The sequence below is a fragment of the Hyperoodon ampullatus genome, assembly GCF_949752795.1.
Source record: "Hyperoodon ampullatus genome assembly, chromosome: 15".
NCBI lineage: Eukaryota > Metazoa > Chordata > Mammalia > Artiodactyla > Ziphiidae > Hyperoodon > Hyperoodon ampullatus.
In genome coordinates this window covers 16,158,660-16,230,182 of record NC_136928.1, presented here as the reverse complement: position 1 = coordinate 16,230,182, position 71,523 = coordinate 16,158,660, and the positions used below count along the sequence as shown (strand labels likewise).

Genomic DNA, 71,523 nt, shown 5'->3' with positions numbered 1-71,523 from the left:
TGTGTTTAGAATGGATTTTTCTATTTCTGCAAAAAACACCAATGGGATTTTGACAAGGAGTATGTTGAATCTGTACACTTTGGATAGTATTGGCCTCTTAACAATATAAATTCTTCCAATCCATTCATATGGAATTTCTTTCCATTTATTGGTGTCTTTAATTTTTTTCAGCAACTTTTTGTAGTTTTCAGTATGTAAGACTTTTGTGTCTGTGGTTAGGTTTATTCCTAATTATCTTACTCTTTTCGACTCTGTTGTAAGTGGAATTGGTTTTTAAATTTTCTTTTCAGATTTTTCATTGAATGATGGATTAACATGTAATTTTTATTGTTAAATATAACAAAGGTACATAGGGTGTTGTTTTTTTCATTGAGGCATAGTTGATTTACAATGTTCTATTAGTTTCAAGTGTACAACACAGTGATTCAAAATTTTTTTAGATAATCCATTTAAAGTTATAAAATATTGGCTATATTTTCCGTGCTGTACAAATATTCTTGTAGTTTATTTTATACATAGTAGTTTGTACTTCTTAATCCTGTACCCGTCTTGCCCCCTCCCCCCTTCCCTCTAGTAACCACTAGTAACCACTAATTTGTTCTCTATTATATCTGAGTCTGGTTGTTATATTCATTTTAGTTTTTAGATTACAGATATAAGTGATAGTTTTTGTCTTTGTCTTATTTCACTACGCATGATGCCCTCCAGGTCTGTCTACATTGTAGCAAATGGCAAAGTTTCATTCTTTTTTATGGCTGAGTAGTAGTCTATTGTGTGTGTGTGTGTGTGTGTACACATATATATATATACACACCACGTCTTCTTTATCCACATATTTGTTGATGGACACTTGGGGTGCTTCCATATATTGGCTATTGTAAATAATGCTGCTGTGAACATTGGGGCACATTAATCTTTTCAAATTAGTGTTTTCATTTTCTTTGGCTATATACCCAGGAGCAGAATTACTGGCTCATACAGTAGTTCTTGTTTTAGTTTTTTGAGGAATCTCCATACTGTTTCCATAGTGACTGCACCAATTTACATTCCCACCAACAGAGTACATGGGCTCCCTTTTTTCCACCTCCTCACCAACATTTGTTATTGGTGTTCTTTTTGGTGATAGCCATTTTGACAGTTGTGAGGTGATATCTTATTGTGGTTTTTGATTTGCATTTCTCTGATGATTAGTGATATTAGTGATTTTCATATGCCTGTTGGCCATCTGTATGTTGTCTTTGGAAAACTATCTTTTCAGGTTTTCTGCCCATTTTAAAATCAGGTTGTTTGGTTTTTTTTTTTTGATATTGAGCTGTATGAGCTCTTTATATATTTTGGATATCAACCCCTGATTGGTCATATCATTTTCAAATATTTTCTCTCAGTAGGTTGCCTTTTCATTCTGTCAATGGTTTCCTTTGCTCTACAAAAGCTTTTAAGTTTAATTAGATCCCATTTGTTTATTTTTGCTTTTGTTTCCTTTGCCTTAGGAGACAGATCTAAAAAATTGCTACAATTTATCAGAGTGTTCTATGTTTTCTTCTAGGATTTTTTTTTATGATTTCCAGTCTTACACTTAGGTCTTTAATCCATTTTGAGTTTATTTTTTTGTATATGGTGAGAGAAAATGTTCTGATTTCATTCTTTTACATGTCGCTGTCCAGTTTTCTTAGCACTGCTTATTGAAGAGACTGTCTTTTCCCCATTTGTATATTCTTGCCTCCTCTGTCATAGGTTAATTGACCATAAGTGTGTGGGTTTATTTCTGGCCTGTCTCTTCTATTCCACTGTGCTATGTGTCTGTTTTTGGGCCAGTACCATACTGGTTTGATGACTATAGCTTTGTAGTATAGGCTGAAGTCACGGAGTATGATAACTCCAGCTCTGTTCTTTCTGAAGATTGCTTTGGCTATTTGGGGTCTTTGTGTTTCCATACAAAGTTTAGAATTATTTGTTGTGGTTCTTTGAAAAATGCCATTGGTATTTTGATAAGGATTCCACTGAATCTGTAGATTGCCTTGGGTAGTATGGTCATTTTAACAATACTGATTCTTCCAGTCCATGAACATGGTACAATATATCGTCCCATCTGTCATCTTCAATTTTTTCATCACTGTCTCGGTTTTCCGAGTAAAGGTCTTTGACCTCCTTAGTTAGATTTATTGCTAGGTATTTTATTCTTTTTGATGCAGTGGTAAATGGGGTTGTTTTCCCAATTTCTCATTCTGAAAGTTCATTGTTAGTGTATAGAAATGCAACATATTCCCGTATATTAATTTTGTACCCTGCAACTTTACTGAATTCATTGATGAACTCTAGTTTTTTGGTGGCGTCTTTAGGATTTTCTATATATAGTATCATGTCATCTGCAAACGGACAGTTTTATTTCTTCCTTTCCAATTTAATCTCCTTTTCTGTTCCTTGTCTGATTTCTGTGGCTAAGACTTCCAACACTATTTTGAATAAAAGTGGTGAGTGGGCATTCTTGTCTTATTTCTGATCTTAAGAGGAAATGTTTTTAGCTTTTCACCGTTGAGTGTGATGTTAGCTGTGGGCTTATCATATATGGCCTTTATTATGTTGAGGTATGTTCCCTCTATAGCCACTTTCTGGAGAGTTATAAATGGTTGTTGAATTTTGTTAAAAGCTTTTTCTGCATGTATTGAGATGATCATATGATTTTTTTGTCATTTTGTTTTTTGATTATATGATTTTTATTCTTCAGTTTGTTAATGTGGTATATATCACATTGGTTGATTTGCAGATAATGAACCATCCTTGCCTCCCGGAGATTAACCCCAGTTGATCATGTTGTATGATCTTTTTAATGTATTGTTGAATTCAATTTGCTAATATTTTGTTGAGGATTTTTATATCTGTGTTCATCAGTGATATTGGCCTGTAATTTTCTTTTTTGTGATATCTTTGCCTGTGGTATCAGGGTGATGCTGGCCTCCTAAAATGAGTTTGGAAACATTCCTTCCTCTACAATATTTTGGAATAGTTTGAGAAGGGTAAGTGTTAACTCTTCTCTAAATGTTTGGTAGAATTTACCTGTGAAGCCATCTGCTCCTGGGCTTTTGTTTGTTGGGATTTTTTTTTTTTTTTAAGCTATTGCTATAAACTTCTCTCTTAGAACTCCTTTTGCTGGGTCCCATAGATTTTGGATCATTGTGTTTTTCTTTTCATTTGTCTTCAGGTATGTTTTGATTTCCTCTTTGATTTCTTCAGTGATCCATTGGTTGTTTAGTTGCATATTGTTTAGCCTCCACATGTTTGTGTTTCTTGCAGTTTTTTTCTTGTAGTTGATTTCTAGTCTGATAGCCTTGTGGTCAAAAAAGATGTTTGATGATTTCAGTTTTCTTAAATATGCTGAGGCTTTATTGCCTAGCATGTGATCTATCCTGAAAAATGTTTGATGTGCGCTTGAAAAGAATGCATTCTCGGGCTTCCCTGGTGGTGCAGTGGTTGGGGGTCTGCCTGCCGATGCAGGGGACACAGGTTCGTGCCCTGGTCCGGGAGGATCCCACATGCCACGGAGCCGCTGAACCACGCAGGCATAAGCCTGTGCGTCCGGAGCCTGTGCTCCACAATGGACGAGACCACAAAGGTGAGAGGCCTGCGTACCGCAAAAAAAAAAAAAAAGAGTGCATTCTCCTTTCTCTTGGATGGAATGTTCTATATATATTTTAAGTCCATCTGGTCTAATTTGTCATTTAAGGCCACAGTGTTTTCTTATTGATTTTCTTTCTGGATGACCTGTCCATTGATGTAGATGGGGTGTTAAAAGTCCCCTACCATTACTGTGTTACTGACGGTTTGTACCTTTTTATCTGTTAGTATATGCTTTATGTATTTAGGTACTCCTATGTGGGGTGCATATATATTTACAATTGTTATATCTTCTTGATGGCTTGGTCATTATATAATGTCCTTCTTTGTCTCTTGTTACATAGTCTTTGTTTTAAAGGTGGGTATTTTTTGGTCTAATACAATATTGGTACCCCAACTTTGTTGTGATTTCCATTTGCAGGGAGTACCTTTTTCCATCCCCTTTCTGTGTGTCTTTAGACCAGAAGTGAGTCTGGTAGGCCTCATATATATGGGTCTTGTTTTTCTATCCATTCAGCTACCCTGTGTCTTTTGATTGGAGCATTTAGCTCATTTACATTTAAAGTAATTATTGATAGATGTGTACTTATTGCTGTTTTGTTAATTGGGGGTTGTTCTTGTAGTTTTTGTTCCTTTCTTTTGTTCTCTTCCCTTGTGATTTGATGACTATCTTCAGTTATGTTTGGATTCCGTTCTCTTTTTTGTGTGTGCATCTATTATTGACTTTTGGCTTTTAGTTACCATGAGGTTTATGTATAGCTCTCTCTATATATACACACACATATGTACATATAATGATTATTTTAAGTTGCTAATCTCTTAACATGAAATGCATTTTAACAACCCTGCATTTTTGCTCCCCTCCCTCAACACTTACTGGTTTTCATGTCATATTTTACAGCTTTGTGTATCTATTAACTACTTAAAGAAGATGTTCATGATTTTACTACTTCTTTTCTTTTAACCTTCTACTAGCTTTGTACGTGGTTAATTTACTACCTTTACTGTATGTTTATCTTTAGCAATGAGCTTTTTCCTTTCCTGATTCTCATGTTTCTAGTAATGGCCTTTTCTGCTTAGAGAAGTTCCTTTAATATTTCTTGTAAAGCTGGTTTTTTGGAGCTAACTAACTCTTTTAGCTCTTGTCTGTAAAACTTTTCATCTCTCCATCAATCAGAATGAAAGCTTTGCTGGGCAGATTATTGGTTGTAGGTTTTTGCCTTTTATCACTTTAAATATATTGTGCCACTGCCTTTTGGCCTGCAGAATTTTTGTGCCTGTCCACTGGTGTGTGAGGTTGGTCCCAATATAGTGTTTTTATAATGTTGCCAGTTAACTATAAAGTAGATCACCATGTAACTATCATCCAGATCAACAGGATATTGTCTGAACCCTCTGTAGTGCTTAACATTCCTCAGAGACCTGCCTGCTCACCCCCCAAGAGAAAACCACTGTCCTGGTGTTTGCCACACTATACTATTAAGTTTGCCTTCTCCCTTGAGCCTGTTGAATTTGGCTCCTTATAATGTGTTTAGAATAACTGATTATATACAGAGAAAAGCAATAGTCTAGTGCTGAAATAAGATTTCAACTGAACATCAAAAAAAAATCTTTTCATTCGGTGAGCTTTTTTGAATAGCTCCTGTGTGACAGGCATTGCATTTGCTGTTGTAACTCAAAGTAACATGCTGGACAAAGTAAAAGGTAAGTAACATGATGAATGAGATATGCATAATATAATATGCATATATTCAAGGCTGATTGAGGAAATTTTTTTTTTAAGGGCCAGATCATTTTGTGGAGAGAAATTGCCATAGAAAAGGGCATGCCTGAGATGGGCTTTGAAGGAGGAATAAGAAAGCTATGGGGAGGTGGTCCAGATGAGAGGGAGTGTGGATGTGGACCAGGGCTGTGAGTGTGTGGATGGAAATTATGGAATGGGTTGAAGAGATACGCTCTTAGTGGCTGATGGGATGTGGAGGGGAGGGAATGAGGTCATTTATCAGAGGAGAGCTCAGCCAGCTTAGAGGCGGGGGAATGCATGAGTTTGGTGTTGACATGCTATGTTTGAGACACCGAGACACTCAAGTAGAATGACTGGGATATGGCTGGATGTTTAGATGGATCTGGAAATTTGGGAGTCATTAGCAGATGAGTGGTAACTTATTCTATATGAATGACTAATAAGGTATTTCAGGAAAAGCATATGAAGTACGACAGAAGAGAGTTATGGACAGAAACCTAGGGACCACCACAGTGCTAGTGGTGGATGGAGGACAACAAGCCAATCAGAGTGAAGAGGTAGAGTGAGAGACCAGGAAGGGAAAAGCACAGAAGCCAAGGGCAGGGCGAGCAGCACGGAGGAAGTGATGAACTGCCATATCCCTCTACATCCATCTCAAATGCAGCTATGTTGTTCCTTGCTCTGGAAACAAGCACACTTCCTGTCCTCTCCAACCTGGCTGTTTTTTGTCTGTTAAATGGTACAACAGAGAGTGAGAGCACCATAAAGATTTATAATTGAATGCAGACCTGCCTGGACTGGCTGAAAAGGCCCACTGGAAGCCTGGTGCAGGAAGGGTCATTGCAAAGTAGTGCTGAGGCACAAAAGGGGTCTGAGGAGGGATTTGGAGTGCAGATATTCTGTTCCCACCCTCTCAGGAATCTGTGTCGGAGCTTGGGTAGTGACAACTGTAATAAAAAGAAGACAAAGTTAGGGCTTCCCTGGTGGCGCAGTGGTTGAGAGTCCGCCTGCCGATGCGGGGGACATGGGTTTGTGCCCCAGTCTGGGAGGATCCCACATGCCACGGAGCGGCTGGTCCCGTGGGCCATGGCCGCTGAGCCTGCACATCCGGAGCCTGTGCTCCACAGCAGGAGAGGCCCACGTACCGCAAAAAAAAAAAAAAAAAGACAAAGTTGTTACCCATTTGCCAAATCTCAGCATAGACTGGGGAGAGGCATTCTCCCCTGGGCAGCGCAGGACAGAGTTGTAACTTGAGGCTTGGGTGGTCTCCCTGGTGGCCACGGCTGGGGGCGGTGGGGGGGTGCCTGTGTAGGCCCACTCACAGGGCCCCACTGCAGTTCAGAGCACGGCACAGACCCCACCTGCACTCTCCACCTAAAAGTCAACATTTGGCTTCCAGACGCGTTGTAGGCTGACATTTGCTGTGCTGGTGTCACTGCCCACGGTCAGCGTAAGCAAGGCGCCGGACCGTCAGTTCTGGCCAGTGCTGTTCTGCTTCCAGAATCCTGTGGGAGCATGGAGTGTGCTAAATAGAAGTTTCCATCTCTCCAGTCACTTCTCCCCCTGCCGATGCCTGTGCTGCTTCGTGCTCGTGGGAATGAAAAATCTTTTGGGTTGACATACACCCCTCAGAGATTTCACTTTCATTTCTATTTTCCTTCCTGTTCTCAAATACTGGATTTTTATCCACTGTAAATTTAATTACTTTCTACTTTTGGAAAGGGCCTCTGAGAGGAAGGTACATTTAAAAGCGTAAAGGTAACCAATACCTGTGAGGCAGCTCTGCCCTCCCTCTGGGCAACCCTCAGGAGCATGTAGGGCAGGTCAGGCGCCCTGAGCTGTCCCCTTCCAGGGAACCTTTTGCTTCTGGACTAGTGTTTCATACACTGCAGAGCAGCACCTGTGAAATTAGAGGCTTGTAAGGGAAGACATTTGGGGCGGGGGGAGGCGGGGGAAGCGTTTGTCCATCTGCAAGTGGAGAGTTTCACAAGGGCTTGCTCGAAGGTGCTGGTCCTGGAAGGGCCCACTCCCAGAGCACAACAGGATGTCCAGACCTGAGGCCAGGCCCTTCTACTGGTCCAGGCTCCTGGCACTCCCCAGGCCAGAAAGACGGCAACGCCGGAAGCTCTCCCGTGTGACTAAGGGGTGGCCCTGTGCCTGAAGGTCCACCTTGTGACAGCAGCACAGGAACACATCAGGCTGAGGGGGATCTTGCAAGAAAACTTCAAAAATGGTTCCAACTTGCTGTTTGCTGTTTCAGGAAGGGGCTCAGGGGAATGGAATCTGGCACTGTGGACACAGTGTGGGGGGGTCCCTCAACTAAAAATGGAGTTACCACGTTGTCCAGTAGTCCCACTCTTGGGCGTGTATCTGGAGAAAATGCTAATTCAAAAGGACACACACACCCCAATGTTCACAGCAGCATTATTCGCAATAGCCAGGACATGGAGGCAACCCAAGTGTCCATTGACAGAGGAATGGATAAAGATGTGGCACATGTATACACAAAGGAATACTACTCAGCCATAAAAAAGAATGAACTAATGCCATCTGCAGCAACATGGAGGGACCTAGAGGTTGTCATATTGACTGAAGAAAGAGAAAGACAAATATATGATATCACTTATGTGTGGAATCTACAATATGATACAAATGAACTTATTTACAAAACAGAAACAGACTCACATAGAAAACTCATGGTTATCATAGGGGAAGGGGGGAGAGGGATAAATTAGGAGTTTGGGATGAACATATACACATTACTATATATAAAATCAACAACAGGGCCTCCCTGGTGGCGCAGTGGTTGAGAGTCCGCCTGCCGATGCAGGGGATACGGGTTCGTGCCCCGGTCTGGGAGGATCCCATATGCCGCGGAGCGGCTGGGCCCGTGAGCCATGGCTGCTGAGCCTGCGCGTCCGGAGCCTGTGCTCCGCAACGGGAGAGGCCACGGCAGTGAGAGGCCCGCATACCACAAAAAAAAAAAAAAAAAAAATCAACAACAAGGTCCTACTGTATGCCACAGAGAACTATATTCAGTAACTTGTAAAAATCTATAATGGAAAAGAATATGTATACACACATATGACTGAATCACTTGGCTGTGTACCAGAAACTAACACAACATTGTGAATCAACTATACATCACTAAACAATTTTTTAAAAAGGGGAGACCCATTAGAACAGCCTGTAAGGAAGTTACAAAGGTAATGGCCCTTTGAACAGCTGATTTTTGTCCTCAGCAAAATTACAAATGGGGAAACTCCAACCGCCAGCCCCCCTTACCTTCTTCCAATCAGAACCTCTGCAGTCACTGCCCCTAGCACCAAGCAGCCAGGTTGAACCAGGTCACCCACTAACAGGCTGGAACGGAAACCCGGATGGCATCGAGGAGGAGTAGGAGGAAGTGCACGGTGACGGTGGCCCATGTCCTGAAACGTCTCCCCTTGCTTATCTTTAAAGGAGCAACATTCGGGCTGGCTTAGAGGAGGGAGCCGTGCTGACCGTAGCAAACACTACAACATGTGCCTTATGCCAAAAATAATTCCCGATGAATTGTTCTAAATGTAAAACAAAGCATGTAAGTACTAGAAATAAGAACAGGTGAATATTTTTTAAGTAACCTCAGTATCAGCAAAGGCAGGAACCATAAATGGAATTAAACCAAGAACATGCAAGGTGCCAAGTGCGGTGCTGTCCCTCAGCGAGGGCACAGCATGACACCCTCTCGTGGACAAGGATGGGGGGCCAGCTGTGTCACCTCCAGAGGGGAAGCCAGGACTCAGTTTCACAACAAACAGCAAAAAGAAAAAGGTGATATCACCACGTAAGATTTTTTCACTTCTGTAGACCCCCTACCTACCATCAACAAAACCAAAAGACGGCTGACAAGTAGGTTTAAAAAAGACCACAAAATGTGACAGAGGAGTGAATAGACTGTGTATTAAAAACACTTAGTCACATGAAAAAGATGTACACTCGAAGTCACAAAAGTAGAAGCATGAATATAAGTATAAAAGATGTTCAGTTTCAGAGTAATCAAAGGAATGGAAGTGAAACAAGGTGCCGTCTCCAGCTCCGATGAGAAAGGGAAAGGCAGGTGGTGCTCCAGGTGGTAGTTTAACTTTCTGGGAGTACTCTGGTAATATTAAAAGTTCAAAAATTTCAGAACATTTAAATTATCCTTTAGTTGTACATTTCTACTGCTAGGAATTTATCCAAGGGAGATCCCTGGGCATGTGTGCCGAGCACAAGATGCAACATAATGAAGAATCAGACCATTCACGGAGTGACATTTCATCAAGTCACACAACGGATGGCCAGGCAACCCACAGAGTTGACACCACCCACACTTACGGATGTGGGAGGGTACGAGCAGCAGCTAACACTCAGGAACGTTTGATGCCTATCATCTCACACTGCCCACTGTGCCCACACTTAGCACGCAGATCTCAGGAGTGGTTCCGTCTCTCTCCTGCTGGAGGCATAAGGGGATTTTTCTCTGATACTCACTGTGGGGACATGGTCGATGATCTGGAGAGCACAATGACCCTGGATTAAAATTTCCTCGGTTCCTGGGACAAGATGGCGGAGTAGAAGGACCTTGAGCTCACCTCTTCTCGCGAGCACACCAAAATCACAGCTAACTGCTGAGCAGCCACTGATAAAAAAAGATAAGAACCTACCAAAAAAGATATTCTGTAACCAAAGACATAAAGAAGGAACCACAACGAGAGAGTAAGAGGGACACACTCGCAGTACAGTCAAATCCCATACCCCTGGGAGGGGGTGGGTGACCCCCAAACTGGAGAGTAATTATATTGCAGAGGTTCTCCCACAGGAGTGAGAGTTCTGAGCCCCATGTCAGGCTCCCCAGCCTGGGGGTCTGTCTTTGGGAAGAGGAGCTCCCAGAGCATTTGGCTTTGAAGGCTTAACTGCAGCATCTCCACAGGGCTGGGGGAGACAGGAACTTCACTCTTACAGGGTGCACGCAAAATCTGATGTGCACTGGGACCAAGGGCAAAAGCAGCAACTTCTACTCAGCACATGGAGGGAGGCTCGGAGAGGGCAAGCAAGCTGCTCAAAGTCACCAGCCAGCGAAAGGCAGAACAGGATAGGGATCCGAGTCTGCCTGAAGCTGAATCCCACACCTCACTGCCCTCTACTTCCAACTAAGTGAAAACAGGATTATAAAACAGAAATGTCTCACGTTTACAAACACTGAGCACTCAATGCAATGCCCAGCAGTCCAGCCAGATGGTCCAGCCAGATGCCGGCCACAGAACCAGTCCTCCTAATGTATCAGAATGAATCAGGCAGACCAGGTTTAATGATCTCGTTAGTTGTTTATTGTCATTCTAAAGACTAGCACATTTACAGCATACATGGCTTTGAATGAGCTAAGAATATATAAAACGGTAACTATATGTTTATATATATTAATACTGTCCGAAACAAATAAATAAAAGTACCTTAACGCACTAAGCTTGGCAAATACAATTGTGTAGGGACAAAACTGTTATTATGCAGTATTTGTACGTTTTTAAAGGAAACCAAAGGCAACTGTGCTGCAGACGCTTTCACAGAATCCACGTCACATCTGAGCTTTCGGTACGTCTCAACGTTTCTTTTTAAATGGGTGCCTTATATAAGGAGCACTTGATGGAACCTCTATTTTACGGGAACCTGTAAAACTGCCTTCCTTCTCCAACTGAAAACTCAAAGCTCCCGTGTGACCTGGGTACCTGCAGCCACCACGACGGGCAATGTGGCCCCCACTCAACGAGCTTTGTAATCGCGCAATGCCTCCGTGAGGCTGACTACTACACAGGAGCAGGGGTGGAATACTGAAACCTGAATATTTTCTACGTGATTAGCCAAGTCTTCGACTTTTATGGTGATCCAACATGAAGCCAAAATCGGGAAAATATTCACATAAAGGTGCCACATGCAAAACCGCTAACAGATGACAACATTTGCTATATTCCCTTTTGGTAAATTCAGGTAATGCTCTTCAGACCCCCCCCCAAAAAAAAAAATCTGAAAGTTGTATGAGTAACATTAAAAATACAAGGGAGTTTTTAAAAATGATGTTAAAATGAGTAAAGATGGAAATATACAGATACTAGAAAATGACAAATGAAATGAAATGGTGGAGGTGAAATACTAAATCAGCTATACTGGAAGCTGTCTTTGCACATGGATTGACACAACAGGAGAATCCGACACCACCTGCTGCCACCTATGCAGTGGGCCTGCGGGACAAGTTTCTCCGCCCTCCACAGTGAACCCAGCTGTGCAGGGGCTGGTGAGCACCAAGGGCCCCTCACTGACTCACCCTCCACACCAGTTCACACTCACCAGTGGGCGTCAGGAGACAGCAGGCTCCAGGTGTGCAGACTTTTGAGGAGGAAAGGATCTGAAAGGTCACCTGGTTCCACCCTTACCTGATGCCCACCCTCTGACCCTGCCAAGGGGTGGTCTTGCCTGTGCTTCAGCTCCCCAGGCCCAAGCCTGTTACATGTTTCCAAGTGGCATTTCTAGAGGAGCCCAAAGAATAGCATTTAGAATTTTAGATAAAGGAACTTCCTAAGGGTTCACAAGTCATTAGGATCAGTATCATGAATATGTGCCACATACATTTCTTTTACAGCCTTTTAAATAACATGTAAACATAATAATGATAAAAACAGAATTGATAAAAACATATAAACTAAGAAAAAACTCTGCTATGTGCAGATGACTCATCATCATCTTATAATAGATGACCAGACATAATTTTCTATGAAATTCCTAAGTTTTATGGTCCATTAATCCCTTTCAAAATCTCATTTTAGGAGATATCTCAACTTTCTCAATAGCCATCTTACATAACAGAATGAGTAGTAACAATTATTGCAGACCTAAAAGACACTTTCATCAGACAGTCAAACATGATTGTATTGTCTTCTAGAAGACAAAAAATTGGGAAACCCACCAGAGGACACCAATTTTGAAAATACTTAGGCTTCCACTATCTCTATGCAAAATCCCCCACTGTTGACTGAGAGGCATCAGACAACACCACGTGCGAGGTCCTGACATGGGGGAGAAGGGGAGACGTGCCCTGGGGCCGTGGACTACACACGGGGCATAAGGCAACAGGAGACGGCTGGCCTCATGTCCTCGAGCAGACACCCTGTTCTTTAAGGGACAGGGGTGGCCCCTACTGTGTGGGCGGCTTTGCAGGTATTGTCTTCTAATAAGCCTTATCTCAGGCTGATCTATCAGCCTTTACTTCAACTCCTGGTTCCACCCGTGCTGTTACAGGCAGGCTGAGGCACCAGAAGCACTCGCCCTGACCGCATGAGACAGGGCGAGCATCTTTCCCCAAAACTTCCCTTAACATTTAACATGTAGTGGTCTGCCCAGGATCCAATCATTTAAACTATTATTTACCATTTTACATGGAGATTTTTAAAAAGTAGATTGTAAATCAATGCTCAATTTTGAGTTACTCAGTAGAAAAATAAGTTAGGTGAGCAGCTGCCTAAGTGGGCGTTTTAAAAAGTCTTAGCATTTCAGACGCACCTGGCTTGATTTATACAGGTAACTGCTGATATCTGTGTGATTATGGCTGAAGGCTGTTTAAATGGGCAGTTAACTCTCCACACTAGTGAGCCCAACATTACCTGCTATGGATTCCAACGCAAAAAACATGCTCCATAGACTCTTTAGTGAAATAGTTTTAAAAACATAAAAGTAAAAACCAATCCTTCAGGTCTTCTTGAAGAATTCATATATGACACTAGAGGGTACCCACATTTATTACATAACAGCTAATTAGAGGAAACCGTGTGTTCATGTTTCAACTTTTCCGTAAGTCCCTTCAGGAGGCCTGTAATGCTTGGGGAAAGCCTTCAGCTGCAGGGAATTAAACGCATATTTGCGACTTCCAACATTCTTCATTGTATTTTCTCTTCGACAACCCTCACTGGGGAAAAAACAAGCACAAGAAATGACAGCAGTAAAAAAGGAAAAAAGAAAAGACTTAAACTCAGATGAAATGAACTGATTATTTTCATAGCATTAAAAAAAAGGTTGATTAATTTAAATGGATGCCAGACTCATTTATGACAATACACACGTAAAATGGCGGGTTTCTGAACAAGGCAATTAAGAAGCACAGAGATGGACACAGGCTGTATGGGACTGCGAGGTTTGCATTTCCAAAAGCAGCACTGTATCGAAGTGGAGGACAACCTTTTTTTTTTTTTTTAAGGTAATGGTTTCATGTATTTCGTGTCTGGTTATCTGAGGGGCCTATCCTAACTAGTGGTTCAGAGGTTCTGTCACTTAGCAATTTGAATGGAAAAAGTGCTACTCTTAGCAAAAGCCTTTACAAAGCTGCATTTTTCTATATTAGCAACAGCTGTTAACCGTCTCAAATTCAAAATGCTGATTTTCCTTGCAGAATTCAACATGTAGCAAAACCATCTGGCTCAGAAGGCGGCTGTCACATGCTGTCTCAACCTGGGAGACAGCTGTCCCGGGCACATAGCAATGCCGCAGACTGTGCGATGGCTACACGGCTCTCAGCGCTGGGGTGTCGTGAAGAAGTGACCCCACCGAGGTCACCTTCTCCAGGTGAGCTGCCCTCGTGGTCACCTCTCTCAAGAGTGCCACTGAGCCAGTGAGAGCCCACAGGGGCCCTTCCCTAGAGAACCTGCCACCAGCCTCTTCCGCTGCTGCATTGATCAAGGGTTGCCATGGCAATCCAGTGGGCAAAGCAAATGCCCAACAGAAGGATGAGCTGTCAGGCAGGCCTCACATTCCCACATGGGAGCCTCAGGGGAGCTCTCTGGGAAATGTTCTGATAGACATCAAATTCACAGGCAAAAGCGATTCTAAATAGGAATGACTTCCTATATAGCACGGTATAAGTTCATAGTTTTATATTATTCTAAGACTAGCAGTTAAATCAACTAATTATTAAATTTAGTACAAAATCCCCTTTATGAGATGTAAAATTTGCAGTTACCAAGAAACAGTGATTTAAAAAATATTTCAAGTTGTATGAAGACCATTGTGTCATGCATTTAAAAAAAAATATCAGTGACAATAGCTCAAGCCCTTTAAAGTGAAAATGACAATCTCATTATTAAGAACATGAAAAATATTTTTGGTGAGACAGTGATTTTATTCAGAAGAGAAACTCGGGCATTTTAGAAAAGTATCCACCTGCTTGTTATTAAGTAATTTAGTAACTCAGATACGCTTTCTTGTCACAAGAGCCTCAAAGCCCTCAGCTACGTGTGTGTCATCCGCACTGAGCGCCTAGGCCATACAAGCAGGGAGCCCTAGAGTAAGTGAAGACCATGTTGATCTAACATCCAATAATCAGATAAAAAATACTCCGTTTAAAGCAGAAGCTATGTAGGTGCTTCTTTAATCTCTGGAAGCTCTTACATTATTGGACTATTTCAGATATGGCTTCTCCATTTACAAAGAAAGGTACACACTTTTCAAAAACTACCTATCAGTAGTAAATGTCAAACTGCTTTGAGGAACGAAGAAGAATTTGTGAACTCTGACATTACCTTTTTATTTACATGTTAAAGAGGCCGATTACTGGTTTAGCTGGCTGAATATATACTACACATGAAATTACAGGCAAGGTTACACTTTATTTTTAAATCAAATTGTGCTTATTTCCCCTCAGATGTTTGAATTTGGATTGAGTTTACAAAATCTAACTAATGAGGCTGATCACACGCTGACTCTATCACCCAGTGTTTAGACAAGCTCCAGCCTGGGGCTGGGGCCTGAGTTGTGGACAGAGGCAAGGCCGCGCTGTGGTAACTGGCGTTTCCTGCCGCAGGGGCCAGCCTCCGTCCTAAGGCAGAATACCCTGATCCCTCACGGTGGCTGCATTATTTTTAGGAATCTATAATACACATTGAGGCGGCCTTGGATAGATTTTTAGAAAGAGGGATTTAATTATTTCAAAGCTACATGATTTTTTTTATTATATCAATAAATTATTTCAAGGACATCTATTTTTTTAAAACAAAAAATTAAAATTGAAACCCCAAGTGACAACTGATTTTAGTGACAGCTCTGTTTTTCCTTTCCGGAGGGGATCTTCCCCTTTAGAACTCATCTGGACACGTGAGTGTCTTGGTATCCTGAACATCTAGAGTCACCTGTGCTGACACTGCCTCAGCGCTAGCATTAGCTCAGAAGCAACCTGAAAACCTTCACCAAGTATCAGTGACCCCCCTTTCTTGAATCATCTCCCCATCTTTGTTTTTATCCTGCCTGTTACTTACTAAAGCAGGAAAGATTTCAAATATATATTTAGCCTGACTTCGTAAGGCCTTGGCGACATGAAAACTCAGCTCAAAGGCACGCTGAGCTTCCTTCCTCAGATATTCTAAAGCACCACACCCCCCCGCCCAGCCTCGTCTCATCTCGTGGTGTGCTGTCTCCATCTCACCTCGTGACTGCAGAATTAGAACGTACTGCCTTCTGACCCACCCCTGAAGAGAAAAACCAAGAATTTTAGCCCCTCTCCTTCCATCCATTTCTCTCTTATCTTAGCAGCCAAGCCTACAGGAAGGCCTGGTGGGCACCATGACAGCCGGGGGCAGACAGCCGGGGACAGGCCATGGTGTCCGTGAGGCCCCTCGGGAGGCGGGGGAGAGCGCTTTTCTAGCTGGCCACGGCCCCCATTTGCTGGGCGGGCGGTGGCATCCGGGAAGAGGAGGGGACACTCTGTGTGGTCAGAAGGGCCTCCCTCATCTGCGCACGGTCTCTGCCAGCCCGGAGGCGGGCACAGCACGTGTCACCCCGGGGGCAGCAGGAGTGCTTTACCCAGAACAGGCTAGGAGCTATGGAACGTGAACCGTGGGCCCTGCCTGCCCTCTTTCCAGTAAAGGAACGAGATGGTCTCAGAAAGTCGACTTGTACACCTTGATATGGAGGACAAGTGGTGGACACACCTCTCCACAAGAGTCACAGGCTGGCAGGACCTCACCTGTGACTAGTGTCATGTTGCTACAACTTAACACCGCCAGTCACTTGGCATCTGGAGAGAGACTCCCTCCTGACAGATGTCAGGAGCTGTGCCACAGAGCAGCCACCTCATTCTAGAAAAGACAAGAGTGACCACACTGCACTTGTGAGGAGAGTGGACTCGGCTGCCCTAGGCTCCCTCACTGCTCAGGTCTAGGACACAGCGGTGAGGAGGATGCCCTTTCATCTTAGAATTTAAAGTCTGCTTCTGCCATCTGTCACCCACTGCTTCTGCAGTCGTAACTGCCTCTACAGTTCCCGGAACCCAGACTCAGATCTGAGGCCAAACCAGAGAAACCCCAGAGTCAGTTCTGGAAGTCTGGGGGAGGGAATGGAGAGGCCAGATTTTGTGGTGGACTGGGTTTGTGTGCATGCCTGGGGGTAAAGTTTCTGAAAAAGCCAGCTTCTCTAAATTCACTCCAGTGTTTCTAGAGTGGTGAAAAGAAATCCACTTCCATAAAATGCAATGTATGGGAAAGCCAGCTGGAGGCCAAAACAGGAGCACAACATAATCTGAGCTGGAAAACAGAGAAGCCACCGCCCGTTTCTTATGCAGGATCTATGGGGTTCCCTGTCATCTACTCTGCTGCCTTCAGAGGTGTCTAGCCACCGTTTTCCACACAGGAATGTTAAGGTTACAAATCCTCCCATTTTACAGACATTGCCATGTTAAAATTAAGAGTGATAACAACAGAAACCAAAGTGACCTTTTCTCTCTCACACCTCCATCTGGCACAACTGCCCAAAAGTCAGGCCTTATTTTTTGGTAAATTTTGATTTTTTTTTCATAATTAACCATATTTGATTTGTAAGAGAGAAAAGGTATCTGGACTTGAATCTGGAATTAAAGAAGCAGGGTTTTTTTTTTGATGAAAAATGCTATTTCAAGAAAAATAAATGTATCTAACGTCAACAGCCTTTTGTTACTCTCTGCATTTGTTCCTGGATCAGTTTAATGACAAATATTTAAAAGAGTAATTCTAAAGTCACATGCAATATGTTATTTTTATGTGCCTTATTTGATACAATGAGCTACCGTCCTCACAGCTTTGTGTCATCCCAACTTGGAAATAATAACTTAAGCAAGGAAATGTTATAATTCTGCAAACTATTTGCTACTATAATTTCAGGGACTACGCTTTGAAATGAAAGCAGAAAGTACATGTCCTATTAAATAGGTTTATCTAGATGAGCCAGTTAGAAAGCATCTACACTTTTCATTTCTCTTCAAAAGGAAAGGAAAGGTTAGCAGTACATTTAAAGAATAGTATCAAATATACAAATTCTTTCCTGACAGAATTCCTCTCTCTAGGAAACAGGGCACAAGAGGTATACAGGTAATAAATAGTTTTACATCAGAAGGTAAGAGATGTGGTACAAGTAATTCCAGGCCAGCTAAACAAAGCAGTAACAGAGCTCTGTAAGAACATGTTACAAGCACTGAAAACTCTACAGAATTTAAACGAACACGTCCTCTTGGTGAAATAATTTGGCAGGTATTTACAATTCAGAACAACAAAATGTCAAACTGTAAGGCATGAAATATATCTCGGCGGACCATGCTCTGACACATTCCTTCTATCCAGTTAGGTACACGGTGGCTGGACATGTTCTGGCACTTTTGTTTTTCGGATGATTTGTTAATTTCTCATAATGATACTCATTTGCAACGCAATTTGGCCGCCAGGTATGCTACGCTCAGGAAGAGCCACGCAATCAGTAAATTGGGGCTCATAGCTAGTAAAGGGATGGAACAGAGGAGGCTGGGGTCTAGTCTTAAGTCTCGGATGGGCACCAGGCCGCTCAAGTTCTTCTGGGTGACTACCTCCCGTGTTCCAATGCTGTGAAAAGGAAGAAGGTTGGGAGAAAGGAAAAGAAAAAGGGAAAGAAAATAAAGGAAAAGGAGGGATACATGCAATGGATTTTTTCAAAAGTATGGGGAAAAAAGAGGAGAACCAAAAGATAAGATTTAAAAAAACATGGAATGAAGCCACAACACAAAGAAAAAGATGATATGCAGAAAAGGGTGTAAAAGGGATACCAAAACAAAATGAGCACAATTACAAAACAGGAGAGAAAGAGAAGGGAAAATAAGAAAAAAATACTGTAATCTACTGAAAACAAACACGTGTAGGCCGACTAAATGGTTTTCCATGTTCACTCCCTCGGCTGCCAAGCACACGCCATGCTGCCCTGCCATGCTCGCACGTGCGGCCAGACGTGGACTCCAAAGAGCAGGCTGAACATGAAGAACCATCGGGGGCGTTTGACCTTCTCACAGGTGCCTGAGCGGCAGGTGGTGCAACGTATTTCGCCAAAGCTGCCTCCTGATTAAACACTCAGATGATAACCGTTTCCCTTCAGTATCAACTGCAGGCAGAGCCCTCGCCAGACTCGCCTTGGCTTTTAGGCTGCGCAGCGGCAGGGTGTGAGCTACCATTCCGAGTCATCGTTCTGTGAGATGGGGTCTACCAAGAATGGAGTCCAGCCCAGCTCACTGGAAACTGGGGGTCTGTCCCCCTTTGGTGCTACCAAAGAAATGTGCTGAGGTGAGGCTCCCGGAGGACCCTGGATGCCCTGGATGTGCCATTCTCACGGGGGATGCTTCTCATGCCACGAGCACTGATCATGGGGTCACGACCCAGGCCAGGGCAGTCTTGGGGGCCACTGGGGCCACTTAGGAAGGCCCACTGTTGTGTTTCGGACCCTGCACTGGGGACAGAGGGGCACCACCAGCAGGGAGCTGGAATGGCCTCCGACGGCAAAAGCCAAGCGTGTGCATCTCTTCCCAGCTCCCTGGTCCGTGGCGTCACTCGGCAGCCTGAAACAGGTGCTGGTGGGAGTGTTAATTATGCCACAGAAATTGGCAAACAAGACAGATGAGGTTTTGTTTTTGTTTTTGGAGAGAGCTGGCTGTCAAGCACTTGCTAGCACAGCACTGGCCAGTGCTCACCCTGGGCCTCCAGGACACAAGACAGCCTGAGTGTCAGCCCTGCCCCTCCCCCAGCCGCCCCACCCCGCTGCCTGCGTGCGCTGCTCCTCTGTCGGGCAGGATGCGAGCCAGAAAGCAAGAGAAGCACCGCAGGGCATGGCCAGACCTCCTGCTGCCTCCTTAGGGCTCCGGGCTGCCCCGTGGCCCCACGCCACAGCGGGAAACACCAGCTACCGACCAGCCGCCTGGGGCCTGCAGCCTATGAACAGACACATCTTCCCCACACGGGATAATCCAAAAAACAGAGAAGTCGGGGGTAACAGTGTCACACGGAAACAAATGCATGAGGTCAGGTGGACAAGGGGGTGGCGAGCATGGCACCCGGGGCTGGTGATCTGAGGATCCCGGGGGCGGCAGAGGCGAGATGGCACTGAGCTTTGCTTTGGTTTTTAATAACTTCTTCAACGATTATTAAGGTAACATATGTTCACGGCAGAGGTTTTAGAAAATTCAGAGAAACCTAAATAAACTTAAAAAAGACATCCATAATTGGAGGCAGATGGGGGTTTCAGAGAAGCAGAGGGAGGCCAAGGGAATGATGCCCGTCCCATGGGAGGAGGGTCCTTCCCTACTCAGGACCCCGGGGTCCCTGCCTGTAATGTAGGAAAGCAAGGCCGACTTCCCAGGCTCAGAAGCGCTCAGAGCAGTGGCAGGATGATTACCCAGAGGGTGGGTGGGCAGGCCCCCGGGACACTGGGTGTGACTGGTATGGGAACAACCTGTCAATTTGTATTAAAGGCCTTACAAGGGTGTACACTTTTTAACTTAAGGAATCAACAGGGCAGACGTGGGTAGGAGAAAACACAAGGGTATTCACTGCACCCGTATTTAAAGTGCTGACACACCGTACACAGCTTAAAGATTCAAGGACAGCAAATTGGATAAATTATGGTGTGCTAAACATGATAAGGCCCACATTCATTAACCTGAAAAAATGCTCACAAGACAGTTAAGTGAGAACAGTAGGCTAAAACGGTGGACAGAATTACACATCTAACTGCATCTGTTTGTGCATATGTTTTGTGTACTATTCAGGGACTGGGTACGTTGACCAATGTGTGGGTTAAGCACACTCACACTCATACGTATGTATCTGAACACGCATCGGGATGTTAGCAGTGTTCCTTGTAGTAGCAGGAATACGGAGAATTGTCCTGTGGCGTGGGGGCTGGTGCGGGAGTCACCGGGGTAGGGGCTTATGTGGATTTTCTGATTTTCCTACAAGGAATAGCAATCACCCGTGATCAAAGTTGTGAGAGTACCTCGTGTGTTGTCAGCCTCCCAGTTCACCTGTGCACGTGTGGGTAACTGCCCACAGCCCCTTGGCGGGCTGCAGGCCAGCAGATGGGGCCGCCCACGTGTCTAAGGTGCCACCTGCTCCCTGGTCTTCCGAGACCTTTGTGCTCAGACGCAGTCAGAACAAACTGTTGTTTTCATCGAATGTGTTCACGAAGCCAAGACTGGATAGAGGCCTGGACCGAGGGGTACCAACTGTACACCTGACGTGTGCCTACGTACGGCACGGACCTCATCCTAATATCTGCCCCACAGCTAGAGCTGTGTCCCTCCATTTTTCTCGTCTCTCTGCGGCTGGCGGCCTGTGTCTCACCAGCACGGTCCTCCCCTCCACCTCGCAGCTGACCGCACCAGGGATGCCGAGACCCCACCGCCTCCCAGAGGCCGAGGCAGGCAGAGTGTGAACTTTCTAAAAGTGCATCAACAGGCAGCCCTGAGGTCACAAGGTTTGGGTGAACTTGGAAAGACCAAACAGCACCAAACGGTTCCAGTTCTACAAAACACTCCCATCAAGAGGCAGGCGCTCAGGCATCGCTTTCGTGTACGACTGTGAGAAGGTGAAACGGCAGAGACATACAGAAAGGATAAGAGAATTGAATGCTTTGAAGAATTTGGTGAGAGGACAAATGGTACAGAACGTTCAGTAGAAGTGACTTGGAAACGAGACGAGAACAGCATTGGCAGCCACATGGAAGAAGACAGGAGGAGCAGGTTTCTTATCCTTTCTTTTGGTATGTGAGGGGAGGTGCTCCCCAGCAGTGCCGGAAACAAGGCATCGCTCGACAGCAGACAGAGTTTTAGTCCCAGGTTTCATCCTGCAAACACGCCTGCTGCCTCGGAATCAGAACATCATTAGGGCAAGGTGGCCACGGCACAGGGACAGGGGAGGGGCTGCTGCCAGGAAACACTCACTGGACACTGGGCTCATGAAAGCAAACCCAGCCCACCGCTGGGAGAAGCGGAGCCAACCGGCGCAGCCTGCGGACGCTTGGTCTCCCCTCGGTTTGAAAAGAGACAACGCGGAATGGGAACAGCCGGGGCCTGCTGGGATGCCCGGGCCCTGAGTCGCACCCACAGCAAGATGAGTGGCCGGGGGACACCGGGCACCAAAGGGCAGTCACACGGCCGCCTCCGAGCTCACCACCTCCCTCCCCGCTGCCTCGGCTCCCCCGCTTCACTGCGGTCCCGCTCAGACACAGCGCCGGCTCTTTTCTCCCCCTGACTCAAAAGAGGACACTGGATGTGATGTGCCTGGAGTTTGACTTGGCAGACGTGGAGGAATTTTCCAAAGCCAAACTAGAGCGCGGCCGCCGGGCCCGGGGGACTCACCTGCGCATGCACTCCAGGGCCTGCGTGAAGACCTGCGGGGCCATGCCGTGCTCGTGCTGCAGGATCAGGCACTGCTCCAGCGTCACCGACATGGCCGTGCGGTCCTTGGCGCTCTTGCAGCTGGTGAACCGCACCCCATTGAGGCGGCGGCAGATCTGCCAACGGGAAGGCACGCTTTGCTTAGAGGGAGACGGGACAGGCCGCTGCTGCCTCCCGGGGGCCCCGCCGTCTGCTCAGCCACCTTCCCAGCTCTGCCCGGACCAGCCCTTTGCTGCCCACCCCCTGGGGTAAGTCAGAGAGCTTCCAGGATGCCCAGCCCCCACCAAGTCTCTAGGCCTTTCTGGAAGTGACAGCACAGACCCACTGGTCTCTACACTCTTCCTCGTCTGCACCGGTGGGAACAGCTCAGCAGACCCACTTCCCTGTGGCCACCTCCTGCCCACCAGGCTCCCCTCCAGCTCGACCCGGGGCCCTGGTACAGGGCCCAGCGCACCTCCCCTCCCAAGTGAGGGGCTCGCGTGGAGGGCAACCCCCCTGCTGAGAAAAGGCTGCCTCAGGGCACCTCCTCTCCCCACGGAAGGACACCTGGGAGCATGTGCCCTACACCACTAGGAGCGATCCTAGGCACACAGTCCCCAGGTCGAGAAAGCCCTGGAACAAAAGACCTTTTTTTTGGTATAAGTTTGTGGCAGCCTCGTTTGGCAACATGACCAACTCTTGAGTGGATGTCAAACTATCTACAATTTTTATTTATCGCATTTTGTCTACATATTCATACTTTTCAGTAAGACAGTAAGTACTCAGGAGTTTGATTCCAGGGTGCGGCCCCAGATCCCCCGGGGACGTGAAATCATCCACGTGCACCACGTTACACACAGGTGATGTGCACCCTATCACATGCCTAGGTACCAACTGTATACCGTATCACCTTTCTGAAACGTGGAGCCCTGTGAATTCTAAAACACCTGCCCATGAGAGCTTCAGATAAGGGCCTGTGGACCCGTAGGAGATGCTGCATTGTGAGAACAACATGGGTATCTCACGAAGAACCATGTGACCTAACGCCAGTGGGCTCCGTGACCTGCTGTTCTCAGAAAAACACCAGAGGCACTGCAGGCTGCCCTACAGATGGCCCCGTGCCTGCTTCTCGGGCCAAGAGGCCTCAGCCGAGACCACGCAGCCACTGCCAGGGATGCCACTCTACAGAGGGCACGGTGTGGTCCTAAGCACTGTGTCTGAAGAAGGACAAGACAGAAAGGACCCAAACAAGTTCAGCCAAGACCATCAGGAGGAAGATGGGCATCTTGTGAGAATAGACAAAACATTTTTTAAAAGATAAAAAGAAAAGATTCTAAGCAGCCCCTGAGCTAGGTGAAGAGTGAATTAATAAAATCATAACTGAAGTGAACGTGGACGTGCTCGCTAAATTCCACAGGCTGGAGAGTTCATGACCCAGACACGTGGCGTAAACCAGAACTACAAATAGGGTCAAAGAAAGTTACATTCAGAGATGGTGGATCCAGAGCTCCATGAGGTTCTGGAAGGTGCAGCAGGGTGGCCACAGGTACATCCCTGCACAAGAGGGCAGTCTGCAGCACCAAGCTCCAGTCTTTGTGGGGGGACTATCAGCCACTTTGGGGTGCTGGCGGGTCTCCCCATGTGTGAATCAGGCCCGACCAATAATATTCCAACTCTGTGTGTGAGTCCCAGCGTGGACAGGTGCCCTCATCAGGGGTGAGTGAATGACGAGCTGTGAAACTGCTCTGATACCCGGGCTCAGAGCAGGAACTCCACAAACAAATTGGTGAGAAAGTATCTGAGGTCTTATAAGGACTTCATTTCAGGGGAAATGAGGAGATCTGAGCAGCAGTGTACTAGAAATATTGTTTAAAGAGATGGCAAAGGTCCCAGAGATCTCCCTTTGAACCTATTAAAAGATGCAGCAGGCCGTGAGCTCTAGCTGGTTATCGATTGTGCGGGCTTCGGAAGGGGACAACTGTCATCAGCCTGGTTAATTCCACGTCCGAGGGGGCAGGTTCTGTGTCAAGCTTATCAGAATGCAGGCAGCCCTCAAGTAAGCAACTCACGGGCAACTCGCATTGTGTCCTTGTGGAGAAATCTGTTCTCTTCACTCCTGGCGGAGGTTTTAATTTGTTGTTGTTATTGACATTGTTTCCCTCACCTCAGCAGCCTGCCAGAGAATGTCAACGTTCTTGTTCTTCCTGGCGTGCACGTTCTGACCCAGGAACCGCAGCAGCTCCGGCAGGCACGTCTGGCTCCGAGATCGAGGTAGGCCTGGAAGAGAGACGGGGTCGTGGAGCTGGGGCCGCCCGCGGGGACTTAGCCCCACGGCAGCCAGCGCCGCCGGAAACGGCCAAAGGATGAGTCCCGGCCGGAGCCGGAGGTTCAGTGTGATTGAAGCAAGAAGGCCTGTGTTCTGGGACTGGGCCTGGTGGCCAGCACGGTGAGCACTCTGTTACTTTCACTGCCACTTCAGTGCCACCTGCAAAGGGCAACCACCTGGCCTCCTTTCAGCTCTTTTGAGGGGCTGGAGGGGGAGCTCGGATCATCGAGAACGGGAGGGAGTGAGGGAGCTCCATCAGGGCTTCAGAACCGCCGTCAGGGCTGGAGGACGCTGAGGGCCGGGGGTGGCGACACGGAGGGGGAAGGTGGCAAGGGCAGCCCCCTCCACCGTGACAGTGTCCAGGCCGCTCCGGGACCCCTCCAGCTGGAAGATCAGTCAGACCACCTCACCTCAGAAGCCTGGGATTTTCAAACACCAGGACCACCAGAGGAGAAGAGAAGAGCCTCGAGGTCCCATGTACGGAAAACAGCCAGGGGGCCTGAATCCGCAAATCACCACCAACTGTGGGATGGAACTATGCGTCCGTTTCCACCGCACAACCTCCCCGGTGCACGCAGGATCCCACGCCAACCACTTCACGCTGCTGCTTGGTGCCCAGCACCACGCTGCTCCGGGGACCGGGCCAGAGGGCTCGGCGTGTGACGGGGGCTGTGGGAACCCAGAGGCCGCGAACCAGAGCCTCCTGGAGGAGACGCACGACCTGACCTCCAGCCCGATGAGCGACACTGGCACCCCAGCAGAGTTGGGGGCACTCGCTGGTGGGCCCCATCTCCTCAGCCTCACGGACGAGCGTAACTACTGGGCTGAGGGCCCCCCAGGCTGTGGCCCCCCAGCGTCCTGGGCCGTGGGCAGTGCTACTGGCTTTTGATCCCACGGGCCTCGCCCTCCCCGGGCCTTTACGCCCAGGGCCACTTCACGTCTCCCGGGGCCTTGCCTCACTGGAAACTGCCGTCCCCCAAAACGTTGAGCACAAGTCTCCCCATTCCTGACCACAAGGCTCCTGATCCCCCAGCGGGGCCCTTCCGTCTCAGGGCACCCTAGCCAGGGGGCTGGCCCAGCACACGCTCCCATCCCTTCAGTCCAAGCCTGGGCAGCCGGCACTGTCCCCACCTCCAGAGCAGTCGGAAGGTGGGCGTTGGCCACAGGCCACCTGGCCTGACCCGGGTTCCTTGGGGGACCTGCCCTCCATGCCTCAGTGTCACTATATGTCAAATGGGGATGAAACCAAGCCCGCCTCCCAAGGCTGCTGTGGGATCAGTTAGATAATTCATGGGAAGTGTGTAGAAGGCCTGGCACGTGCAAGGACTTGACAAATCTGTCACTGGTCACTATGATCACTGTGGAAGAACATGAGGATGACCCGGTATCTGGGAGCCTGAGAGGCCAGGTGCCATGACCTTCAGCTGAGTCCTCAGAAAAGCATTTTACTGACCTCTTAAACATCGCTTTCGAGCTTGGCTGCAGCACACGGGGATCACCCGGGGAGTTTCTAAACCTCCCAAGGCTGAGGCCCCGCCCTCTACACTCTGAGCTGGGTCCCTGGCAAGAGGATTTTCCCAGGTTCCCCAGCGAATTCCAACGTGTGGTCAGTGCCAGAGCCTCGACGGCTCCAAGAGCACCCGTCCCAAGCCTCCTTCACGGCCGCCAAGCCCAGTGCTGGGCTCACGCCCTCAGTTCATGGGGAGACTGAGGCCCCCCCGCCCCGAGCTCCTGTGCCCACACCATGTCCCCCACTCGCTCGCGGGCCCTGACCTGGCCCTGCAGGATCTCCAGTCCTGCCATCCTCTGGCATCTCGCAGGCTTGTTTTTCTAGCCCCTTCGCTCGGACCTTTAAGACCCTTCCAGTCCCCGCGCTCCAGGCGTGTTTCCTGTCTCCCCACGTGCCAGCCCTCAGTCCCTGCCAGCCTCCGGCCACTCGAGGCCGTGCAGCGTGGTCGCCCGCCCGCCCCGCCACAGCCTCACCACACGGCGACTGTGAGATGCCCCTCAGACACCAGCGGGGCCCCTTGGCTCTGTGCCCACCTGGCCCAGCCTCCATGCGAGCCCTCCCCAGGGTCTGTCCTCAGCCCCTTAGTGTCTTGCACGGTGACCTCGGGCGTGAAAGCAGCCGACCACATTGGTGACAGGGCGGGAGGCAGGGGGGGATCGGCAGCAGCACTGGGAAGGTTGCTAAGCAAACCTCAAACCCCTCGAGGGATGAAGAGAGCGGGTGGGACCTGCCGTACAGAAGTACTCACAGTCCTCTGGCAGAACCTCCTTGAACTGCTCGAAGTAGGAATTTAACCGCACCAGGCTCTCCACGTTGATAACTTCTTGTAAAGACGTGTCGCCAAACCTTCAGAGGTCACAGGGGGACACCGTTAGGTGGCTAATGTCGCTTTCTCCAGCGCCACGGTGACCGCGTTAAAGGTAACGATGTCGATTCTCTCGATCCTCACGGCGCACGTCTAGATTCTCAGCCACGTTCCTCCCCCCAACCTTAAGGTCATCTCTCCCGTGTTGGTGACAAGTCTGAATACGTTTCGTGAGCAGGAACCCTGCGTGACCTGTGACAGGCATGCCTGCGAGACACCCAGGCCCTTGGGCAGCCCCGCCGCGCGGCCCCGGGTCCCCGTCCTCCCACCCCGGAGGCGCCTGGGAGCGGGGCCGGCAGTGGGGCTCTGGCTGGGGAATCAGGACAGTCCCATCAGTCGCCCTGCTGCTGGATGACCGGACCCGACCAGCTGTTCCTGCTGCACGGCGTGCAGGGCCCCAGCCCTCCCCTCACCACACAGGGCGCCAGGCCCGTGGGGAGTCGGGAGGAAAGCCACCCGTGAGGAAGGCGCAGGTGCTCATCAAACACGCAGCCCTGGAGTCCCAGGCCTGGACGCACGCCCCCTCCCCCACTTCCTGCCCAGCGACCTCCGTGCATGGCAGCCTCTTCACAGTCCCAAAGTCATCGCTCGGGGGGCAGGATGCCCTCCTGTGGGTCCACCGCAACCCAACCACCCCTGATGCCCAAAATGGCTTTTTCTCCTCCAGGCACCTGCTCCCTCGGGGTCGCCCTGGCACACAGGTGAGCTGGCCTTGTTTAGGAGCAGACAAGCAAGCGGGGCACAGACCCTGCCCCCCACGTCCCCTGTCCACTGCCACGTCCCCCGTCCACTGCCACGTCCCCCGTCCACTCCCCCGTCCACTGCCACGTCCTCTGCCACCTGGCCCTCTGCTCACTCCAACCTGGCCTGGCCTCAACCCTTTGCAGAAACCTTTCCAGAAACACCTTTTTCAGAAACCACTCTTGCAGTCAGGAACAGCAGCTGCCAGGCACAGGGAATGTTACCTCCTCCCGAGGACACCTCCTCGCTGGGGGCCCCGACGCTGCCCACTCTCCCTGAAGTGGGCCCCTCACCTCTGGCCACACCTTCCAGATCTCTGCGTCCTGGGCTGGCGCCCTCGGCCTCAGGCCAGCCCTCCACCTGCCCCCAGCGTGACCCCCCCCGGTCACACCCACCCAGAGGCCTGCCCCCCTCCTCGGCGCCCCTCGCACCTGCCCCGCTGAAGACCTCGTCTCGGCTCTCCAGTCTGTCCACTCCCATCTGCACTGCCCCTGCCTGACCCAGGTCACCGCCTCTGGCCCAGACTCTTCCCGACAACCCCCTCGTCACATCTGACCCCTCCCATCTTTCCAGCACGTGGCAGGCAGGTGACCTTCTTCAGATGTGACTCTGATGGTGTCCTGTCCCACTGAAAGGTCTCCGACCGTGTGGGGAGGACCCTACACCTGGGGGTCAATGGACACTGACCACTGGGCTCAAAAGGCTCAACAGGAATATGGCATATCGTCCTGGAGACCAAATGTCCTTAACAGCAAGTACTTTATCTTTTAGTTCTAAAACATGTAGATCACATGCATGCAATGACATGACAGGAAAGGTTTTCATGTACCAATAGGTCATTAGAAGCTACACACACCCAATCCCCTCCTCTCCAACACCTGCACACACTCTTGCACACGTGGGCACACGTGACTCTTCCCTGCTGCCTGGCAGGTGACCCTGGAGGAGTTTACGAGGCACAGGCCTTTAGGACCAAGGCGTGGCTCTATGCCTGGCATCCAGGCCTCTCTGTCCTCACCCCTGCCCACTGCTGCCTGCTACCTGAGCCTCCAGCCCCACGTGGCTTCTCCCCACCTGCCTTTGTTCAGGCTCCTTGGCCTGGGATGCCAGGTCTCTCCTCCACCTCCTCATATAACCAACTCCTACTTACTCTTTAAAACCCACTTCCAGGAAGCTCTCCCAGACCCCCTGAGACCTCACTAGGGCCCCTACTCCCTGCATTCATCTTAATCCTTGCAGCCACATCTCTCTGCTACCAGCCCAAGTCTCTCGAGGACACGGACCTCGTCTGGTTCATCTTTGTGTTCCAGCACCAAGGCCGAGCCTGGTACGCGGCTGAACTTAAAGGAAGGAGGGATAACAAAGTCCACGTGGCCCTCAGAGCCCGAAGAGGACTAAGTACACGCTCTCCAGCAGCTCAGCGACCGACGGACGCAGCCCCTGGCCCACAGAGGTGGCCCAGCACGCACCTCTCGGCCAGCGTCTGCTGCTCGTTGATGCCCACGTTGAAGAGCACGGGCTGCACTCGCAGCAGCATCCCGCTCTGGATCTCCCGGGGCAGGGCGTCAAACAGGGGGCCCGGCAGGGGGACCCGCACGTTAAAGCCATCCCTGAAACGCAGAAGAGGAGGGTCAGGCCTGCGACAGGGAGATGCGAGACAGGCAAGCAAGGAGGAAGGCCCCGCTGGCCCCAGAACGGGACAGCAGCCTGGCCCGGCTCGGAGGTCTCCTAGCTGCCGGTCACCAACCTGTACAGGGCTGTGAAATGAATGTAGCGGGCTGGGATGAGCGTTTCCAGCTGAATGAAACGGAATAAAGCAAAAATGAAACGTGCATCACATGTGATGAACACAGATTAAAACACTGTGCTAGGGCTTCCCTGGTGGCGCAGTGGTTGAGCGTCCGCCTGCCGATGCAGGGGACACGGGTTCGTGCCCTGGTCTGGGAGGAGCCCACATGCCGTGGAGCGGCTGGGCCCGTGAGCCATGGCCGCTGAGCCTGTGTGTCTGGAGCCTGTGCTCCACAACGGGAGAGGCCACAACAGTGAGAGGCCCATGTACCGCAAAAAACAAAAAACAAAAAACAAACAAAAAAAAAAAAAACAAAACACTGTGCTAGTTCTGAGAATCAGAAAAGCATTTATACCGATTTCCTGTGATGACGGGCAGCATGTCGGTTGATGCATTAGAAGTGGCCTGAGTGACTTTGAAGGTCACGTTCCTCAAGTCCATGATCCCAAGGCTCATGTCCTCCAGCATGGCCAGCTCCTCCCCTGGAGGCAAGAGAGGGAAAGGGCTGTCAGGCAGAGGGGACCTGCGCTCTCCCCTGGACTCAGTGTGGCCACGGAAGGACAACGATGAGCTCAGGGTGGCAGTGACGAGGCGGTGAGAGTTGGGGGGAAGCTGGCCAAGTGCCTCACTTCTCCATGAGTAAAGCCCACTACTGAAGTCCTATGGCCACATTAAAAAGCGCAGCTGGTGCAACCACGCCTCATAGTTCCCGGCGCTTTCCTGGCGAAGAAGGGAGGGGTGGGGGACCTACACGCGGGAACCTCAGAAGGCAAAGCCGGCTCTTTAGGTGTTGTGATCTTTCTGTATTCCTTAGATCTTTTGATATTTCTTCAATGTCTTAGAACTCCAAAGATTAACAGATACTTAAAAAAAATTATCCGTTTTTACCTTCTAAGAAGAAATAAACAGAAAACTAAGGTGAGGAGAAGAAAGCATTTAAAAGATAATTTGGAGGGGCTTCCCTGGTGGTGCAGTGGTTGAGAATCTGCCTGCTAATGCAGGGGACATGGGTTCAAGCCCTGGTCTGGGAGGATCTCACATGCCGTGGAGCAACTAGGCCCATGAGCCACAACTACTGAGCCTGAGCGTCTGGAACCTGTGCTCCGCAACAAGAGAGGCCACGATAGTGAGAGGCCCGCGCACTGCGATGAAGAGTGGCCCCCGCTTGCCACAACTGGAGGAAGCCCTCGCACAGAAACGAAGACCCAACACAGCAAAAATAAATTAATTAATTAATAAATTCCTACCCCCAACATCTTCTTAAAAAAAAAAAAAAAGACAATTTGGAAATATCAACAAGTTTTTAAAATACTCCTACTGTGTGACCCAGCAACTTTCCTTCTAATAATTTAGTGGGTGCAGAAATGGGCCACAAGCGGGTGTGTGTCTGTGTGTAACTACACAGGACTTTTTTTAGTTCTTTGTCACCTATCGGGGTATGTTTGGATACATTTTAATCAGTATGTGTTACCTGCATATCAGAAAACCACTTAGGGAGACGAGCGGGGGTCACACACGGAGGCTCTCACAACCCCAGCCCAGGCGGCTCACCGTAGGTGCTCAGCAAGCTCTCAAACTGGGCGAGCAGCCCGATGGTGTAGAGCTGCCGCAAGAAGCCGTCGTCGTGCAGGCAGTTCCTCAGCTTGATGATGAAGCCACAGATGAGCGCGGTCAGCTGCAGGGGACAGACACCGCCTCACCTCGCGCCTGGCCCTCCCCGGTTCCTGCGCCCGCGCTGCGCTGCCTGCAGCGGCCCCTCGCCCTCGGGGCCTGGGACCAGGACCGCAGAGGCCACGGGAGGCTCACTTCCAAAGGTTCGTCTGGTTTTGGTTCAGCTTCCAACCCGACCTTGGGGTCACTCCTGGGCCAGAACCTTCTGGAAGCCCAGAATTATTTCCCCATGGTGAAAGGAAAGGCCTCTATGCCTAAAGATCCAGATCAGTGCCGGGTGGAAAGCGGGGTGCTCACGACGAGGGGCAGGAGTGGAGAACAGGTCCCTCCACTAGTCTCCTGGGCAGAGGTGTCCCGTGCACAGCCCCGGCCTCGCGGTGACAGGAAGCCGCACAGAACCCACCAAGCCTCTGCCACCGTTCACTCTGCTAATCAGATTACTGCATCTGAAAACTGGTGATGCTCATTTAAGCTCTTCCCTCCTCTGAAGGGAAATCGAAATCACCAGGATAGAGCTGTGCCTGAGCAGGTCTAATACCTGCTGCTTTATAAACCAGAAAACAGATTGCGCATCTTCCCTCAATGAACTCCTCTGCAGGGAAAAACAAAGGTGGCACCAGGGCCGGTGTGACCCCAGGCTCCTTGGGGCAGGTTCCCAGGGAGCAGGCGTGAAGCCGGACCGTCCTGAGCACCTGCGATCCAGCAGTTCCCCTCCCCCTCCCGCCAAGGCCAACACCCAGGCCTCAGGCCACACGGGCAAAGCCACAGGCGGGAGGGCACAGCGCCACGCTGGTTTCCTCAACCGCACGAGAGGGACAGGTTCACCTACCGTCTGGCAGAAGACCACATCGCGGCGGTACTGCAGGCTCAGGAAGGTGGCAATGGTGGGCGCGCTGTCCTGCATGAGCAGGAAGACCATCGCCTTCTTGGCCTTGTCGCTCATCATGGCCACGCAGTCCGTGAGGGTGGTCAGCAGGGGGTACAGGGCCTCGCTCCACTCACCTGGCACGAGGGGCAGTCGGCTCAGAAGGCGGCGCTTCGAAGGCCCCCGGCCCCCGTCCCGCACCGGCCCTGCCACCCCGCCCGTCCCTCCCGCCTCCGCACGGCCCAGAGGTGGCTCCAAGTTCAGCCCCGGTCTCTGCCCTCCTAGCCTGAAGCTTCTCCAGCAAACGCACCATCAGCCCTCCTCGGGGACCGCTGACACCCCCTCTGGGGACTCGACACACTCACAGCCCTGACTGTTCCTTTCGAGGAAGATGGCAGGGAGCTCTGGGAGTCATGACTCAGCAAGAACACACTGTGTCTGCGGAGGCCAGCGCCTCCCCGGCACCGCCGTCCCTCGCAGGGTACCTGCTATCTGGCTTCTCTGACCCAGGTGGCGAGGCGGAGCCCCGGGCTTCCAGAGCAAGGCCAACCCAGCCTGGCCAAGCCTTTGCGCAGCGGGCGGAGGCCCCACCCACGACTGCGGAAGGACCCTCCCCGGCCGCCTCCGCAGCCACAGCCCTCAGTGTCCCCGCCTCCTGCGCTTTCTTCCCCGCCGCCACCTTCCTGCCGGACTCCCTCTATTCTTGGCTTAGTGGTGTTTTTCTGTTTTTGGAATATAAGGAAACTTTGACCCTGTACCAAAACAACTTTTTAAAAATAGAACCTCAGGGGAGAAAAACAGAGTGAAAGGTATTTTCGGCTTTGGCTCTTTTTTGGTCCTTCCTATTTAGAAGACATTTAGAAGAGAAAAGACATGCCCCCATCAGTTATATTTTTTTAACAGGCCACCAAGCCCAGAAATAGGCACTGGATCATCACCACTGGGTGAGCCCACCCGGAGCGCGGCGAAGGCAGGTGTGTGCAGCCCGGGCAGGGCACCCTCCTAGGATGGGGGTGTGGGTCACAGGATGCCCATGGCCGTCGCCCCACTCAGGACAGGCCCTGGCCGTGTGAGCAGTGCAGCTGCTAGGATGGTCAGCTCCGTCTCAGATAAACAGAATCTTAAAAAGAGAGAAGGGAGCTGTGGCCCTGTTCTCTCAAACTGTGTGCTTCACGCTTTGTTGAGAAACAAATTCAGAGAAACGCCTGAAACCTACTAAAGGACTTCCCTGTACTCAGAGTTTGGTCAACGCAGATTTTCAAGTCTACGTAGCCATTCAAAATTTGGAAATGATCTAAGTGTATATGCAGACACACTGTACGTGGACAAGGACTTCTATCTGTAATGGAAAAAAGCAGGCTTAAATTTAGAAAGTCGATAGCAGAAAGGTCTTGGCAAATAAATCACATTGAAAAAGATCCCTGCATAGAGGAGTGGAAAATGTGAGTCCCAGGCCCCAGCTGCCACTGAGCAGTGGTGGGTGAGCCGTGGGCAGGTCCCCTGACCCCTCAGCCACGGGGGCCCTTCACGGTAAAATGGGATGACTGTAGTGGATAATATCCACGTCTTTCTTCCTCTAAAATTCTCAGAGACCGTGTTTTTGTTTCTTTGAAGAACTCTGTTGAATCCATGTCAATTATATTCAACAACTGTCAAAAAAGGCTAATGGGCACTAAGTTTTAATAGCCAAGTAGTTTGGGGAAAGGTAGGCAGTCATTAAGACTATTCTTCACCTCAGAAGTAAATGCTCTTAGAGCAAGTGTTGCCAATTTTACTTTCTGTTCCACTTGACATGAATATGTATGTAATTAATATGCAACTTATGATCATTTTGACCTGAAAATGATCAGAATATACAAGTGGTCTTATTTGACTGAGCAAGCCCTCTGCATACAATTTTTTACTCTGCCTACTTCTGTTTAAACGAAATCCACATAAGAATGACTTAGTTTTGCTGCATTAGAGAAAAAACAACAACAACAAACCAAAAAAAAGACACTGAAAAAGACTGTAGAATTGGAAGAATGGTTTAAAAAAGCACTCAGGGTTTGTTCCGGAGAAGAGGTGTGGCCCTGGGCGAGCGTGGAGCCTGATGTCCGCCCAGAGAAGGGCTCAGCCGTGTCTGGATGGCTCCGGAGTTCAACGAGATCATCCACCAGCCCTTAAGTCAATACCTGTGAGTGCCTCACTCTGTTTTCTCACTTAACCCGCAGAGACAGGACTAGTAATATGGGTAAGCAAACAGCCTCAGAAAGGCTAAGTGTCTTCCCAGACACGCAAAAAAGAATGGCCACTGGTACACACATCTGACTACGCAGCGAAGAGTCGTTGGGGATAATACATTTTGGGTCCACACGAGGGGAAACCAAACTTCAAAACTTCCAAACAAAATAAATTTCAGGGACAGTGATGAGATTTCTACCAGAACCTAGTTAAGTGCAGGTGTCCGGGACCTGAGGGTTGGTGAAGGGGTTTACTCTGCCTCCTACATCGAGAAAGTCTGGCCATGAACACAACACACCAGTGACGAAGCGTCACCCTTCGTGCTGAGCGGATCCCCCTTGTGGGACAAGCTTCTGACCTCACTGCTCACCTGTAACATTCACTGATGGGCGGCCCATCCAGGACTGGACTACTTTAGGTAGCTTTGCTTTTGTGGTTTTTTTTTTTTTTTTTTTCTCATTAATAGGGGAGGGAAAGGAGAAAGTAGGGAGGGAGAGAGAGAGAGAGAGAGAAAATGGCGTGTGTTCTAACTCAGACTAAATACAGCTCTGTGGGAAAAGCTAAAGGAACCCTTGGCAGGGGACCTTTTAGTCCATCTGACATCAACTGTGGACAGGCCACCAAAGCTTCTGGAAGTGACAGAGCTCAGAGACGAGGAGAGCTGGACAAGCCTGGCTGCCCGAGTGCTGCCTGGGGACCACTGGACTTCCCCTCAGCTCTACAAACTGCAGGGCACGCAGAGCCAGGGAAAGCCCCGCGCTGCCTCGGGCCAGGGTCATGAGGCTGCCGCCCCCTTTCCTGGCCTTAACTGCTGGGGACGGTCACCGCCACGGGGCTCGGGAGAGACAGCACAGCGAGAAGGCACCGACCTGTCCTGCAGGTAAGCTGGGGGGACTGGGAGTCCAGAGGCAGGTGGAAAGGAGCCAGGCCCAGGCCAGGGGAGGTGCTGGGAGGGCCCAGGGAACCGGAGCTGGAGACCTGCTCGTGACCAAACTAACGTTTCTGGAGAGAGAAACTGAGGGGCTGGAAGCAAACTGGGGGGGTTGTGAGGTGCCCAATCAGATTACCCACTGATGAGCAAATGCGGTTCTGGAGTCACGGCCGTGAGCGGAGCTGAATTCCCCGGCGCCGTGTGAGTGAGAGGATGCTCTGAGAGCTGACGGGAATAGTGCGGTAAATCCCACCATCACAGCTGGCTGCACCCTAGACATAAGGTAGGTGGCCTACTATGTCATATTTACATGCAGTCAGAGGGCGGGATGTAATCCTCAGGCTGACTGGGTAGCTGCTCTTTGGAGTGTAAGGGGAAAAAACCCCACAACATCGTATTTGGGGGTCTCATGCTCCCTCTGGGAAAACCACAAGCCACATCCAGGAAATTCGATGTGAACTAGAGCAGGGGTCGGCACATTTTTTCTGTAAAGGACTAGACAGTAAACATTTTAGGCTTTGAAGGCCACAGGGTCTCTGTCGCAACTACTGGACTGTGGCACTGCCCCAAAACAGCCATGGACAGTATGTGAACGAATGGGCGTGACTTATTTCCAGGAAAACGGTATTTATAAGAGCAGGCGGTGGACGGGATTCGCTCGGAGCAGTGGTTTGCCGACCCCTGAACTAGAGTCACAAACACTGACTTCTACATGCAAATGCAGTCAAAAAGATTCCGTTTCTAGCACTAACTCCACCCGAAGCCCACAGCAGTGCCTGACAGGAAGTCTAAGGCTGCAGCCAGACTCAGAAGAGAGGATGCTGTGTGATTACCACGCCACAGCATCTGGACGGCTACCTCTTATCTGCCTCCCCCTCCATGGGATGCTAGCAAGCTCAGGTGAAATCACAGGAAGCGTCATGTACCATCATGTACCTCTCTTAGCCAGGCCACCCGCTTCAGGAAGCCTAACGCGCTCGTGGACACTAACTGTCTGAAAAGGGTTTAGGACGGGAAAGTGACAAAAACGCACGTGGCAGCCTGCTTCTGCCCACAATACCAGCCCGACTGGCCCCTCGCCAAACCTCAGAAAAGTTGCTACATCCCTCACAATGAGGAAACTCCTAAAAGGTTTTCTTAACTCTGGGAGTACAAGGTAACCTTTGACAGTTTAGCTACAAACACGCCCTAAATATTAAGAAGACATCTGCAGAAGCCTTGAACGGAAACCACGTACCTGGGCTGGACTCTTCAGGAGGGGGACTGCAATCTGCACAGAAATGGAGGGTGACATGGATGATTAAGGAGCAGCACACGGTTCAAACACGAGCAACTCAACGCTTAGAGCAACTGCAGCAGCAGCTGGCAGTAAGCTGGCTGAACTGAGCCTCGGAGAAGAGGCTGGGGGCCTGCCTGCGTCTTCCCCAGGGGTCACGTGAAGGTGGTCGGGCCGCCTGGAGCTCACTGCCCGATCCACCGGTGTCAGCACTCATGGTGCTGGTACTTCAACATGACACGCTCTTTGTGGGAAGAGCAGGTTAACGTGTCACAATGAGATAAAGCCCCCACGTCCATCCCATTGCATGTGCTGGAGCCCACGCTGGCTCACGACATCTGGAAGCAAACTTGCAGTGAGAGAGACTGACCAGTAAATCGAGCGTGCAGCTCAGAGCCCACCGCCCTGACTGACTCTGGAGCCCGGGCTAAAGGTCGGCTGCTGAGATCCAAAAGGTTAGGGTCCAGTCATGAAACCCATATACCAAACACATGCATGCCAATCTTGACGATGTTTAAGCCAAATACAAAATGTCTATGATGGAGGGAAGTCTAGAATTGGAACATCCCTCCAGGTCCCTCAAAGAATACCAAGTTTAACTCAATTTCACCTACACTGAGTCACATCGGGAAGTACTCATTTCAAGTTCTCTTCTCCCTTAAAAACTCTAAAATTCCTGGTTAACTGGGTGTGCCACCTGAAACAAACAAGTTTGAAAAGGGATCGTTTGGGCTAAAAGCTTATTTTATTTTATGTCTAAACTTTTCAGTTCAAAGGGCATTTTAGGACCTGAAACAGGCAGTTTCAGATCCTCAAGGATAGCTAGAACCAGCTGAACGGAGACTCTGACAGCCTGGATTGTCCAGAAGGGTGGTGGCAGGGATCTTCTCTCTAATCGTCTTTGGCAATGACTTCTTAAACTGGCCAACGGGACAGAAAATAGAGCAAAATTAAAGGCCTCTGTAGGTTGAAGACTTCAGCGTCTTCACTAGAGCTCAAATATCCTGAGACTGCCTACTTCACAAAGAGGGAAACCACCGCGGGGTGTGTGATGCACAGCGGTGACTGTTCAACATCTGTCTGGCTAAAATCAGAATTACCCCAGGCCTTGGAAAAATACAGATTTCTGTCTCTCCATAACCCTTCCTCCAAGATCCCGAGTCTCTATGAGGAGAAGGGTCTAGAAACCTGTTTTCATGATCTGCAGTGATCCCAAACTGCTGGGCTGGGACCATGTCTGAGAAGGGATCGGGGTTAAACCCACTGGGTAGACTCATCTTTCAATCAAACGGGAGAGACGGATCTCCTCTTAGATCACAGAGGCCCTTGAGATTTGATGACCACTGTGGACTGCTCCACACACATGCAGATTTTAGCACACAATCTCAGGGGTACGTGGACCTGGGGTGCAACCCATAGACCTCAGGTTAAGAGAAACCTGGTCCAGGGTTTGAAGGACTCTTCGGGGATAAGAAGAGCAGGACAGAGTATGTGTGGGAGGTAATGGAAGTCACCAAATCCTGACAGTTTGCAGACGGGTCACTTGGGTGGAAAACCAGGAGGAGAGGGAGGCTCACGGAGCCTCTGCGGTCCCCGCTGCGGGGGACTGGTCAGTGGGTCCTGCGGAGCCCTGACCCCAGGTGGGGCTAAGGCAGGGCAACTCCTTGATGAAAGATGAAAACCAAGGACCCAGGACAGGGTAGAGAATTGGAATGAAAAGAGAGAACGCCTGTCAAAGAAGCATGGAGTTGTTCACAGGCAATAAATACGCTGGTGTGAACACAACCCGCTCATTAGGCCAAAACAAGTGCCCCAGGAACTTGGAAGGGCATCGGGAGTCACGACAGAGCCCAGCTCTGGTCCCTGAGGACAAGAGATTGAGTAAAATAAATGGCTCACAGTCTGGTTTTTCCCGATCCTCCTGATCATGCCGAGGTCTGAACGGCTTCCCGGCTGTGCTCAGATTTTTAAATTAAGGATCACGTGCAGGTAATTTAGAGGCATATGGTTTCATAAGTTTCTTTTGAGCGCTGATCAGCAGAGTCAGACTCTCTCAAACGCTTCCTACTCCCGTGAGCACAACAGAGCTGATCTGGACGGCACACACAGGTACAAGTCAAGCCCTAAATATCACAAATAAATGCTCCTGTAAATAGCTTTAAAACTGCACTTAAATTTGTCTATATATTTGAACAATACGGGACGTGCCTAGAAAAAGAGGACATTTAAGTTATGAATACAACAGTATATCCAGTTAAATGCACTATCTCCTGCATTTAAAAAAATCCAGTCAGTAACTTTTTTTAAATCTGCAGAAAAGTGTTTAGATTGCAAGCAAGACAATATTAAAGAGAAATGAGCAATGAACTTTCAGAATTTTTTTTTAAGAAACACAATTTACAGTAAAAAAAAAAAAAATGAGAGCACGAACAAAGACAAAACAGTTCCATGAACCAAACACAGGTTTGGGGAACTGAAAGTTGGACCCCTCACAGATGGCAGAGTGGAAGACGCGGACACCGGGGAAACACAGGCTCAAGTGAGAGTGCACCCTGCGGACAGACTGCAGGCGGACTGGAGGCGGAGGGCGTCTGACAAACCAAAGGAGGATTTACCAAGAGGCTCCGACAGGGGAGCGAGACCCTGCCTTGAATGAAAGCTGCCCGGTTCAGAAATGACAAGTCCCACTGCCAGCAGCCCATCCCTGGCCCAGCTGGGCCTTAACCCGCCCAAAGCGGGGCAAGGAGGCGGCGGCAGCAGCTGAATCTCAGCTGCCTGGCACACAACCCCACCAGCTCTTCCGGGGAAAGGCCAGAGCTGCAGGGACCAGGGACCCGCGGGCTCAGAAAGCACATGGCCCCCAGCTGTAAGGCGACAGCGGGCCAGAGCGCCTGCTCGTGCCCTGTGTCTCCGCAGGCAGCAGGCTGTTGCTGAAGCGTCCTGTCGTCTACCGAGAGCCCCACCTTGGAGGTGGCGCCGCACAGAGGAACCTAACTGGCCCCCCCAGACGTGGGAGCGGGGCCCACCCTCTGACTGGGTTACGAGCAAGGCCCAGAGCAGCAGGCCTCTGCCAGATAAAAGCGCACCCAGCCAGTGACAACCAGCCTTTCCAGACGAGCCCGCTGGGCCTGCCACCAGCTCTCATCCAGAGAGAGCCGCACGCCTCACCTTTTCCGTGATGCCTGATGCAGTGAGCAATCTCACGAGAAAGGCATCTACCGTTCGGCCTCCTTCGGGTTCCCAGACTGGCTGACAAACCAGGAAAGCCCAGGAGGCCGACCCTCCCGGACGCGGCAGCGTGAGCCGGCAGGGCCCTGAGGTCCGGCCTTCACCAGGCCTGCAGGCTCACACGCGGGCCCCGCAGCCGTGAAGGCTCGGGGAGGCCCCGCCCCCACTGCTCTGGGTGCCGCAACACCCCCTCTGCTGAGAGGCCTCCCTGCAGTCTGCGTGGCGGGCGTGGAGTTAGAGACACACACGGACACACGGACAGCGCTCGAGGCGGTGGTGGGAAGCGGGGTGAGTACGCACGTGTGGTCGGGTGAGGGTGGCATGCGGCGGGGGGGCGTGGCGAGGGGGGGACGTCGCAGAGGGGGTCCTCCGGTCGGATCCAGTAGGCCTGGCTGCCCCGGTTACCTTTCCTTCCCGTGCAGCTGCCGGCGCCGGGGAGGCTGTGGTCGCAGCCCTCGCCCTGCAGGCGCTCCCGCTGCAGCAGCTTGTCCGCCCGCTGGATGATGCACTCCAGGCTCTTGTCCACGTTCAGCCACACCTTCTCCTGGCGGACCCAAGGGGCGCGGGGTCAGCTCTCCCAGCAGGAGACACAGGGCAGAAAGCAGAGCCCGCCCCCGCACCGCCCCCCGCCTCCCCGGGCGCCATGCCCACTGAGACCCCGCAAGACGGAGACAATTTGGAATCCCCCATTAAAGCTGCATCTGCTTTTCCAAAGACAAATCAATGTCCCGTGGGCGTCAATTTCAAAGTTTGGGGGACGTCTGCTAGTCGCTGTCCTGGAGGCCACTGGAGGCCACTGTAGGCACAAGGGCCACGGGGGCACCCTCGTCCCCTCCTCCCTCCCCGCAGACCTCATACAAACACCGCAGGAGACTGAGGTCTTCTGGATGGAGGCGGTGGATCGCTCAGCATGGGGGCGGGGGGCCCTGCAGAAACCCAGGCAGCACTCAGGACGCCGGGGCAGGCCTGGGGGAGCGCGCGGCTGCCGCCGGTAATCCCGTGCCCCCAGGACAACACCGCTGAAGAACAGTCCCAGCAAATGACAAACACGCGTCCGTGATGTCACTCCCTCAAGGGGCAGACCCTGCTCTCGGAGCCCACCCTGCGGAAGCAACACTGTGACGGGATGTCAGGGCGGCGTCTCCCAAATCCTCACCAAGCTGCCCAGCACCTCAGCTCCTACATCTCCAGAAAGACGTGGCCCCAGAAGGGCTGACGGCCAGCGGAGGCCGAGGAGGCGGGGCCCGGGCTGGGCCCCACACCCGCGAGGGAGCGAGGCCTGGCGTTTTCCAGGCGGGCTCAGTGGCCGGGGGACGGGCGGGGGCGGCAGGCTCACCCACTCCTCCTCGTGCCAGTCCACCTGCAGAGAAGAGCGGCTGTTCCTGCCCGACCACCTGGCCACGAGGGTGTCCTGGTCGTTCCTCAGCATCACCTGCTCCTCCTCGGCGGAGGTGGGCGAGGCCTTGGAGGCAATGTAGTCGGGCCGGGCCGCATTCAGCCCGTGGATGGAGGTGGCCAGCAGCTTGCAGTCGCACACGGTGACCAGCTGCCGGGTCTGCAGGGACACACGCACACCTGGCCGCTGAGCACCCAGGTGGGGCCGCGGGGCCCGGCCTCTCTGAGCGCCCAGCCCACCCCTCTCTGCCCTCCTGCATGGTGCCAACACCCCAAGAGCTGCCACCCTCGGGACGTCCGAGGGTAAAGGCTGCGCACGACAGGCCCGGCTGAATCTCAGCAAGAATTTCCCACAGAAGCCTGGAGAACGCAAGGAGGACGACAGGGAGGCCAAGAAGCCTCTGACATTCTTGGACCCCGGCCAGCCTCTGAGCCTGACATGGCTGGAGGAGGGGCCTGGGGTGAGCCCAGTGCCAGCCTTCACTGGCTTCCCAGGCTGTCCCTCCATCCCAGGGCACAGGCCTCACTTCAGTTTAACCGCTGACGTCTTATGTTTCACATCTAATACCTGAAGCCCCGGGCAGCGGGATTCCTGGCATAGCACTTGCGGTTCTGGGGAACTCTGCACGCAACAGCAGCTCTATGGCTCAGAATTTGACGTCTGACCACGTCACCTTTATTTTATGAGTGGATTTAATCCCCTGCTCTCAGTCTTTTTACTGGGCAAACACATGGGAAGGATACAAGACATTCGGACGGGGAAAAGCAGCTCATCCCAGTGAAGCAGGTGTGTGTGGGGAAGTGTGACCAGAATCTGTGTGTGCACGTGTGTGTGCTTGTGGGCACGTGTGTGTTTGGCGGAGGCACTGAGTCATGTGGAAAAGCATCATCCATCAATTTTTAATCAGGATCAGATGACAGTTAATTAGAAGCTGGTTTGTGGACTATATATAAGCCAATGAAATTATACTGTTCTTATGTGTGTATAATAATTCAGTTTCTTTTTTCGAACTGTGAGTACAACAGAAATGTGGCCCCAAATGTGCCGAGTAGGCAGTCACTAAGGAAGCAGAGGAACTGTCCCAGCTTCAACAAGACCCCCGTGCGCTCCCTGGAAAGCCAAGTGCATGAAGCCACAACCGAGGCTCCTGAGCTCCGGGCTCTATCACTGGTCTCCCCCCATCCAGCTCTGTGACCATGGGCCAGTCACCAACCCCCGCCCCAGGCCTTTGTGGGAATAGGATCTGAAGTCAGACCTTCAAGGTCATCCCAATGTCACCATTTGTGTGGACAGCTCTGGGCACACATGAGGTGTCCAGGGGTATTCAGAAACCCAAGGGACCCCCACCCACCTGCAGCAGGGTAGCCTCTCCTACCTTGTCTGCTAAGATGGCGAGTGTTCTTTCGAGGCCAGTGGCAGACCTGTCCTTGGCCGCCCTCGAGAGCCTCTCTGCGTAGTAACTCACTTGGGTTTTCAGGGTGTTGATCTGGGCAATGATCTCCTTGGCTCTGACAATGTCCTGTGGTATGTAGATGATGGACTGGCAGCTGGATGACGTACTAAAAAGGATGAGAACAGCTTCTAAGGGGTTCTCTCGAATCGATGGGGATAGGAGCACCTCCCCACCCCTGCCCACAACCAACACGAGGTGAAGCCTCCTGTTACTCAGGGGTGTTTCCTAGGCTAGTCTAGTTGTTGGTGGACAAGAGGAAATCTCAGTAGATCCATTCTGTCTGTACAGTAGAGGCTTGAAATGTTAAAATGCAATTAAGTCTTTTATCCATATTTGCACGTATCTGTATTTTTACTGTGTTTCTACCTGTGTGTACAGATGCTGAACCCAGCAGTTACCTGGATGCTCATAATCTTTCACCTAAGAACCTCTTCTGTCAGTTTTTAAGCAGTACCTGAGTGCAGACCTGCTGACACCAGAGTGGTTCACACCGCAGTGAAGGGAGACTGCAGTTGGGGCTGGACTTTGCCAAAAGAAACCTGTCTTTTCATTTGGCCAATCAGGACTTCAGACTTTCTGTGCACAGACCCACACCCTCCGTCGTGTGTCTACCACAGCAAGTCCCCGGAACACTGGGCTTCCATCCTCTCTCCCCTGCTCCGGGACTCCCCTGCTTAAAAATTAATGTTCCATCAGATGAAGGTGGGGGGGCATGGAGAACATGCCGAACTGGAGGCCAGGCCTGGACGCCTCACTGGCTTTGAAAACCAGTCCTTCCCTCGTCCCCCACTCCCTGCCACCGAGCAGCATGTGCATCTTGGGATCTGATGTCAAAGCTACTGCCCGGCACAAACACCAGCCTCTGGGGATCCAACTCCACATCCCTGGCTTCGTGGGATCTTCTAGATGGGGATGGTAAATTGCATGTCTCTTAGCTCAGATCCCCAATCAACCCAATATTATAAGTTTATTTTTCAGACCACCTGAGGAAGCTGAGGGAAACAGGGAGAAGTATACGGCAGCCATGCTTCATGTGAGGAGGGGCCCTGACTGGTCCCCTCGAAGAGCTGCCCTTGGAGTTTAGGGGAAGAGGGAGGACCACACCCTCCACCGCTGCCCCGGAGGTGAGGGTCACACGGTAGGACTGAGCCCTTTCCCTGCTGGGCTCTTTCCAGGGTAACCCGAAGCTGGGTCACCAACAAACAGCCCTGCCCATTCCCCTGACTATGGGGTCAACATGCAAAAACAAAAACCAAAGCACCCCAGAAAAAACAACACCCCAAGCCCAGACACCACAGTGAAAAACGATGGAGTTGCCAGAAGCCCATGCAGCAGGCTGCAGTCAAGCCTGCACAGCACGAGGTGCACACGCTGCTTTCCAACCTGCAATCACTGCCAAATGAATAGCTGCCATTTAAGACAATTGAGTCTGAGGAATACAATCTCGAAACAGGGTTTTTAAAATTTATTCTTCCCAGGAGCCAATATTTAGAGAACACACGTAACGTGTGCTGCACGTACACGTACACGTGCGTACGGAGATGGGTGTGTTCACTTCAGCAAATACAAAGCCTCCGACAAGCGGGACAGAAAGCATCATCGCACTCGCTGTGTGTTCCCACAGGTCCTGTTAGCGACACGGGAGGAACGTGGCGGGAGTGAGAAAGGATACGCTTCCAAGAGCTGCTGTTCACGGACGACCGTGAACTCACGAGTGTGGGAGCCCAGCCACAGGCCGAAACGGGGGCAGCCACGGGGGAGGGTGTCCTCAGCGTGCAGCGCCGCGGCACCTCCAGCAGCGTCCGCCCAGCCACGGCCCCTGAGCTGCTCCAGCTCCACGATGGCAGCAGTTCTGAGGGCTACGGGTACCTCACAAGCTCCAGGGCGGAGCCCCTGTTCTGGGCTGGGGCAAGTGCCCCAGGCGAGCCTGGGGAGGCCTGGAACGGCAGTGGGGACCCCAGGCAGCAGGCATGGTGGTCTCTGGCTGCCATCTCATTGTTGGTGGAAAAAGTCACTTGGTTGTATTAATTCTTGGTTTGCCCTCCAGGGATGAAACTGGCCCTAGTAATACTGTTTTACAAATCTCCATTAACTATTAAATACCATAAAAATGTAAGCTGGCTTCATTCCTATGAGACGTGAAGGGAAACTGAAAACTGAAAAGCCACAGGTTCTTGTGAAAGAAGCCAGGAAGGGACTCCCAAACGCACCAGTGGGTTGACTTGAAATCCCAGCACCTGGGGACCTGCCCGGCCTGGGCTCCTCATATCCTGGAGGAACGAAACTGGGTCTTAGCTTCGAGTGAGCACAGCAGTGAACTGCTACCAGACTGGGAGGGTTTGACACAGCAGACTGGAGGTGGGCTATTCATTATCACAGAACATTGCAGTTGGAAGGAGAATTCTGTCTATGAGGCTACAACTAGGAGCCCATGGGGGCACGGAGGGGGAAGCACCTCAGAGGAGGGGACAGTCTTTCTCTGCACGAGAGCAAGACCCAAACACACACTCTGCACAGACAGAAAACTCACCAACACTCCTCAAAACTGCTAAAGAAAAGAACCAAAACGAAATATTAGCAGCTTGTTAGCAAACGGCAAATGCAAAACAAAAATTAAAAAAACAAGTTCTCTTTTGTCAAAATTCTGGAGATCACCTGTCGAGGCCCCGACTACAGGGACGATTAAACTCAAGAGCCCAGCATGCTCACTGGCGAGAGCAACGTCTGCGCACGTGCTCGAGCCCCAGGGAGCCATCCCATGCGGGCGAGTAACACCTGCACCGAAAGGAGAGCTCCCCTGGTGCAAACCATTCCTGCAGGTGGTGTTATGACATCAGTAGGACATTAAATAAAAATGTATATAATATATTGGAAAAATGCTGTAGAGGCACTTAGGGAGTAAGAGGTACTTAAGTTAACATGCCAAACACTTAGGTATCAACACCCCAACCTTCCTGGGACAGGGACAGCCCTCTTGAGCGGCTTTCTCCTCCGGGGCCTCCACGCCAGCCTCAGGTCACACACTCGCACCTCCACGTGGCCACATGCAATGCTGCGACAGACACGCGGCTGGCTGTGCAGAGCGTGGTGGCACAGGAAGCTCGCCTTTGTCCTAATTCCCAGAGGAGCACCGAGTCGGTGAATCCTCGGGGGGATCTGGTGGCCTGGCTTGTCTGCCCAGGGAGGAGCCCTTGGTGGGGACGAATCAAGGTCGAGGAGGCTGCCAGGGGCCTCCCAGAGATGCCGCCCAGCCCTGCGCTCAGCTCTGACCCGACTCCCCAGCTGCTCTCCGCCAGCCTGCTCGCCCCTCGGCCCGCGACCGCTGCACCTAACCTTTCTTCCCAACCCGTGCAGTCCGAGGTCACCTTGCTCAAGCCCTGTCCTGACTCCCGCCCTGGGGCCTGAGGCTCCGGCGGTGCTAAGCCGCTAAGCCTCCTCCGACTGCCCCGCGGGTCCTCCTGAGGCTGGCGGGCCTCGGCGTCACCATCCTCAAAGCACTCGGCTCCGGCCCCTCGAGCCCACGTTCCGCGCAGACTGCCCTGTCGCGGCCCCAGCTTGTTCCTTCTCTGCAGCCCCACCTTCTTTTCCGGGCCTCGCCGCCCCATCTCCTCCACAACCTTGCTCCACCGGTGTCCTCTGCCGTCTCCCCTCACTTGCCTTCATCTCTCCTATCAGCCTGAGCACAGGCTCGTCTCGGTCACCTTCTGCAAGCCTGAGGCCTTCACGCTGCTCCTCCACCTCACGGTCCGAGGAGCCCAGGCATCGGCTACACGCATGGCATCCACTTGCTACACCCGCGCCCCCTGGTCAAGGTAAGGCTGGCGCGTGACACTCGGGAAGATCACCCACGCCTCGCGGCGTCCAGCACAACAGCTCGGTTTAGCGCCCTCTCCCGTCCCCTCTGATCCACAGCACACCCTGCACCCTCCACTCGCCGGTTTCCAGCAGGCTCCAAGCGCTGGCGCTGACTTTGCCCCAGGGCCAGGCCCAGACCCGTCAGCCCTGCGTCACCTGCACGCCCCCCTGCGCCCCGCCCAGCCCCTCCCCTCGGCTCCTGCCCCAAGGCCCCGCCCCTCACGCGTGCTCCGCAAGGCCCGCCCCGCCCCGCCCACCTCCCAAGTTCCTGCTCAGCGTGGTCAACTCCGTGAAGCCCCTTGAGCCTTTCTGACACTGGGAGTGTTGACCGCCAGCATCCTCCAGCAGAGGAAACGACCTCTCCCGGGCTTCACGCTTTGTGACCTTCAACCGACCGACCAGGGCCTCTAAAGGGCAGCCGAGCCCCAGCGTCCAGGAGGGCCGCCGCCTGGGGCACCGCTCTCCAGGTGCATTTCCATCCGCTGTCAGTTTACAGGGGCAGGACCACGGCTCGGGTGCTTCGTCACCCACCCAGCTCAGTCACACACACAGAGCAGCACAGGGCCCGTAAGGCAGCTCCTCCCGCCCCGCAAAAGCAGATCGGATGCTGGATGTTTCTGTGGTCCCGTTTTGACTTTTTTTTTTTTAACCTAGGAAGCGTCAGACAGCAGTACAAGGACGACAAACACCCTCCAAGAACTTACTGTTTCTTGGTCTCTTCAAATTTGTGCAGCTTTTTGCGGAGACCTCCTGACTTAAAGCCTTGGCAGTGTGCTGCTGGAGCTCCGATGGTGACGATGTCGTAGTTCTGATCTGAATGACAGAAAGCTCTCCTCCATTACTCTGGGCTCAGGCCTGTGGACGAGCCAGCTACAGGGATATGTACACAACTCTGGGATCCCCCGCCAGCCCACTTCCAAGCAGCCTGTGGTTCCCTCAGTCGCACAGCCTGGGCTGCCCGAGGGCCTCTGGAGCCAAGCACCATCATCTCGGCTACGAGGGTCCTGTCTGTCTCAGGGGAGAGTCACACAGGGCAGAGGGCAACTACCCAGCTACACTCAGCTTGCATCCCTCCTTCAGAAGGATGACCTGTGGGCAATTTTCTGCCACAGCAACACAAAGGGAAGCTGGAGGGAGGATAAACGAGAGGAAGGGGTCTGAGCTCTCCACAGAGGCCTTCCGGAGGCCCTTGGGCTGTGCCTCTTTGCCGAGCGCCCTGCAGCAGTGCACACAGGGCAGGCTGGGGCGGACGTGGGGCAGCTCAGGGAGAAAAGAAGTGAGATGTGATCCAGCGAGACGGTTACCTGATCCTCCATCGTCCTGAACTCGCATCCTCTGTATGTGTAAGTTTGTGGGAACAAATTCTAACTTTTTATCTGCTTTCAAACTGCTTGCTTTGAACGAGGGACCTGAGGAATGGAATGTGAGAAAATAAAGATGGTCAGCCCGTATCCCCCATTCATGAACGGTGGGTGGAGAAGGGAGAGTTTGAGGGTGCTACTGTGGGTGTGCAGGTGTGTGTCAGCAGTGGCCTCAGAAACTCTGAGCTGCCCATGAGCTCACTTCCTTCCCAGACGATGGGGGTGAAACGCTGAGGGAAAGCAGCTCCCGGCCAGGAGACTGGTTCGAGGTCCTAGGTGGTGAAAGGCGCCTGGTGGATCCACCCTCGGAGGCTCAGGAGCGATGCCGGGCCTTCCCATCAGCAGCTCTCAACCGACAGGTCTGACACAGGGACAGGATTTTGTGCAGCACGATGTCAGCACCACTATAAAAAGCAAGTGGGCCCGTGCCAGGAAGTGCCTGTTCCAACTGTAGAGCCTGCCGGCATCCAAGATCTAAGAAACTGGTGTGACGGGAGCAACACTTCTCAGTTCTGAAAAGTGATGAGAAGGTCTGCTCATCACCCCAGGTTTATCAAGATGAGCAAATACTACACAGCATCGATTCTGGCCTCTGGAAAACACGCTAACGTGTCCCCTTGTACATCCTGGGGTGGGGCTCAGGAGTTTGGACCATGTTTTCTAACAAATATTCACAATCTTATTTCTATAATTAGAATACTTAACTAATTAAGTAAAGAACTACTTGCCTAGAAAAAGAGACTATAAATTACACTAACAATCAGGAGAAATAAACATTCCATCTAGTGAAAAAAGACAAATTTATTTTGCCAGTATGCAAAATGCAGACCAGCCACTGTCTGCTTTGCACTTTGCCATGGGAGATGGTTCTCTAGCTACTGACGGGGCAGCCCGTGGACCAGCAGCACTGGCATCCTGGGAGCCTGTTACAAATGCAGAATCCCAGATCTGCTGTTCACGAGGCTCTCTGGAGGCTTAGAAGCACACTGACATCTCAGAAGCTCTGCTCTAAAAGAATCATGGTGGGGGGGTTTCAGACTTTCCCAGGTAACAAGCATCCAGCACGGGCAGGTCCCTAAGTCCCTTCAGGCAAACACTGCCATTTGTCTTAGAAATACATTTAGATCTGTTCTTCAGATTCAAACCAAACCCAGGGCACCACCATCTTGTCATCACTCCTGTAAACTTGGCTGCTTCTCAGCCAAGTTTAGGGACAGGTTCCTCTGTGCTGTCCCCACATTAAGGGGTTATGATTTTCCTTAAAAGCTGAAATTCTATTATAAAGAGGGGAAGGAGGGAAGAATCTGAAGATAGAGAATAAAGTAATAGAAAACCAAAAAAGTCACTCCATTGGGAACCAAAAGGGAATGAGTTAAGCATAATCTTCTAAACCTACCCTGAAAATGTTTTGAAAATCAAGTGGCATCTTTCAAGAAGAAAAGATGTATCTATATTTCACTTTCACTTTTGAGTCTTCAAATGGAGAGCTCCACTCAGACAATTCATATGTAAATATAAGGACCGCTAAACAGTTAAACCGGGAAATCTAGAAAACCCTGCCTTGCTTTGTCTCAAGGCAAAAGGCCTGCATCCTTTTGGCCATTTCACTGATGCTAGACCAAGATGAAGAAATAAAATGAACCAACAGCCTGTGACTTTGTCTCTCCTGAATTTCATCCTACAGCGGTTGTTTTGGCAGATGATACCATGGAAGGAACTTTCGATGCAATTCACACATTTGTCTTCTCAATTAAGATCTGAAAACTCCATATTTGAGAGAACTCACACCTACATGAGAATCTATTTTTAAAAATCCATTAGAGTGCCTGTCAGTGGGAATATGGGAGTGACCCTGGGTTCCAGATTTCCAGCTGGGAAAATGAGAGCGGGTGGGTGAGCCATGGTGGGGTTGAGAGCGGGCACCCACCTTTGTACTGATGGAGGTCGGTCAGGTTCTCCTGGTACGTGAGGATGATGGTCTGGTACTGAGTGACGATCTGGCGCCGGAGGCTCTCCCAGCAAGGGGACAGTTCCCCCAGCTCCTCCAGTTCACACACTCTGCAAGCAAGACACACGCATCAGGCCATGGCACCGGCTCCCTCCCAGCAGAGGCTCAGGAGTCCTGACCAACCAGGAGGACAGATGGATGTGGACGCGTCATGCCCAGGGAAGGCCCTGCGAGTCTGGAGGGGCGGCAGCAGGGCAGGACAGCAGACAGCTCCAAGAGCGGCTGTAAAAAAGGCAGACCAGGCTTCCCTGGTGGCGCAGTGGTTGAGAGTCCGCCTGCCGATGCAGGGGACACGGGTTTGTGCCCCGGTCCGGGAAGATCCCACATGCCGCGGAGCGGCTGGGCCCGTGAGCCATGGCCGCTGAGCTTGCGCGTCTGGAGCCTGTGCTCCGCAACGGGAGAGGCCACAACAGTGAGAGGCCCGTGTACCGCAAAAAAAAAATAATAATAAAAAAAATAAAAGGCAGACCACTGACCACGTGGAAACTGCACAGACAGGCTTTTCATAGGAACTCAGTCAAATGTTCAGGGAAAACTAAGTGAAGGAGTGAAGAGGGGAGTGGCTCCACCACGGCACCCTGGCGACCTTGCATGTGTCCAGAGGCCACAGGGGCGTGAAGGCTTGAACTGCAGCCTGAGTCTGACCCTCCCGGAGCACAGGAGGACTGGAGCCTGAGGGCAACTGCTACAGGCCCTCCCCACCCCTCCATCCCCCCAACCCGGGGCTGTCACTGCCTCCTGGATTCTGGGAGGCATGGGGCTTTCTGCCCTCACCAGAGCAGAGCTGCAGAATATAAAGCTGTCCCGCGAGCACGGCTGCTCAGCAACGGGGGTCCCGTGGCTCCTGCTGTGGCCACCAGGCCCCTTATGTTTCACTGTCATCCTATTCGGGTCCTGGACAAGGACCCTGGGAAGATGGCAACTTTAGCTATCGTTCCCTTTACTATCTGCGTAAGTAATGAACTGTCTAGATCTAAAAGTGCATAGAGAAGAAGACAAGAAAAAAAAAGAATTTGTTATATCCACAAAAATGAAAGCTGTTTAAGAACTGAAATATAAACTCCTTTAGCTCAGCAGGAAATAATAGCTACATAATCAGAATAATGAACACACAAAATGGATTAAAAAAAAAAAGGATAACCAGTTTAGGAAACTGGGGGGAAAAGTATAAAAGACCTAAAATCCTCTTCATAGGAAATCAGCAGTTAATCTCTGAAGTTGATTAATTAAGAGAGTACTCTATACATAAATTTAGAAATATAGCAGAAAACACTAAAACGGCTAAAAGTGGTTGTTTCTTGGGAAGGCGATCAGAAAGTTGAGCATCCCAAGACTTGACTTATGTTTTTTGTTAAAAGCCTTTTTGCACTCTTTGGCTTTTTATACTATGCACGTTTTCCTCTGAGGGGGGGGAAAAGCTAATTTTATAGAAGTGTTTAGGTATCTACTAAATTTTCTAAAGTTAAAAAAAATTAAAAAGCTGTGCCACAGGGAGATCAGCTCGGTGCTTTGTGACCGCCTGGAGGGGTGGGATAGGGAGGGTGGGAGGGAGACGCAAAAGGGAGGGGATATGGGAACATATGTATATGTATAACTGATTAAATTTGTTATAAAGAAAAAAAAAAAGCTGTGCCATTTTATTATTATTATTATTATTATTATTATTACTAATCAACAAGATTAATGTAAAAGAACCCTCGGTGCAGGCAAGGCTGGGTGGGACCGAGGTCCCCGTGGGTTGCTGGCTGAGCGGCCCCGCTGGCCTGGGGTCTGCACCCGAGCCTATCGGCCTCAGCCGCCGCGGGCCCTGCTCTCTCCGTGTGGCTGCCCGTGGGTCACGTGGCTCCGCCTTGTGCTTCCGGTGTCAGCTTAGTGTCACCGTCTCTCAGAGGCCTGCCCCGGCCACCCTCCTCCTTCTCACGGCCCCTTTTAAGTTCTGCACACCAGTGACCCGTCTGGGCCCCGTGTGGCCCAAGTTCTGTTGCTGACTGTCTCCCACGGTCCATCTCGCCCACCAAGGCCCCCGCCTCCCCACCACAGTGAGCAGAACACTGGCCACGTGGCTGGCGTGAGAAACAGCAAAACCCTCCAAACCAACGCCATGAATGAAGGAACTCTTCCGGGTTATAGTGCACCAAACAGTGGGAAATTATGCGCAACTAAAAATTTAGTGAAACTGAAGACACATAGGAAAGTAGATGGTAGCTCTGTAAATATAGTACAAATATGGAAAAGCTGAAAGGAAGTTTTAAAAAATTAACTCTATAAAATATACACAGGGCTTCCCTGGTGGCGTAGTGGTTAAGAATCCGCCTGCCAACACAGAGGACATGGGTTCGAGCCCTGGTCCGGGAAGATCCCGCGTGCCGCGGAGCAACTAAGCCCATGCGCTACAACTACTGAGCCCGCGAGCCACAACTACTAAGCCTGCACTCTAGAGCCCATGAGCTACAACTACGGAGCCCACGTGCCACAACTACTGAAGCCCGCACGCCTAGAGCCCGTGCTCCGCAACAAGAGAAGCCACTGCAGTGAGAAGCCCGCGCACTGCAACGAAAAGAAGCGCCCCCGCTCGCCGCAACTAGAGAAAGCCCACGCGCGGCAACGAAGACCCAACACAGCCAAAAATAAATAAATAAAATAAATTTATCTAAAAAAATAATAAATAAATAAAATATACACATATAGGGGGATAAAGCAGCTCATTGCATTATTCTTCCCCTTTTTCTCTAAGTTCAATTTTTTTTTCAAGATAAAAAAGTTAAAACAAAATAGCTGTATTAAAACAGTAGGATCTGGCTGCACTGTTTTCCTTCATGCAGCTGCTGCGTTGCATCTACAATTAACACTGCTCACTGGCAAGGAGCAGAGACGACTCTTAGGCAGACGGGAGACATACTCTGCAGCGCCCAGACCTCCCCTCAGGCTGCTCCCCGCCTCAGGACCTGTGAAGCAGGCCCTGGGCTGAGAGACACAGAGGATCAGTGTCCTGATGGGTCATCCTTAGCCCTCTGGAGCCCGGACCGTAGGAAACCGTGACCCAGGCAGCCACAACCAGAGAGGGACCAGCTAGTCTAACTTTCTCAAGGCCGGAGGGGAGGGGAGCCCGTGCTCAGCAGGGGCACAGCCGGCGTGTCGGGCACGCTGTCTCGTGACGTCCTCGCACAGAAACTCCGGGACACAGATGAGCAAACTGAGCCCAGGCCGCGCAGCATGCAGGCGGTGGACGCTGGGTGTGCGGCTAGGCCTATCTGATGCCAGTGCTCCACCCGCCCCGTCCACGAGCCTTCCAGATGGGAAGGGGCGGATGACGGGGGCCTCACCTGGCCGCGTCCTCCTCCAGCAGGAGCTTCACGAACTGCCGGGGCACGTGCAGGGACAGCATGCTCTCTGCCATCTGCTCCAGGATCCGCAGGTGGTTGCCCTCGGTGGTCGGGAACCGGTACATGCGGCAGATGGCACCGCCGAACACTGAGGCGGGAGGGGGGCAGGCCATGGTGAGCAGGTGCAGGCCGCCGCGGGACCCTCCCCCCCGGCCCCCGGGTCTTCTTCCTGCTCATCTCCAGGGAGTTAAAACACTTAAACCCACACCCACAGAGTGACCGAGCCCGAACGCCCCTGCCCTGTGACATGCGGTCTCATCATCCCAGACCGTGTCACCGGCTCTAAGGTGCTAGGACTGGGGCCGGAAGGCTGCCGGTCACCGAGCCCGACGCCATCGAGACAGAGCGAAAGGAAGCAGGAGCCCCCTCCCCGGAGGGTCACGAGGTCCCAACATGCTGCCACAAAGGACGGCACGCTGATGTGCAGAGAGAGGGGACGATGGGCGTGCACAGCCGTGACAATCAGAGCGGGTGGGGAAGCAGACCACGAGCCCGCGTGGACACTCACGAATGGCAGGAGTACCAACAGGGGAAGCTGTTTACCTGATTTCAGTAAAGTGTCTTTTCGCAACGAAGCGTATTTGGATCGGATTCCCAAGGCCTCGGTCAAGCTCTCGTCAACAGGCAGAACCATCTAAAAACATGTACAGAAAAGCATGAGAAAACTGTGACTCAGACTCCAGAGCACATCATGTCATAAAAGAACCCTTGAAACTAACATCCACCATCAACTCTAGGAGAAAGGCACAGCCACAGACAAGTGAGGCCCCTCCCAGGACACTGAACATACTCCGCCCACACAATTTTCTAGAAATGCACAACTTTCGAACAAGTCACTTCCCCTTGTCTTTGAGTGTTTTGATGTGTAGGATGAAAGGGCAGTGGTAGATGAGGCCCAGGAGTATTTCCACAGCTGACGTTTCAGGTTTATTTGGGGTAAAATGAGAGATCTCTGTATTTTACAATGACTATTTACCAGCGTTTGGGCTCTGAAATTAGAACTGTTGTTTGAGAGTGTCTGGGTGAGCGGTTGTGCGTCAGAGAGGGTGACACGGGGCGGGGGTGGGCACAGGTGTGACACTGGGCCCAGGCGGCTGCGAGGCAGAGGAACCTCTGGGAGAGGAAGACCATAACCAGCCCTCAGGGTGACCTGGGTCTCACTCCACACCCACGAGCCACCTCTGCCCTCCCGACTGACTGCAGCTCGCACTCTGGAGAGGGGCCAGCGTGGCCTGGGGCAGGGGCAGGGGACCGCTTCTCTCTACTTGGAGAAGTGCCTGGGGGGATGGGCGCCTCCGGCAGAGCCCGGCCTCCCCTCCCCACAGCTCACAGGCAAAGTGCTGTGCTCACCCTCCCGTTGACGGTGTCCAGAGAGCGGGTCACGGGGGGCCGCTGGTCTGACTTCTCCTCCATCTGCCAGCCCATCACGGTGATGTTGCCCACGCGGTCACTCTCCGCAGACCTATAACCGGCAACGCGCTTCGGTCAACAGTGCCGTGACTGCGCTTCATTTTCTGCTTCAACACAAAGCTCAGCTTCCCGGATGGTCAAGGGGTGCTGGGGGTGCCAGGATGGGGCCGGCTGGTCGGTCAGGCAGCAGTTACCGTGTGCACAGGCTCCGGGGGAGGCAGGCGAGGAGACGGGGGCACAGAAGAGGGCTGTGTCTGAGAGGGGACGATGCCCCAGAGATGGGTGGCGTGCCCGGTGAAGTGGGGGTCGAGGGTAGCCAATGCCCGCTCGGGAGGCCGGCGCCCATCAGCCCTGGGCTGACCCCGCCCCGGAGAGTGACGCGGACACACCTTGCAGTCGGGACTGGAGAGCACCTTCTTCTGGCACTAGACCCCTTTTCTGCTCATTCCCACCCCCCGCCTCAAGCTCTGATTAGCCTCAAGGCCTAGGCCGGGACCGCAAGTAAGCTGAGGTCACCCAGGATTTCCCAAAGCCTCTGCATCCTTCATGGTATAGCTGACACCACTCTAGCCCTGGTCCACTTTACTGCTAAGACCCCTCAGGTTGGCTGCTGGCTGCCTGGGCCCATCTGATTCATCCAGGGAAGCCCCAGTGAATCCTTGATTCATTCAGAGATACCCTGAAGCCTCTGGCTTTTTTATCTAAGCTGTGGGGCTTAGCCATGTTCTAAATTTTTATGTGGTCACATGCATCCACTGACCATTTCCTCTGTGACTCACTCTCACAGTTCTCGTGCCTGGAAAAGTCCCTCCCCAGGGCTCTCTGTTTGACAGTCATCTCTAGCTCCTTTTAAAACGGATGATGGGGCTTCCCTGGTGGTGCAGTGGTTAAGAATCCGCCTGCCAGTGCAGGGGACACGGGTTCAATCCCTGGTCCGGGAAGATCCCACATGCTGCGGAGCAACTGAGCCCATGCGTTACAACTACTGAGCCTGTGTTCTAGAACCTGCAAGCCACAACTACTGAGCCCACGTGCCACAACTACTGAAGCCCGAGTGCCTAGAGCCCGTGCTCCGCAACAAGAGAAGCCACCACAATGAGAAGCCCGCTCGCCGCAACCAGAGGAAAGCCCGTGCGCAGCAACAAAGACCCAACGCAGCCAAAAACTAAAAAATAAGAAGTGCAGGCTCTGGAATCAGACTGCCTGGATTTGTACGTGGGCTCTGATAGTTCTTAGCTGGATAACACCGGGCAAGTTAATTAACCTCTCTGGACCTCAGGTTCCTACTATCTCCTCCTAGGGTTGTAGTATTAGGCGAGGTCATACAGGAGAGCACACAGCAAGAGCTTAATAAATGACTATAAAATGTACATGTATAAAAATTAAAAATAAATAAATAGATAGATTAATTAATTAATTAATTAAAATTTTAAAAAGGATGATGCCCACGTCTTACATTTAACCCTAATCCAACTAGAATCAGCTCTGGCGTACGATGTACCTGGGTGTTCTTCTCTGACGGCCCCTCCCCCATGCGACCCTGCTTTTTCTCCCCGAGACCCCTTCCTCGTCCTGAGTCAAGCTCTCCACACACACAGCAGGGTGAGCCCAGCCCAACGCCTTCAACTCCGTCATCTCCGTGTCTTCAAAATGTCACACTACTATCAGGGAATTCATTTTCTGTGTCACAATCTTCTTTGCTATTTGGGACTATTTCCCCAATTTTTACATTATTTTGAAAAAAAAAAGAAAAAAGAACACTATGTCAGGGTGGGAATTGCCCCTAAAATGAATCTGGGAAGGACTGACACCTTGACCCCAACATAGTGGGGTCCCCCCCGCGCCTCCCTCCCCACATTCCTTCCTTCCACAAATATTTATTGAGCAGCAGGCACTGTTCTAGGTCTTGGGATACAAGCAAAACCATGGCACATCCCTGCCCTCTGGGAGATCACATCCTATCAGGGAGAGGACAGATAACAGAAAAATATGTTTGGTATCATTAGATGTGTACCTAGGTTTTCCTTTGGGTCTGCATACCTCCTATGGACACTGCACATCTCCATTCCGTGACAGGCCCTCTGACAGGCTTTTTTTCTCTCTCCTCAATGACAACCAAGTCCCCGCCCACAGAATGGCCTCTGGGGACACGGTGCTCTCTCAGTACAGGAGGTAGGCCCTTTCCCCATCTGTCCCTGGACCTCATAATTCCAGATCCTTGCAAAGGGACAAAATTAAATACCAACCTTAGTGTTAAATACAACCTATGACGCCTGTCCTGGAGCAGATCTTTGACGACAAATGTTCCAGAGCCCAGCAAGTACATCTGAGGAGGAGGGGGAGACGGCATTAGTGCACCTGCTTTGCCTCGGCTCCACCTGCCAGGCCCTGGGAGGTCCAGCTGGCTGGTTCTCTCCACACATCTGACCTCATCTCAGGAGCCCAATGGGGAGGCTCATAAAGATGTTCCCAAAGACAAACACATTTGGACATTAATTTGTGAGCCAGAAGTGAAGGCAATCTCGTGCTCACCTCTCAAACGATTACGTAACTTTAAAAAAAGGGAAGAATATCCCACGAACCACAACATGGTACTTAACTGTTCCCTGAGATCTATCCTTGACATCATACACGGAGAGCTTGATCTGTGTCATCTGATTGATGAGAGAGTCTTGAAAGAAGGCAATACTGCTTAGAAATATAGGATCGTTGGTTCCCTAGAATAGAAAAAATAAAAGAATCAGAATACAGAGTTGGATTTTTTGAACTAGTTGCTTCTGAAATACACCAACTTTCTCAGAAGGAGAAACTAACGTTCTTACCAACTTGGATCAACACAAATGCGGATGGATGCATTATATGGATGGATGCATGGATGCATATAACCAAAACACCATTTTCCAAAGAGGACAAAGTTTTCTGGGCCCAGATACAACAAACAGGCCACCACACAAGCTGGGCCCAAGGGCTCATTCTAAGGGCTCCTCCCTCAGCAGGAAGGTTTTTCTAAAACTGAGTTGAATGTCCACATGTATTCTTAGTCTTACAACTTCAGATGAGTTATGTATTTGGACCTACTACTGTGGGTTATTCCTTCAAGATGTACAAAGGCAGATGGAAGAGGATATGAATGGCCAGAGTTGGTTATTTCTAGAATCCTGGGTTTGGAATAATTACGGTCCGGCTTTCTTAGGGCTATCCTTTTCTGAGGACTAGCTGCTAGTGTCTCAATCGTAGGTAGCCACTTCCTGGCAGCCCGGCCTTGACCCCCAAAGCGCCATTACATCAGACTCTCTTCCTCAGGCGGTGGTTAGCGATCTCAGCCAAACAGTTAGTGGCTCCTGTCTGTACCTGCAGCTCCAGCTCCAACGTCTCAGCGCCCGCTGGACAGTGCCCGCCCCAGGCGTCCTGCTGGGGCCGCAGCCCCACCCAACCTGTCCCTCCATCCGCTGGTTCGGACCCTCTCTGACTCTGTGTCCAAGGAGGCTGCAGACCCGGGCACCTGCTTTGGTGCCTTCTTCTTTGTTCTCAACCACCCAGCATCGATGCACCCCCACCAGTTCCACCTCCAGAGCCTCCCTCTCATGCCCCCTTCTTTCCACTCCTCCCCGCTGCCAGTCAGGCCCCACAACACTGTCACTCCCCCAGCGACCTCCGACTCGGGGCCTCCCTGAAACACACCTGCGGACAAGGCTGCCCCGCCCGGCTAGACCCCCGCTTCCCTGCACTCCTGCTGTGCCTCTGCACACACTGGACAGGATCAAGTTACTCTCCAAACCCACACAATGAGCTGGACGGGACCTCGTCCTCCGGGTACCGTCCTCGTCTCTCTGCTCTGACAGAGACCACACTCTGCTCTGTCTGCATGAGCCAAGTTCATTTCCACCTCCTCAACCACAGGACGGTAGACTCCTTGAGGGCAGGGGCGGGGCCTCAAGGGTCTTTGTATCATCCACAGCACCCAGCGCTAGGCTTCATACGTAGGCAGTGCTCGACAAATGCTGAGAAAACAGAATCGTGGGCTTGAACTTGGAAATACATTTCTAAGAGAATGAAAAAGTGTTTTGTCTTCCAAAATGTGAAGCTGGGAGAGAAGGGGAAATGCAGTTTGTTTGGTGGAGAGTGCCAGGGAGGAGATACTTCACCTGGAGGCTCACGTCACCAACAAAATCCAACAGGAGCTCACACCAGCCAACTCCTATGCCTAGTTTCATAACTTACATGATGTGCTCAATTATCTGAAGAAATATTGTAAAATTCCCCAGGCGAACGCATATCATTTCATTTAATGTAAAAAGTAAACAGAGCACACATCTCAAAAGACTATAAAAATAAAACCCAGTAAAATTAAGGTATGCCTAGTAAGAGGGTTGGTTAAGAGTTAACACTCTCCAAACTCTGATTAATGAGCACAACTGTCCAAAAGTAGCAGCCAACTGGAGGTGACAAGGAAGAATCGGGGCTTACCTCTTGAAAAGCAATCAACCTTAGAGGACCACTGTTCAAAAACAGGCTGCCAATAGACAACTGATAATAACTGTAAAGGATATGGCAAATATAAATGCCACCGGATGAGTAAGTGTGATGAAAGATACCAATGTACTGAAAAGCCATGGAAGAACAGCAACGATCCACAGGAATGCAGCTGCAGCTACAGGTGCTCAGGTCACTGAACAGCCCTCCCATCGGGATCAGAAACCCTGTCACGGAGCCACCGGGGGGCCAGGGGCCAGCAGCACCCACCTCAATGATCTCCGTCTGTGCGTGCTTCGTCCAGAACGCCTGGGGTGGGGTGGTCACACTGACTGCTACAAAGCTATTTGGTTTTCGATCTAGCGATGGCGTATGCAGCTCACTGCAAGCTACAGAATTAAAACAATAGAAATAAAATAAAAATAAAATAGAAATGAATCTTTAAAATCAAGCTCTAGTTAGTTCTCTGTTCCAAATGCACCCAAAGAAAGCAAGAGAAGTAAATGACACTCAGAGGGATGAGGTGATCACATTGTCAGTTGTCACAGGGAGGTGATTTTTCAGATTAGAAGCAAAATTCCCTCTCATTCCTCCCCGCCTTCCCCAGCCCCCAGGACAGCAATGCAGGCACTGCCAACGGAAGGCCCTCTATGTCCACGGAATGGACGACATAGGAAGGGTCTGACCCATAAAGTCTGACCTTAATAACTAACTGGAGCTAAGCAGCCACAGAGCTGATGAAATCAAGACCCAGCTATACACACCCGCATCCAGGACTTCCGCAGCCTTAGCTCATGGTGTCCCCAGATCTGTGTGTGATGTATGTTGGAAGCAAATTAAAATTCTATGGCAAAATAAACAAAGCTTTTTCTTTTTCTTAAGGAAGTCATTGCTCATTTATTCTCCTTATAAGACTTATATCAAATGTAAGATTACTAAACATGTGACTTTTCAGAACAAAAGGCGCCCTGTAGAACTTTTTCAGTTAGAAAATGTACTAAGCATTTTGAAAGACTCAGATAACTCTATCACAGAAGGGACCCACAGGAAAAATGATCATACGTCTTTGAACCTCACATGCTATCTATTGTAAAATGCATTATGAGAGAAAGAAAAGGCCCACTGCCATTAGTCTATGATATGCCACTGACTGTAAGACACTTTCTGATTAAAGATATACTAAAAGATGAAAAAATATCCACCTTGTAACTGATGAAACATATGGTAAATCATTCAACACTCATAAAAAGAAGTGGTTTTTCTGGAGGGGCACTGAACATGCCCCACAGTGTTGCAAGCCTTTGGTTAATTCCCAGAGTTCGGAAACAATTGATTTTTTAAAAACTTTTTATAATTTTTAATTTTTATACAATTTCTAAAGGTTACTTTCCATTTACACTTATTGCAAAATATTGGCTGTATTTCCTGTGTTGTACTATACACCCTTGAGCCTATCTTACACCCAGTGGTTTGGACCTTCTGCTCCCCCCACCCCTGTATTGCCCCTTCCAGCTCTCCCTACTGGTAACCACCAGTTTGTTCTCTATATCTGTAGGTCTACTTCTTTTTTGTTATATTCACTAGTTTGTTGTATTTTTTAGGTCCCACATATAAGTGATATCATACAGTATTTGTCTTTCTCTGTCTGACTTATTTCACTTAGCATAATGCCCTCCAAGTCCATCCATGTTGCTGCAAAAGACAAAATTTCATCCTTTTTTATGGCTGAGTAATATTCCATTGTATCTGTATACACCACATCTTCTTTATCCATTCATCTGTTGATGGGCACTTAGGTTGTTTCAATATCTTGACAATTGAAACAATTGATTTTGACCATTTTTTCACTGCCTTTATGAAGGAGAGGGTTTTTAGAGGTCTTTATTCTTGCTCTCATCATTCTCAATGATTTTTAAAATGCTCACTGGTGGTTTAAAATTCAGAAACTGATTTTTACTTCTGCAAATTAATTTACTTCTGAAAATTAATCTCTCTGTATTATCTTCTCATATATCTTCATGGATTTTCATTACTTATTGGAATATAATAAAATACAAAGACCTTGGGTTTTCAGTTCAATGAGTTTTGACAATCATATACACCCATGTAACCCTCATTAAAACAAGATACCTTTTCCCATCAGACGAGAAAGTTCCCCCCATACTTCCCAATCAATTCCCCTACTCTGCAACCACTTTCTGATTTTTATCACTTTTGTCCATTCTTGAATTTCACATAAACGGAACATTTTTAAGATTCCTCTGTATTGGGCTTCCCTGGTGGCGCAGTGGTTGACAGTCTGCCTGCTGATGCAGGGGATGCGGGTTTGTGCCCCGGTCCAGGAAGATCCCACGTGCCGTGGAGCGGCTGGGCCCGTGAGCCATGGCCGCTGAGCCTGCGCGTCCGGAGCCTGTGCTCCACAACGGGAGAGGCCACAACAGTGAGAGGCCCGCATACCGCCAAAAAAAAAAAAAAAAAAAAAAAAGATTCCTCTGTATTGTTTTATATACCAATAATTCATTCTTCTTTTTAAAAATTGATGAATCCATTGTATGAATGTACCAACATTTACTTATCAGTCCCACTGTTAATAGACATTTGGGTTGTTTCCAGTTTGGAACTATTATAAATAAAGGTGCTATAAACATTCTTACATCTTTTTGTGAACATGTTTTCTTTCCTTTGCCTAAGTACCTAGGAGTGGAATTTCTAGCTTATAGTAGAGGATACACTTAGCTTTGTAAGAAGCTGACAGTTTTCTAAAGTGGCTGTTATCATTTTACAATCCCACCAGCAATTTACATGAGTTCCAGTTGCTCTGCATCCCACCAACAATTGGTGGGGTTCATCTTTATTTTAGTTGTTCTAATGGACGTGTTTTAATTTGAACTTCTGTGATGACTCATGATGTTAAGCATCTTTTCACCATGTGTTTATTGTTCATTGTTATAACTTCTTTTGTCAAGAGTCTGCTCAAGTCTTTTGCTCATTTTTAAATTGAGTTGATTTTTTTTTAACTGTCAATTTGTAAGCATTTTATTCTGGATCTGTCCTTTGTCAGGTATATGTGTTGTGAATATTTTTTTTCCCAGTCTGTGGTTTATTTATTCATTTGCTTAAAGATTTCTACAGTTTTTGATTTTTTGATTTTAGATTTTTAATTTTAGAGAACGGCAGGCAGAAAAATGTCCCTCCCCCTAAAAAGTATCCTCGTTCTAATCCCGGGAACCTGTGAATATATTATAATAATAGGCAATAAAAGACTTCATAGATGTGATTAAGGTCATGGAATCTTGACATGAAAAGATTATTCTGGATTATCTGAGTGGGCTTAATCCAATCACATGAGCTCTTAAAAGTACAAGTGGAAGGTGGAAGGGTGAGCTAGAAAGACGTGACAATAAAAAAAGAGAGAGACAGGAGAGATTCTAAGCATGAAAGGCACTCAACCTGCCATTGCTGGCTTCGAAGATGGAGGAAGGGGCCACAGCCACAGAACGTGAGTGGCCCTTATAAGTTGAGGATGGGCCTCAACCCGGGAGCTAGCAAAGAAATGGGGACCTCAGCCTCAAAACCACAAGTAACTCATTCTGCCAACAACTTGAATGAACAAGGAAACACATTCTCCCCTAGAGCCCCCAGAAAGGACCGCATCCATGCTGAAGCTTTCATTTTGGTGTTATAAGATTCTAAGCAGAGACCCAGCTGAGCCCTCTGGGTTTCTGACCTAAGGGAACAGTAAGATAATAAATTTGCGTTGTTTTAAGGTGCTATGTTATGGTCATTTGTTATGGCAGCAATAGCAAAGTAAAACACAGAGTTAGTACTTTCTGCCAAGAAAGCTCTGCCTACCCTCAGGTTGTGGTTGTGAGTTATTTATTTTCTTCCAGAAGCTTTAAGGTTTTATTATTTTCTAAAAATTCTATTTCTTCTACTATGTCTGCCTCAACAGAAATCAGGGATTTGACTGTTCCATTTGCTCTCCCTCCTTGAAGCTACCCCCATCGGTGACCCTGGTCTGGCCTCTCTTGGCCTGCCCTCTCATCATGCGAGGTTAGAACATCCGAGTCTCTCAAGCGCCAAGTGATGGCAGGTAGGTTGAGACACAGCAGGTGGCCCAAGGCTGGAAAGACTGATTATCAGCTTAAGGTCTGATGGGCCAACTGCCACTGTCAGAACACACCTCCCCACGGGTGACATTCTCTCCTGGCCTCGTCCCCACCCAGCCTGTCTAAATCTCATGCAAGGTTTAATTCCCAGCTCAGTTCCATGGCTTCCACGAAGCTTTCTCTCTGTAGCCCACAGTCACGTCTCCTTCTGTTTATCACTTACGCGTCACTCCTCTGGCATATTTCCATAGAAACCATTAATCTCTGATATGTGGGTCTTGTCTCTCCAACCAGAGCATCTGTAGTCCCAGCTGAATAAATGCTATTGACGTAAACCGGTAAAACATATTTCGAGTGCATATCATTTGACTCAGCAATTCTATATCCAAGAGTTTATCCTAGGGAAATAATCAGCAAAATATATGAAAGATCCATGTATAAGTACGTTAACCGTGCTGGTATGTTTATAATGGCAAATTGGAAAGACCTGAATGTCCAGCAATAGGAGACTGGTTAAAATAAATATGGCACAGCCATACAATAGATTCTATGTAGGCATCTAAAACGATGAGGTGGCAGATCCACGTTTACTAAAATGAAAAGATGCCAGTGATGTTTCGCTACGTGAAAAAAAATCATGTTAAGAACACTAGGAAGACATTTTTGTAAATAATTCCATCACCTCCACAACTAAAAATCATCAAAAATTTCTGTATAGCCCTGTGTGGGTGTAAAAAAATATCTGGAAGGATATATACCAAAATGCCAACTGTGATTCTCTCTCTCTGATAGGGTTTACATTTTCTCTATTAAAGGCTTTTAAATGAGTACTTTTTAATTTTAAACTTCTATTTTTAAGATAAAATATTTGACCATTCAATTATCTGACTCCTACTCCTCATCTTTGTTTTTTAATTGTGGCAAAATTCGTTTAACATAAAATTCACCCTCACTTTTTTAAGCTGTTTCTTCCTCCATCTATCTCATTAATATGACTACATTACCGCCCTTGACTTGCCAGATTCAGAAATGTCCTGATTTCTAGATTTCTATTATAGCGGTGAAGATTTTTAACTTAATTACATCAACTCTCATTCTCTCTCTAAACTCAGTTTAGCTCAACTTTTTTGTTACATCCATGTTCTGCATTATTAAAGCTAAGCGAATACTATTCATTACGGGATTTCTTTTACTTCTCTCCTGTGTTGGACTCTGTTTCCTGGATCTTCTTTTTTCTCAGTTTATTCCCTCTTTTCGGTGGAGCACATCCTGATCGATAATCTGGTTGAGCAGAGAACTGCAGGTTGGAGATATTTCTCCACTCATATTAAAAGATGTGGCCCCACGGTCTCCAAGCTTCCAATGTCCCCAAGCATCTCCAGGCCAGTTCCATCCCCAGGAGAGGACCAGTTGGTTTTTTCATCTCTGGAAGTTTTTAGGATCTTCATTTTATTCCCAGCGCTCTGAAATTTCACCCGGACGTGCCTTGTTATGCGCTCTGTGGTTCTGAGAGATGCTTGTATTATTTCTTGTTAATTTCCTCCCTTACATTCTTTCCTATTTTCTCTTATAAATGTTGAGCCTCCTGAATGTGCTAATTTTCCATTTCCCTCCCATTTTCTAGTTTGCTCTTAAAATTTTACTTTCTGGGATAATTCCTCAAATATCTTCCAACCTTTATTGAATTTTAAAATACTCTGTTATATTTTAAATTTCTCAGACTGTACATGTTCTTCAGTGGTTGTTTTTCTTCATAGTTTCCTGGGTTTTTTTATGGATACACCATCTTCTCTTGAGGATACACATTATAATTCCCTTGACGTTTTCTTCTTTCTTCAATGTTTCTGTTTCTTCCAAGTTCTATTTTTTTCTGTCTTTCATGTTGTGGGCCTTCCACAAAGGTCTAGTGATCTATGCTTTCATTTTGTTTTAATTCATCTCTGAGGTATAATTTGTATGCAAAACGCACCCATTTTAAGTACAGCACTCAGTGAGTTTTGATCAGCATACACACCCATAGACCCACCACCACTGTCCAGACACAGAGCGTCTCCATCACCCCAAAGGGCTCCGTGGGCCCCTTTCTAGTCAGTCCTCATGCTCACTCCCAGATAACCATGAAACTGTTTTCTCTCACTACAGATTCATCCTTCTGACTTTCACATAAATGGAATTACACAACACACGCCCTCTTATTATGGCTTCTTTCACTTTGCACAGTGCTTTTGAGATGCACCCATGGCGTGTGTGTATCAGTGATTGGTCCTTTTCCCTGCTGAGCGGCTGCCTGTTGTATGCATGTAACATAGTTCATCTTCCTGCTGATGGACGTTGTTTCCACTGCTGGATATTACAAATAAAGCTGCAGTCAACATGCATGCACCAATCTCTGCGAGCACAAATAAAAGTCTATTTGTTTCTAAGTATGTAGTATCAGCAGGCTGAGGTGTATGGTGGGCTCCGCGGGCTCCCCGACAGTGAATGGGTGGCCGGCCGGCCTATTGTGGCTGGGTTCCAGGCCAGCATCTCTGTGTCTCTTTGGGAGTGGTGGCGAGTGGGTGGTTTACCTTCTCCAGAGACAGCCTCCATCCTGGAGGAATAAGCCTAACAGAATTAGGATGAGAGGAAGAAGGGTAGGGAGGGCGAGGTGGGCGCGTGCCCCTCGGCAGACTTCCACGGACAAGGGGAGAGGGACACTAAAGAGTGTCGGGCCTTGGAGCAGAACCTTCTGCGATGAGCCACACTGCCCGACCCCGGAGCCAGTACAGCCCACGGCAGTGGCTGGCACACTCTCTCATCTGATGCTTGTGAGAGGGACAGCATCAGGGGTCAGCTCCTCTGCGCGTGGAGCTGGGATCCGAGGGCTAGAGAGCTAAACGCGACCCCACAGGGCCTTGTGGCCGCGGGCGGACAACGCTGGCCCTCAGCCCTGTTTCCTCACCCCTCCCTGCCCCTCCCAGGGGGTAGGAGAGGGGAGAGGAGGCTGTCTTTGCGGCTCTGGGTGGGCTTACCTCCTGCCCCGCCCCACTGCCAGCCGGCAGGGAGCACGTGCTGAGGAGACACGAGCCCCGCAGGCAGGGAGGCAGCCCCCCGAGGTTCCCTCCCACCCGCAGGAGGTTCCCACCAGCCTCGGAGCTTCATGTCCTCAGAAGCACTTGAGCAGCAGTGGTGGTAGCAGCAAGATCTCTGAGACAGACTCCTGCCCATCGTGGAGTGTTTGTTTTGTTTTTAAGCAACGTATATTTTAAGACAAGAAAATTTAAAAGACACCTACCTAAGCTGAATTCTAAAATGGGCTCATCTGGATCTTGTATACTTCCTGGATAAAAAAGAAATGACAGAAAAAAAAAAACCACCCTTAATAAACTTTTCCCTGCTTTCAGATTTGATGCAAAAAACTCAACACACTGGTGGCAATCATTTCACAATATGTATAAATTAAACCATCAAGCTGTACATCTTAAACTTACAGTGATATATGTCAATTACTTCTCAATAAAACTGGGAAGAAAAACCCAACGCTCCGCTTTCTTTTCCCTCACAAACTGTTATATGAGATGATTTCTTTGTTGTCTAAACATTTTACTTTGAGATTCCTAAGAAGTCTCTGATCCCGAGACCAAACCCCCTCCCACTTGGGTCTGTACACCCACAACACAAAGGCCTTTTGTTATGGTCTGGGCACTTGCCAGACAGGCACTGTGGACATTCCCACGTTATCTACTGGCAAATGAGTCCTGGAGGTGCCCACGCAAACTGGAAAACTGATGGCGGGCAGGTTCCAGTGGAAGCAATTCCCAGGAAGAGGGCTGACTTGCCCCTATTCCAGTTCAAGCAGAGGGATGCCAGGCCTGGCCCTCTCAGCGCTGCCACAGTATGGGACCCGCGGGCAGGCCCGGTGAGGCTCACCTGCCAGAGAGAGGCCAAGCATGTCAGCTGCCACATCGATGGTGGAAGCCCGCTGCATCGCACGGGCCCGGGTGCCATGGCGAGGGCTGTGCTCTCTTGCTGTCATGATGTCATTGGTGACGATGTGCTTCCTGTTCCTGGGTCAGACCACACCTGATTCCCCGGGAAGCGCTGTCACCAAGCTCTAGTCCCCTAAGGTGGCAGTAGTCCTGAGAAATAAAAACAAACACTGTTTTTCTTTAAAAAAACAAACAACAACAAAAAAGAAACGGGGAAGGTGATGAAGAGACACTGGGCCCTCATGGAGACAGCACGCTGACCTACATGGACAAGACGCAGCAAAGCCAGGGTCCTCTAGCAGATGGGGAGCCAGGACGGAGAGTCCGAGGAGCTAGGCCCCGTCTAGTCACCCCCTCTGTACTCACACACACACCAGCATGGTCCGTCCGTGGGATCCCGTAAAGAAATCATGTTCTCTTCAACAGAGACATGCCACATTAAATGAGGGCTCAGATCTAATCATAAACTATGGCCTTTGATATTTTCTTGTTTGCTTTATTATGTTTTTCTACTGGCAAGTCTCAGAGACTCTTTACCATCATAAATCAGCTCACTACCATCTCTGTTAGAAAGATAAGAGGCGCAAGAAGAGGTCTGGCGCCCACTGGCTGGGACAGCACAGCAGAACAGAAGAGGCCAAAGACACGTCTCCAACCTCGCTCTCTCCCTCCCAGGGGTACAGGGACTTCACGTGTGTCAGACTCGGGCTTTCTTTCCCACAAAATGCGACAATCTACGCCTCGGTGGACAGTGCTGTGCTGTGGATACGGAGGTCTCTGGGCAAAGGGCCACTGCAGGCTGAGCCACACAGATGCTCCGGCCCAGCACAGAACTCCTTCTGCTCTGAGAAGTGGGTTACCCAGCAAGGAGTGAGTTTCACATATTCTTCTAACCCTGTATGCTACAATCCCTGCTGTCTCCGGAAGGAAGCAACCTTTAGGAGTTAAGATAATTAGACTAATAACCCCTCTCAAAGGGCCCCATATATCCAGACGCCCCTGTCTTCTCAAAGTGCATCAACGCCTTTGCACTTGAAGGGCCTGTGCTCCCACTCTTGGGTTAATTCACCCAGCAGCTAACTTACTGGACATGTTCATTCTTGGACCAGTAGAGACACGTGGCATTTCTTCATAGAAGCACATCCAAAGCCATCATCTAAAAATAGAAAATCATAAACATAACAAGCTAGTCAAACATGAAGTTCTTGAGAATGCTTATTATAATGTACTGATGTATGTTATAATTTTAATGCCTAGAAATGTGGGGAAGCCAAGAGCTACTACATGTTCCTTTGAGCTTCACACCCCAATCTAACCTTTTGGCTCAAAAACAAAGCCCCAAAGAATGAGAAGCGGAAAGTGCCCATTTTCTCCCCCGCCCTGGGGTGATCCAGGGGAAGGGGGGACAGCCCTAAAGGGCCTGCTGGGCAGCTGGGGTGTGGCTCAGGGAAAGGAGGAGATAAAGAGCCCAAGGCCCAGGCTTCCTGCTCACAAATGTCAGGCCCTGGGAGAACCTGGGTGCCTCTGAGGCTCTGCTTTTTGGTGTCTAAGATGAAGGTGGTTGTACCCGCCTCACGGGGCTGCAGTGAGAAGCAAATGTGCAAGAACGGGAGCGGGCTCTGCAAACCCCACCTAGCTCCCAGCCCACCGCTGCTGCCTGGCCCCTGCGCGCCTTCCCGCGGATCCGAACACCCAGGCTCCGACTTGGTCCAGCACTGCTGGGGGCGGTAGGGCAGACCGCAGGGCCCAGAGTGAGAGCATCTGAAACTTCCAGAGTCCGTGGTGGAGACGACAGGAGGATCAGTGCGCGCAGCCCTCAGACAAACCCGACATCCCCTGCAGGCTGTGGTCCTCCCCCTCCCACTGGGGCACCCAGGGACCTTGGGCCTGGGCACCGCAGCAGAGAGGGCAGTAGCCTGGCTGGGGAGGCCCCGAAGAAGTCACCAAGGGGAAGACTCACCAGTTTGTTGACATCAAAAGGCATACAAGTCAAAAATATGCAATGACAGTGGAACAGACTGGGAAAGTACTCGCAGTACTAATATCTGTATTTTACAATAATGTTTACACAACTTGACAAAAAAAAAACAACTCACTAAAAATGCAAGTGGCAAAAGGTATGAATTCATAAAAGAGGGATACATGTAGAAAATACTTTGGAAAAGTGACCAAACTCAATCATAATGAGGAAAGCAATGCTAAATACACTTTAGTTACCTAAAGGAGGTGTCTAAAAGAGGTTTGTTTGTTCTTCTAATGAGAATGTGCTTTGTTGGCAGACCTAGGGGAAACTCCTATACTGTTGATAACATTTTAGAGAGGTTTGAGCATTTCAGAAACCAACTTGACATTATTTATCAAAATCCGTAAACAATAACAAAATTCTGGCCAGTGGTCCAGAGATGCTAATTGTAGCCTTGCTTGTAATGACAAACACTGGAACCAATCTAAATGCCCAGCTACAGATGAGTGCATTCTGGAACATCTATAAGAAACACTACCATATGGCTGTTAAAATGATCATGATAAAGGTGCACACATTAGAAGTCCTTCAACCTCATTAGTCATCAGGACAATGCTAACTGTAACCGTGAGATACCTCTGTGTACCCACTAGAAGAGCGAAAATGAAAAAGACAGACAGTACCACGCACTAGCAAAGATGTGGACAGAATAAATGGGGCCCTGACACACTGCTGGTGGAGTGTAAGATGGTGCAGCCATGCTGGAAAATTAGCAGTACCTACCCACACTGAACGTGACCTGGTATGGAACTCAGAGTGCGACTGCTAACAGAAACGCACACTTAGGGTCACCAAAAAAAAAAAAGCTGCAAAGAACACTTAAGGCTGGGAATTCCCTGGCGGAATTCCAGTGGTTAGGACTTGGTACTTTCACTGCCAGGACCCGGGTTCAATCTCTGGTTGGGGACCTAAGATCCTGCAAGCCGCACGGTGCGACCAAATAAAAAAATAAATCTAAAAAACAAAAAAAACCAACGCTTAAAGCAGTAACATTTATAATATCCAAAAACGAGAAACAATCCAAGTGTCCATCAACAGTAGAGTGGACAAAACAACACAGATGACTCTTAGGAACAATGTCAAGGGGGAAACGCAGACGCACGAGAGCGTGTTCTAGGCAATTCCACCTCTATGAAGTTCGGGCCCTGGCCAAATGAGCCTGTGGTGTCAGAAGTCAGGACAGTGGTGTCTCTGAGGGGCAGGACTGACTGGGGAGGGTAGGAGGAGGCCTGTGCCCTCTGGTGTGTGCTGTCTCCTCATGTGGGTGCTGCTTCCATGAGTGACTTCACCGTGGGGAAATGCACTGAGCTGTATATGAAATGATCTCTATAGCCAATAAAAAGGCTGATTCCTTTAATGACTATAATAAAGACAACATAGCATGAAAAAGTGTTTATGTCAGTTCTGCATCTTGCGTGTCTTTAATGAAATGTTCTACCTGTTCTCTGGTGAAAGCCGTTTAAAGAGACAGGACAGAGCCAGCAGGAGGCCACACCAAGACGATGGCCACGTTTGGGGGCGTGACCACGGGGAAACGTGGTCTTTCTCAGCTTCCTGCCATCCTCCCGCGTCACTGAAAGCTGCCGCCACGCTGGCCAGAGGTAGAGGCGGCACCCAGAGCGTGACCTTTCCCTGCGTGTCCCCGGCATACCCTCGCCCCGCCTGGCTGCCCTGCTCAGCTTGTTAGTGAGCTGCTGTCACCCCCCTTCACTCGGGACAGTGGAGACATGCCACCTAACAGAGGACAACATCTGTACCCCGACATCTCGGCAGCCCAAGGGAGGCTCCCCACCCGCCTGCCCTTGCAGGGTCCCCACCGGCCCGTCCCTTCCCCTGGAGGGTGGTTGGTACCGTGAGACTCTGGGGACAGAAACGCTTGAACGGGAACATCTACAGGCTAATTTTACACGTAACAGAATTCACAGATCAGAGAAGCTTTTAGTTCACAAGGACCTTAGAAGCCACCTCATGGTTATTTGGGGGCATCTAATTAGGATCTGCGATTTAAGTCATCAGGACCCAGAACATGAAGCTGATTTGCACAGCGGAACTAGACTTCCTTTTATTAGTCTCATTAATTGAAGGTAATTCGCCAAGGATTCTGCTATTCCCCAAGGTCCCTGGTTTTCCTCCTAGCCCCATTTGAAGACCAGAGCTCATTAGCAAGAAAAATGACTTACAGAGGACAGAGAGGGTGTGGGAGCTGTTTAGGAGACTGGAATTTTTTCTTCGGGGCAGGAGAGAAGCAGTAACTCATGAAACTAACTGCCTCGGCTCCTGACTCTCTGAGAGACGTGCGACCCCTTCCATCAAACCAGCAGCAAAGCCGATGACGTCCCTCCTGCACAGTGGGGGCAGAGAGATGTGGCCGAGGGAGCATCAGCAAGTCCACGGAGAGGACGCTATGACTCACACGGCTTCGTGGGGTTCCCGAGGGCCACCAATGACTGCCCAAAGCTTCTAGAGGAACTGGTCTTGGGAAGGCCTGCCCTCCTCCTCCACAGAACAAGGTGTCTCGGGCCTGGCAGGGGGCTGGAGGCCCCTCTGGCTCAGTAACCTCTGCTGAGCAGGAGCTGAGGGGGGAGGCCAGCTCCACTGGTATCTGTCAGAACA

General features: G+C 50.1%; 1 protein-coding gene across 8 annotated transcripts; it reads right to left on the bottom strand.

Moving 5' to 3' along the window:
- Window positions 1-13,195: 13,195 nt before the first annotated feature.
- Window positions 13,196-66,934, bottom strand: INPP4A (inositol polyphosphate-4-phosphatase type I A; the record flags this gene model as incomplete). 8 transcript variants are annotated; one of them, XM_079721031.1, is made up of 24 exons in its annotated part: window positions 13,196-13,328; window positions 22,029-22,183; window positions 24,211-24,323; window positions 26,631-26,728; window positions 28,958-29,098; window positions 29,633-29,759; window positions 30,829-30,952; window positions 31,778-31,950; window positions 36,205-36,237; window positions 39,877-40,015; window positions 40,808-41,026; window positions 42,243-42,426; window positions 44,851-44,868; window positions 46,880-46,988; window positions 47,480-47,584; window positions 49,464-49,594; window positions 52,868-53,015; window positions 53,471-53,561; window positions 54,278-54,389; window positions 56,584-56,663; window positions 56,938-57,054; window positions 59,081-59,199; window positions 66,194-66,238; window positions 66,829-66,934. In XM_079721031.1, the coding sequence occupies 24 exons, from the start codon at window positions 66,932-66,934 to the stop codon at window positions 13,196-13,198; spliced, it is 2,820 nt and encodes a 939-aa protein (XP_079577157.1). The 8 variants fall into 8 exon arrangements, with proteins under 8 accessions (XP_079577157.1, XP_079577153.1, XP_079577158.1 ...); XM_079721027.1 differs by having other exon boundaries at window positions 39,772-40,015; window positions 44,851-44,865; XM_079721032.1 differs by having other exon boundaries at window positions 44,851-44,865.
- Window positions 66,935-71,523: the final 4,589 nt, after the last annotated feature.